General features: G+C 51.5%; 2 protein-coding genes and 1 long non-coding RNA gene across 3 annotated transcripts; 2 read left to right on the top strand and 1 right to left on the bottom strand.

The window, feature by feature from the left end:
• Positions 1-32,813: 32,813 nt before the first annotated feature.
• Positions 32,814-33,755, bottom strand: LOC121562424 (cyclin-dependent kinase 2-like). The gene has a single exon (XM_041874698.2). It carries the CDS (start codon positions 33,753-33,755, stop codon positions 32,814-32,816), a length of 942 nt encoding a protein of 313 aa, XP_041730632.2.
• A 5,524-nt stretch (positions 33,756-39,279) lies between these two features.
• On the top strand, positions 39,280-49,545 carry LOC123484936 (vegetative cell wall protein gp1-like). The gene is made up of 5 exons (XM_045215715.1): positions 39,280-39,304; positions 40,583-40,877; positions 43,043-43,310; positions 48,289-48,459; positions 49,351-49,545. The coding sequence occupies exons 1-5, from the start codon at positions 39,280-39,282 to the stop codon at positions 49,543-49,545; spliced, it is 954 nt and encodes a 317-aa protein (XP_045071650.1).
• Positions 49,546-55,427: 5,882 nt separating this feature from the next.
• On the top strand, positions 55,428-71,750 carry LOC121559452. The gene is made up of 3 exons (XR_005998773.1): positions 55,428-55,495; positions 68,042-68,101; positions 71,689-71,750. It is a non-coding gene; the product is annotated as an uncharacterized LOC121559452 (long non-coding RNA).
• The last annotated feature ends 339 nt before the right edge of the window (positions 71,751-72,089 follow it).

Below are 72,089 nucleotides of genomic sequence, written 5' to 3'. Positions count from 1 at the left end.
AAGAAGACCATAAGGGCATCGTTGAAAGATGACGGTCGGTTCAGCTCAGCGGTACTCCAGAGTCCCTACGCTAACCTCACAACTAGCAATGGACCTTTTCAAGATCGAGATCAAGTACTCGTGGTTCCAGTGGATCAATTCGGTGTGGTTCTCAAACGTGATGCAGAGTATGGTCTATACACCAAAGCACCTAAAGGTCTTGGCCGCTTACTCAAAAGAGCAATGCAGCGGACCCTTGGAGATGGTCGCACGCATCCCCGACTAACTGCGAAGACAGCGGACGAATAAGGGAGTGTACACACTGACAGGGGTGATCGGTGTCCTCATAGACAATCATACTTTTGTTTTCTTGACAAACATATCTCTGACCAGGTTGTGTGTTGATATATGTCTTTGTTATTAAATAAAACCTGTGTGATGTGTAAGAACCCCCAATAAAGTATTCCCCAATGTATTACATTATAAGGTGCAGTGTGTGTTATGTTCATCGTGTCTAGGAGTACCACATATATGAAGCGGTGCTATTATTTTCACCATATAACACTATAAGTAAGGACTGTGGTTGTGTAACATCATGCCTTCCACACGCAGTAGCTCATCTCTGTGCAGAAAGAGGACCCGAGAAGAGTCCTCCGGTGCAGGTGCGTGTAACGAGTGTGCTCACATAACGATGATAGCCAACCTGAAACGTGAAATCCTCCAACTCAAGAAGTCACTGGATGTGGAGCACGAACAGAGGATGGAGGCTAGCCGTGAGAGAAAGATGTTGGGTGAGGGCCTCGCCAAATGGCAAGGAGAACAAGCAGCAGAAAGAAATGTGGCATTGGTAGGTGAGGCTATGGTAGGAAATATAGCGACCAAAGCTGCCACTGCCCGCTTGAGCGATACACACAGGCACACGCTATATGAACTCGAGTTGTGTACAAAGGAACTCGAGGACACGAGATACGCTCTTCAGGAAGCCTGTGAGGAGCGGGAAGCCTTGAGGATCAAGCTGTCAGAGAGCCGCCAGCCTAGCAAGGATGCAGAACCCAAGGAATATGCCGACGGAACGCACAAGACAGAAGACTCACACCCTCACTTAGACTGGGTAGGGAGACATTACCTTGCGGTGTCGCTCCCGGAGGACCGCATGTTCAAACCCGGTCAGTCTGTCACACCGGTCGGGGTGTTACAGAAGCTGTTTGAGATCAGGGTAGGCGATAAACTGGCAACGGGGTTCAGTCTGATGGTGGAGAATATGAACATCATGCTATCTCAACTGGAGCCCGAGTGGTACGCCAAACACTTTGGCTTCTGTAGAGCCTACGTGCATGGCAATAAATACAAATCTACAGACAGGGTAGACACCGAGGACTTTGCGTGGCTGCTGTTCGAGTATGGGGCTCACGCACCGTTGATCGAAGTGCTCGCCGGGCTCCAAAATGTTCTAAACAGTACGGGCAAGGGAGGAGTGACCACGGCATCTCTGTACACGAGCAAGCACATGTACAGCTCGTATGTGACACTGTTCAGAGACACGGTGTCAAAGGCCTACAAGGGTGTTGTACGCGTACGTCAGAGAGCTCAGAGGGTGCGTAAGGCGCAAGGTGTCGTTTACGTGCCTCTTACTGCAGGCTTGGGTGCTGATCAGAGCGACCTTCAACGAGGTTCCCACTCTGTCAGAAACAGGGTCTTGCGCTCTGTACTGGAAGGGATCGAAGCTCCCCCTCACATCAGCAGCGTGTTGGCAAATGGAGAGGTAGACAGAGTGTCTCGCCAAGACCCCCTTCGCTTAGAGCAGTCACTCTCTGCTTTCATGAAACTTAGGGGTCTCGAGGGTCAGGACAAAGCTGGACGGTCTGCTGTTCATCGGAGTAACCAGGAACAACAGGTCCCATTTAAGGCCGCTACGTCAAGTCTCCTAGCAGGGCCTCTTGAAAACCGGGTGCTGTTCCATTCACCTTGGTCGGAAGATTCACCTGCTCTGTAGCGCTTTACAAGGACAGAGTAGTAGGGAGATATATATATATCGCTAGAGAGATAGGCACAGAGATATAGTCAACCATACGGACATGAGCAGGTCAACCGAGCGACACAGAGATGGCCTAGTGGTATGCGAGGCTGGCAGCAAAAAACAGTGTCTGGAAGAGGAGGATGAGGAGGACCTGAGAACGAAAGCAATGTTGGCCATGTCTAGATACTGCCAGGATCGTTGGGTGAGGACAATGGTCAAGCTGCACATGTCTCGAGGCGAGCGTATGAAAGTGGCTCTGCTGAGCGGAGACGCCGGCTGCGGCAAATCGTACGCCATATCACTGCTGGAGAAGAAGTTGAGGAGCATGAACATCAGCGTGGCTGTGAGCGCTATGACCAACAAGGCAGCGGGAACCCTGATGGAATCCTGCGACCTTGACCACGTCTACACGTTCCACAAGTTGATGGGGTTCAAGAAGGAACTGTTGGACGAGAAGCTTTCGCTCGACGAATTTACGCAGCATTACTGCAAAGTGTACTGGAACGTGATATCTCGTTTCAATACACTGCACCAGGCCCAGTTGCCCCCCGAGCGGGACGATGGGATCAGACGACATTCGTGTAGACAGTTGAGACCGGAGTCTTGTGCCGTGTGTAGTAAAATGCTGGCGCGCCTTAGGATGTCTAAGAACCCCTCGGAACTGGCACCCATGGAGGACGCCCCTCCGTTTCTGGGAGTGAACGTGCTGATTGTAGACGAGTACGGTCTGATGAACGTGGAGCTACTCGAGAGGATGTTGTGCTGCCTGGCTCTCTTCTACGGACCCGGTAAGGGTCCTCTCATAGTCTTCTCGGGCAGCGTGTCACAATTGCAGCCCGTGGGGTCCAATCTGCGCATTTGGCAAACGGAGCGATTCGAAGGTCTCCTCTCTTGTTCTACTCCGCTCTTTGTCAACAGGCGACAGTTCAAGGACCCGGGTTACGCTGAGGCCGTGACGTACCTTCAGTTCAACACGGTCACGGAAGAGTCTCGGCGCATTTTCAAGAGCCAAGTGGCTGTCCGCGAGACCGACATTATGGACCCAGACTACGAGCCAAAGAAGCTGAGGATCTTCCACCAGGACGAACAGCAGATTAGATACACAGCAGCGTACATGGACAAGGCGAGCCAACATGCCCGCATTGGGGAAAAGTTTCTCAGTGTGTCTCGGAACCGGGCGCCCTACAAAAAAGGACCGAGCGCTTGGTACGAAGTGCTGAAGCAGGCCGCTCAGACGCTGCCCAAGATCTTTTCAGTGCCCAAATACCGTCCCGGGATCCGCACCACAGAAAGGGAGTATCTGAAAGTGGACAAGCTGTGGGTGGGTTGCAAGGTGCGAATGATCTGGCACATGGACTTCAACGGTATACAGGTTGCGAACAAAAATACATTGGGGTCCTCATCTGCCATGATGGGCACACAAATGAGGATACAGCAGCAGCAGCAACTCCCTTCCAATCCAGACATGGAAGGTGTAGTGCTAGGCATTTCGTTCAATGTACAGGGCCAGTTCAACGAGTTCTACGTGAAAGGGGATCAGACGGGGACCATGTACAAGGTGGCTCCTTCCAAGTGGACCTACATGAACTGGACAGTGACCACACACCCGCTGGCCTGTCTGTTGGCGATGAACACGTACGACTGCCAAGGCTGCACCGTGCACGGGCAAGTGCTCTACCACCCGCCCAGGTATTTCTCCATGTCACCGATAAAGCCTTCAGTGTACGTTGTGCTCACTAGGGTGGTGAAAAGAGGAAATCTACAAATGACAAACTGTAACTTTGCCGAGAATGTCGGAGCTGTCGACTTTTACAACCAGAGCCTGGTGGCTTATCGCAAGAGGGTGGAGATGAACTATTCATCATGACACACCTATACTACAACACGCACCTCTATAAACACTTATCCCTGTGTAGTAGGCAGGCCTCATTTGAACTGTCACCGTCCACACACACACTGGAACCAGATACTGTGAAGGTGAGGAGATGAGCTGGGGTGCTGCTACATGGCACACGCTAACACTGGAGGAGTTGATATGCCTCACGTCATCCAAGTCTCTAACTGAACTCACTGAAGAGTACGAGATGAAGGATAACCGAGTTCTGTTGTTCATCCACACGCAAGGGTCTATGAGTGCTCCTGACAAGAGTCTCACACCACCCCAGGCTAGTGCACAAGACGATCTGAATTCGTACATCATTCTAAGGTGGTGCCCTTGGTTTTCGCAAACCTTCGGGGTGCTGTCGGACGCCGATCTTAACATGCTTACGATCAGGTTACTCAGGCTCAACAGTGAAGAGGCCCCTATCCTCCTGGAACTACTCACAGCCACGTCGCTCGTCCTCAAGCATCCCAACGTGCCCTACTCGCCAACCTGTCGGGATCCATCTCAGGCAGAGAGGTTCCTATTCTGCAGTTGACATTCTGCAGCTGACTGACAATTATCTGTACTAGCACATCGTCTGCCACAGTCTAGCAAAGCCGAACCTCTGCCTCTACCTCTGACTCTATTTATAAGTCAGCTATGTCGTCCACCCGAGTGCACCAACCGATTCGTGCGTACACACACAATCTGAGTGATCAGCGGCCCGGTACCACCCAGGTCCCTTACGGGTGCTACAAACACGAGTCGGCTAAGAACTACCTACCCGGTGGCCTGTTCCACTTTGTCAAAGACTGCAATTCGTACGTGCCCACGCTACACGGACTGAGCTCCGAGTTCATACGAAACCTAAAGGAGGTCGCGGTCTGCGCCACCAGCAGCGCCATTGCGAATAGACCGTTCCTGAACACCCCGCACCTGTACGAAGTTGAGCTGATTAACACGGGACACGAGTCCCTGAAACAGGGAGACCGTTTCACAGTGCAGCTCCCCAACCGAGAGGATGTAGCGGCGCAACAGGAGGTTGAGGTCGATCTAGGTTACAACATGTCCGTGAACAAGGGCATCTGGGGAGGACTGCTGGCTACTAGAAGAGTGAATTGTGAGTCAGGCGGAGACCCCGTGGAAGAGGTGATACAGGCTATTAAACAGGAGGACGGGTTCGACGTGTTTCAACTCATGTCCCCTTACACACCCCAGAGTATACTGTCAATGATGACTCTGGTTGCCAACGGGGCTGGTTATCACCAGGTCACTGATGTAATGAGAAACAGTGCTGCTGCTGCCGTCAACCAGGACTTTGACGCTGGGACCATCAACGCTATCGTGGAGGACGACGGTGTCAAAGGGTTTCTCAGGAACGTGGTCGGGCATGCCATGAACATAGTGGAAAGTGTGCAAGGCTTTGCAGGAGGACAGGTGGTACGAGCCTGCAGCGGTTATAATTTCAGCACAATCAAGACCGGTGACAGATTCATGGGCCAGCTGAATATGAACAGATGGCTTTTGTGAGAGGTTCAGTGGAGACCAAGTTAACACGATATGACAATTCCCTACTCTGTTTCCCCCTACGTGTAGTACGCAGTTCCACTGTATCTTTTGTATCTCCATTCATGTCTACCCCATTGTACGTTTGATTGTTTTTGGTTGATGGCAATACATTTGTAAAGGTTGCTTTGTATGTTCCATAATAAAGGACGAACAAAGATGAACAAATAAAGAAACTATACAACAGGTACCTGGCCCCATACATCTTTATTCCTTGTTACACGTTCCCACACCATAACAGTACACACCACAATAGTATAACCACATGATGATCACTAACATCAAACAGACTTGGTAACACATTTTTTTTCAACTGACGATCAGGGTTCCCAATGGAATTCTTGTTACACTTCTTGATGTACTTCAGATTATCAGCATCCCTTATGAGCTGGCAGGCGCTGGGGTTTACATTATCGACTTTAGCATAAAGCATCTCTAGCATGTTAGGTGTCATGACTGAAGGTTTGACTCTACTGAATACAACTTCGGATTTGGAGTCACTAGCAGCTGCAGCAGCAGCAGCCCCGGCTCTCACATCCAGGGCGTTAGAGTCACTAGCAGCAGCAGCAGCAGCAGCAGCCCCAGAGCTCACAACGTGGGAGCTGTCGAATGCCTTGTCAGAGGTGGAGCTGTTGTCTACAAGGCTGTGTGTAGCAGACTCGGCCACATCAGCACTCTTGTCTTCCCCAAACGATATGGTCATCCACCATTGCCCGGCCCACGGCTCCGATGCCTCGCATGGATCGCTAGTGATCATGGGGATATTCACGTGTCCGAGGTCGAGCGACCAGCTATCGGTGTGTCCATATCCAAAAAGGTCTTCTTGGCTGTGTCGTTCAGTGGGCTTGTCTTTCAAAAGATTCATCCACCAGCTGTCCTCCTCAAGACGACCCATGTCTCACAAGGTTCTTGAGTCGTCTCACTCTTCACTCAACTAATGCGCTGGTATGGAAACACAGTCTAGCGAACCACAGGCCGATATTCAGTAGGACCAGTATACATAGGATTACAGTAATACACTGTTCCAAATGTTTCTCCAGTGACGCTGATTCACGTTTACTTGAGCTCACCTTTGGCTCTCCTTGTAGATCCGGGTACACCATGTCCTTTGGGCCCTAGGGAAATGGGTTGCCTCTTTGCTTAATAAAATAAATATAATTATATATGTTCAGCGTAACGTCATAAGGTAATCTGGGCCGTTCTCATAGCTCCCCAGTACAGCACGTATGCGGGCATACCGAAGAATAGGGGCGATGTGTACGACAAGGGAACTATAGCAAGATGGGCTGTGTTGTAGAGGAGAATGACTGCCATGAGACTACACCAGAACACCGGGGCCTGGTTGTATTTGTCATGAGGGTGAAATGGTATCTGCTGTCCATGTCCAAAAGCTTGTCTGCTGTAGCGAGCCTCGTCCGTGTTGAAGTCAGTCAGTCTCTCTTCCCTGTACAGTGCGAGCACCTCGCCTTTGCTTGTGGTCGATAGGGCCGAGCACTGCAGCTGCCTGGTCCTCTCGAGTAGAGTGTTCAGTTCCATGCATACGTAGGATGTCACAGATTTCACAGCTGCAACCAAGAAAATCACCTTGTACCCGGCGAGCCAGATGGAGTTCCTTGGCGTCAGGTCCCCCTGTGCCAGGTCGTATGCCAGGTAGATTATGGAACAGAAGAGAAGGTATAACCGAGTCCCTTGGTAAGATGGCATGAGTTCAATTGGATCGAACAAGTCTCACGAAGCCGATCGTGTTAATCCAGATAAACACGAACGTTGTCCAGTTCAGAATTGGGAGCAGAGACGGACCTCGTCTGTCCGAGCATTGGATCCATGAGACCTCCGTGCCGCTGCAGAATTCGTAGTATAACCAGGTGTAAATATAGGTGGCTAAGAAGAAGATGAACATGAGGAGTTTCTGGGACATGGCTACGCCCGACATTGGATCGGTGATCACGCCGGTGTCACTGCGACTGCTTCGTCTCTCCGAGCTCAGGATGGTAAGAATGGAACCTCCTATCAAGGTGATGCATACCATCAGAGACCACAGGGTGCCCAGCAAACCCCATGCGAACAAGTTCCACAATCTGATTATGTGCACAAAGATAGTGGCGAAAAGTAGCACGCTCGAGATAACCTTGAGTAAGTTGTAAAGGACACCCTTGACACGCTTCATTTGCACACAGGTTCGATTGAGCCAGCACACGACGGGAGGTAGGTACAAGGGGTGAACGTTTGTAGTCATCATAGTCCTGTTCAGCGATGCGCACAGGATCAAGTCATGATCGGGTAAAAACCTTCTAGGTAACATGTCCCCGTCGATAGAGGTAGCGAAAGAGGCACTGGGTTACAATGCCGTTGTCTTTATTTTTAATGTGTACCAAAACCGAAACTTGTTAGACAGCTAGGCTTGGTTGGCCAATCTAGCCGAGTCTCCCGTGTTACCCGCAAGGGTAGTGTTCTGAAACCTGGACACGGTCTCCTGTCCGATTGTAGTCATCCTATTGAACACGCCGTGGTTATAATAGCGCCACTCGCAAAACCCGTTGCACCTGAAGGTGTTCCCTGCCACCGTGCCTATATGGACATAGTAGCAGTTTCGGCTGTTTCTCAGGTGGTCGTGCAGTTCCTCTTCGTCAGCAACCCAGATGAGACCTAGTGTCGCACCCGCTTCTTCTCCAAGAATGGTGACATTGTTTCCCGTGGCGGGCACCGATTTGGCTATCAGGTACAATTTCACAGCGTGGATAGCGGCATCACCAGGAACTGTGGTATTTTCCACTTCACCTGTGTGGTACACAGTGCCCGATGTCGACGCGATGGCGCCCACCAGCTGTACAACTTGCTTGACAAGGGATGGCTTTGACACAATAGAGTGTAGCACGAACCACAAATGGTCACTGACAATGGGTACATCCTTGAGAGCGAGCTCTGTCACGTTGGAAACCACAGTCATGCGACGCTGACGCTGGGTCTGACGGTTTGGGTGGCCATCGGACCTGATCATATCGTGAAACCTTTGGAGCGATTTGTTCCACTCGGAGACAAACGTGTGGATAGGGATTGCGGGGATGTACATCTCCTCAGTGCAGGCGTAGATGTTTATACACCTCCTGGCTATCAGAGAGCTCCCCTTGGCGATGTAAGTGTTGTACAGGTCCACGATGGAAGAGTAGTCTTCTGATTTACTGAGGATAGGCATGAGGCTGACACACACATCCCCAACTCGAGGACTGTGTTTGGTAGTGGAGGCGATCAGTTGAGAGGGTACGTGCTTGAAGTCGAGATTACCCAGGGCTAGGTTGTTCCATTGCCCCTTATACCCGTTCAACCCAGATAGCACCACGTCGTTGTCCACGGTTTCATCTGTCACCAAGGGCCTCCGAATCCAGCCTTGCTGCAACTGGACCGATCTCACGGGTGGTTCGTTGAGCATTAAGCAGATGGACTTGTGCGAGGCCATAGTATGTGTCTGCGATCATAGAGTGTCAGATTCTAGTAGTACACCGTTGGTCCGTGTGTCATTAGTTGTTTGCTTACTGGTGTGTATGTAAACAGTTGATCCTTCATCATAACACATCCCCTGGTCAAGCACCCCATCATGAAGTGTATATTTTTTTTATTGTATATGTGTATATTGCTATAAAGACAATAAAGACATTTAGAACCACGGATCTTGGTGATATTTTATTATGTTCACACGATACATCAACAGTCATAATAACAAAACCAATCACACAGGTGTGTACAACACGTATGCTACCAATACCATACAGTACCCTGGCAGGGTAACACCATATGGGCCTATGTTTTATATCTTTGTGACAACCGCAGAGATGAAATCTGCCACAGACGTGGAAGGCTTCAAGGAGCTGGCTCCACCTGAGGGTACCAAGTATCCAGCTTGCTGTTTGTTGGTCACGCACGTACTGGACAGCTGTGCAGACGGCGGAGACTGTTGGTTGTTGGACGCCGAGGGTGTATTAGGTTCCCCGACGCCGTCCGTGTCCATCGTGACCACTTCGCCTCTGTCCTCACTTGAACCTCCACCGCCCCGCTTTGCGATCTGCTTCGTAAGTTCCCGTAGTTCGTTCATCAATTTAGAGATATCCCCGGGATCCTGATCGTCCTTGCCTTGTTTGCGGCCACGCTTATACGGGGTGTCTCTGGCCAAAGTCTGCAACGTATCCATATTGTACTGGTTAGACGAGGACTCCGGTGACACCGAGCTGCGCTGTTGTTCCAGTATGACGTCTCTTATGCTGGCCTTGATCGAGTCGAGCATCTTATCTTGCTCTTTCTGCGAGGCTGCCTGTCTCTCCAATTCCGCCTTGTTATACTCCATTGCTATGTTCCTCTTTTGTTCCTCGGTCAGAGTCCCGTACTGAAACAATTTGTCACCACGATTTGATACACCGCTCGGGGTGTAAACAGCCTGCCCATTGAAGAACCCTTGCCCTGCCTGCTGCTGCTGCTGCTGATGATCCCGCAGATGTTGGGCTTGAGTTTGGCTAAGATGTTGAAGTATGGGTGCCAACTGCATCAAACTCTGTAGATCTTGTAGTGGCGCTTGAGACTGCTGATATTGTTGCTGTGGAGGCAGAGCTGGCTGATGCTGCTGCAACAGCTTGATCAGATTATCTATTTGGGTCTGAGTAGCAGACATTGTATCTTCCATCTGTTGGGGTTTGGCCTCTGAAGTATCTCCTTTAGGGTCTGTTACTCCGAAGTTAGTATCTTTGTCAGTAGGTTTAATACCAGCGCAGAGTTTAGTTTTCACACCGGTGCGTCTGGTGAAATCCTTAGCTCCTAGTACCGTGAACACTGTGTCAGGATCGTCAGGACATCTCAGTCTCTGAGTTAGTACGCTATTCTGAACCTTGATGGCCTCTAATACATCCTTCAGCACTCGCACCTCTGCGGCTTGGTCTAGCACGGCCTTCCTCAGGGATTTAACAGTCTCTGTGACACTCTGCCCCTCGGAGCTCTCGTCCGCGACATCAAAGGGAGTTTCGGTCTGGGCACAGACCACCCCGGGCGCTATCCTTCAGATCAAGGCCTGCGTCGAGGACCGAGTACTTCAGCGTGGAAAACCCCATCCTGGTCATTGTCTGGCCCAGATCCTTACCTGTCACCAGGGTGCAAAAGCAGCCCGGCCTCATGGGCACAGAGACTAAACTGCACTCCTCAGTCACGGGGCCACTATTGTTGTCTCCCACTGTGCCTAAACTGAAGCCAATGCTAATCTCTGGCTTCAACACGCAATTGGTGTACTCGGTGTCGTTGCACGCCACACAGCAGTACAGGAACGTTTTGTCAACAGACCTGCTGTGGACGTGCCAGTAACACTTGACTCTACCGATGTCCTTCTTGACATTGTGTGAGAACACAGCCTTGCCGGGTTGGGGGTGACACGCTCCCGAGTACGACATGTCGTTGGCCACAATGAAATTTTTCCTAGACTCCGGGTACACCTCACCCTGGCCCACACCAAACACGCTACACATCCCCACGAGGAACTTGTCACTCCCGCCGCACGTAACCATACTAGCCAGCGCCTCGGTGTAATCGTCGTCGTTGGTGCCGTAGCACTCTTTGCAGAAGATCGGCACAAACAGAGACTGGTCCGAAGTCAGAGTCCCCTCGGGACACTCGCGTATATCGGTATAGTCCACTAGAGTCATGCTGGTCATGTTTATTACGGCTCTCTTCTTGTCCTTGCTCGACACTTTCACAAACGCACACTGGTCTTTTCTGCAGAACACTGGTCCTACCCTGGACCCCTCACTCACCAAGGGGGTTACGCCGCTTGAGGACATCGCGACTCTATCCCCTTTATCCCGTGCGGATGAAGCGAGTACCTAGAGCGAGGACCTAGGGCTCCCCGCCTATACTTTAGTGCGAACCCTACTGGGGAGAACGGTTCACCTTGGTGTTGAAGATCACATTGTCTCCCCAGACAAACTCCTTGTCAAACTCGATCAATTTCCGCAGTGCGAGACAAGAGATGTGTGTCACGTTCTCCACTGTGCAATAGGGAGGGGTGCCGGTGAATGGTACGCTGCGACTGTCGCAGCTTGTTTGGGTGAGCGTGAGCTCGGATATCAGTTCGGATAGCTTCATAGAGTCCGACAAGTTGAGTGAGAACACCGCCCGTAAGTAGGCCCCTAGTCCGGACCTCATCGAATTCGCTCTCTTTGACACGTTTAGCCGAAGCACCTTTGCACCATTTACAATGTTCACTGTTCACTATGGCAATTACGTGCTTGGAACTCGTACGGAATAGACATTGACTACCCCAAGGTACGCCGCAGCACGACGCTATAAGTCCTCCGCACACCGTGAATTTGTCACTCTCGATAACACCAGCCACAGCCGTAGAACGGTGTCCTCTTTTACCGGCATCCGAAGATGAGTGAGCAGATGAGCGAGCGTGCCTTTTCTTCGACGTGTTGTTCCTCGGCTCCTTCGGGGTCTTACTCTCAGCGACCGTCGTCATCGCGTGAAGTTTTTGGAGCCAGCTCCCCAGGGAGAGGAGCCCAGAATAATAGGGTGAGGGTGAGAACTGAACCGGATCACGTCAACGAACAACCTCCTAGTAAGAGAACCGCTGCCAGCGCCGATGACGGTCGGGTGTCGCGGGGAGCGATGCCATCACCTCTTTCTATTAGTAATCCTAACATGCTCCGCAATGGATCTCCCGGAGCCTCAGACCATGGAGCCTCAGACCATGGAGCCTCAGACGACCGAACCCCAAACTCTAAAGCTTTATCAAAGCGAGGCTATTACTCGGCCATGGCCGCAGACCCTATATTCCACATGTTCCCCGAGCCCCGGGAGCAACATGATCGGGACGTGTACAACATGGGCGAGAATAACATCAGTGAGACTGATCGATTCATACAAAAACAATACCCGATGCTGTACATGAACCTCAACGCTCATGACCACCCCTCCATAGTCGATGTGCATTACGAGAATGAGGGGACCCAATGTCTCTTGTGTCAAGTAGACAGGAACATTTTGGACTCCATCAAAGTGCTCAAGGCCCACGAGGTGAAGGGCTACCTGGACTCCTACAACCACACATTCACAGAGGAGCAAGTGAACGTTCATCTGGCACACAGCATGAGGGATGAAAATGTAATTGGTGTGATACAGAACATGGCCGTCGACCTGATGAGCAAATCGTACTCGCTTGCCAACGCTGCTTCTCTTCGCATCCTGAACCGCATCCAAACACACATGGGTAGACCGGTGTTCGTCCCCGATCAGGATGTGGCTAAGGTTCACAATGATGCCGTTAAACAGTTCATTGGCCTCGCGTCTACATGTCAGGCTTTGATGAAATATAAGCACACCGATAACGAAAGGGTTCCCGCGTCAAATCCTCTGTTGTAACACTTTCTCACAAATAACAACTTACTATACACCCTTCCCATATCATAGTATAACCAAAGTTGTTGTAATTGGTTAGTTAGTGTGTCAGAGGCCTTTGCCATCGGTGTCCGCATTATGGAGTCGTTACCACCCCACCGTGTACATCGATCTGCCCTCATGAGGCTCGTGATAGCCCTCTCACTATTGTTCCTCCAGTGCCTCAAGGGCTCCCCTGTAAACAACAATGACCCCTACGGCTACGCTCCCTACGTTTGGATCACCGTCGGTACATGCATCAAACAAACTGGCTGGTGTCAGGGCAGGAGCAACAGCGGCTTTGCTTTGACGGTGGACAACTACAACCACACGAGCGACATGTGCACGCACTACTGCCCGGGGATGATCTACGCTTACTGGAGACCCTTGCCAGACCCAGCTGGTGATCTCAACAAGCACGAGTCTGAAGGCGCCTTACTTGGTGCCCATGTAAGGAGGCTGGACAAGTCTTCCTGTCTCGCGGTTCCCGGAGGGTTCAAGTGTTCTGACCGCGTTGTCGCAAACACCCCGTTGAACAAGATATCGATTCTGCTCCACGCCAAGCCCCATAACAGAGACTATTACTTCGGAGAGGACCCGATGGCTGACTGTGAACCCGATCCTCAGTGCGCAGCTTTCAAGCTCTTAAGGACGACGCTACACGCACCCGCTGCGAGTAGAAAATGGCCCGACACAGATGACGTCTTGACTATCCGAAACTCCCCTTACGCCTGTGTGCTCACCTACGTGGGACTCGGGGACGCTGAGTCCATCGGTACCTGTTTCGCACAACTAGGGGAAAACTGTTTTGTGTCCGAAGGTAACAGGTTCTGCATAGGCAATTCTAGAGCCCCTACACTGGGCATAACCAACGCAGACGGTGCCGCATCAGCCCCTATTGCAATCTGCGAGGTGTCAAGCGCGGCGAGTCTAAAGGATCGGGACCCGGACTACAAACCCACGGCAACAGAGATCAGGGACTTCCTCATACCCTCTTCGTGCGACGCGACCATTCTCTCTGTGGACAGAGCCGTATACACTTCACACTATCTTTCGGTGGCGCTCGACGTTGCCACATTCCACACAGTGGCTGAAGCGGGACATGTGATCATGAAGGTCTCCTTTGACGAGTGCCTCGTTCCCATCTCATCCGCAAGCCTGGATTTCCCCCGGGTTGTAAACACAGTAGCCAAAACGCTATCCAAGGTGAGAGTGTCCACACACTCAACAGCTATCATGCTTGATGCCACTGACTGGGGCACAACGGAGTGCTCTCGAGCAAACTGGCAAAGTTCGAATTTCACCAGGGTCGCAGTTGATCTCGCCTCTGCTCTGATCAGAGAGGGGGTGTCGAAACTCTTCCTCAGGCTGCCCAGATCCCACAAGCTCTTGAGCGGCATAGACTTCTCGCAGCTGGGAGCGTTCGACGCTTTCATCACACCCCAAGGTTTGGTCGACATGAGTCGAGCTGGACACTGTCAGAACATGTGGGCGTCCGGGAGCAGAGACGAATCCTCCACTGGGGTCATGTCGTACCTCTTGACTCTGCTAAGGCAAGGAGTGCGGGCCAACAAGGTAATCTTCACACTGTCTCTTACCGGGGGCGTGAAGATCAGGCCGCTCGAACATAGAGATTCGCATCAGTTCGACATCACAGGCGAGCTGTCGCTGGCCGACATGGAAACCAACACTGTGTTAAATTGCGAAGAGAACCTCAACACCAAGTGCTGCTCAGGGTCCAGTGTCACTGTGTGGGCTAGGGACGTCATGGTGAACATCACTGTAACCTCGACCTCATTCGAGACGCTCAAGCGGTTTCCCGAGCTGGTCGCGGTCGCATTCGGAATCAACCAGTTTGTCGTAGCCCCGATTGACTCGGATTTCAGACGAGGCGTTAGATCCGACACCCCGGCGATACTGGGTATCACGTCGGCCGTACACAGGCTGAGAGACTGGAAGAGACAGCAGACAGCGGCAGGCATATCCACTGTTGCAGCGAGGCCTCGCGACAGACGCAGGCGCTCTGCTTCGGACGTTGACAACCCTAGGGTGGTGGTGAAGCTGGACGACGTGGTCGTAAACATCCCCGACACCGAATACAAGGACCCAGCCTCAGGTTCAAAGAACTGTCTTGACCCCCCAGTACAACATAGGCTTGAGTAACACGGTAGTGTGTCCCGGGCTCATAGCCGCTCACGGCGCGGTGGGTATATTCAAGGAGGCCCACAAGGAGTTGTACAGCACCAGCTACGATAAAATCTACATAGCCGATTTGTACAAGCTCGAGTCTTGCACCCCGGGAGAACCCAGAAAAAGGGGCCGCTGTGTCCACAAAGCCTCCACAGATCGCAGTCAACATCAACACCCTAATCCCCACGACGGACCGCAACCACTACATGGTAGGCATCCTGGATTCCGAACACGTCGTCGAGTACGTGCCTCCCGTGAACAAGGTGTGCACCGCTTACAACACTGGAGATACTACACACAGCATGAACGTTGTGTTTGTGGACGATGGTTACAGTGTCGACACCCCGGTGGTTGAAGCCAAACATGGGGTGATAGTGAAAGCGGTCGAACCCTTTCATTTCGTATCCAACTTCACCCCGGGCATAGACTACATCAACCTGAACGTCAGCTGCGTCAATTACGACGTGAGTGCTCTGCGACCATGTCTGATTGCCATATGCGGAGGCGACAACAGTTGCAGGAAGGACTACGGGAGGCTCTGCAACTCAGCGCACGAGATCATCAACGACGCTCGCAGGGCTGGAGAGCTGATGAGGGAAGGTCTGGAGGAGTTGGCTGTACAGGAGAAGAAGGCGAAGATGTATGAGCTGCCTGACAACGCGCCCTTCCCCTGGCTTGACAAACCGCATGGAGGCCACACTAGGCGCAAGAGGTTTCTTCTCGGAGTGTTGGCAGGAGCAGCCGGCTTGGGGCTCGCGTGGCACGTTTCCAATAGAGTGGACCTCTTGGAGGAACAAATGGACTCCCTAAAGACCTCTTACGTGTCCGTGACCAACATGTTAGTCGAAGTGAGCAACAAGCTCGACACCAACATAGGCCTGGTAAATGATAGGATCGACGAGCAGGAGAAGAAGATACAGAAGAACAACGAGATCGTCAACAGTAACTTTGCCATGATGAGGGACGCGATGATGAGGAATACGGAAGCGGCTTTGCGTGACACCAATGTCAAATTCTCGGTCATGGCCAGTTATCAAATGTGGTACGCTCAGATGCAGAGCGTCACCCATCAGATGATGCAGGCCGCGATGCACACCAAATTCATGACCAGAGGAGTGGAAAACTGTCTGAGGCAGATAGCGTCAAAGCGTTCAGGGAGCTGCCCCAGCGGCATGACAGTCATGCGGGAACACCCTGGCCTGTCCGAGTTCCCTACCGTTGGCACGGCCCTGTACAAAGACAGAAAGCTTTTCATAGTACACTCTATCCCCGGAACCGTTGAGAAGACCGTAGTCAGAGGGGTCATACCCATGCCCAAGATGAGCACCGACGGAGTACCTTGCTGGCCCGACTACAAGGTGTGGTTGATAGATGGCAGGTATTACGAACCGTCCGATTGTTACGGCAAGTACTGTCACAAGCCCAAACCTCACGAGAGGTACCTCAGATGCATGAATGATCCTGGCGAGTGCAAAACGGTATGCGCTCCTTGTCACCGAGGTATTTGCTACCAGGATAAGAAATTCACATGGATGGAGGGGTCTGCCGCGGTACAGATCGAGTCTCCTCCACTCAAACCGTTCTCCAGACCGCACATATCAGACGGACCCGTGTCTTTCTCAGATCTACTGAAAGACGCCATCCCGGACATCTCCACAATGGAGTTGCTTCATGCCATAAACACCAGCGTAAAGCTCATCGACATGCGCCAAGACCTGGACAACATCACCAGAAGCCTCCAAGACTTTGATAAGCGGTACGATGAGATTAATGCCAGCAGGGTAACGTTCGGAGGGTGGCTGTCCGGATTCGCCAGTGACGCAGCCATATGGACCTCTGTAGCTATACTCATGGCTTGGTGTACTGCGCTATCAGTGGGGATTGGGTACATGGTTTTCGTTGGAGGAGGAGGTGGTGGTGGTGGTGGTGGAGGGGTTGTGCTCACGAACTATATAAAGAGAAGGTCTAAAATGTTATAGACAACACCAGCACCCCTTCTGTACAGTTGTGTATATGTTGATGTCGATGTCCTAGGATGCTAGGATGCTTGAATAAATGTCCTATATGGCAATGGCAAAGATTCTATGCGTCCTTGTGTTTGTGTCATTGTGTCACATTGTGTTTGTAAACTAGGATCCTGGGATCGTGGGAGAGGAGTGAGGTGAATCAGGGTTAGAACACACAACAGATTTCAAACAAGGTGTTGTGATTACACAGTTTTATTTATTCCATCATACATACACCATGTATACACATGAACTGCAAAGTATGTACTTGTGCATGGTTGAGGCTTATACCTTGGTTTATACAACAACATAGCAATACACTTTTATTATACACCTCAGGTCAGTTCTGGAAAGCTAACATGTTGTCACAAGTGATGTTTATTCAGACCAGAAAGACAAAGTCATTGAAATACAACAACAATCTTGGTCTCCATCTGATCTTGGTGTGCACTACGAAGTGGCACCAATATAACTGCCACATTCCCGGACGCCAAGACTCCTCCGCCTGAGCGCAACAGCACTGAAGCGTTGTCCCTGGAGATTACCAAGTCGCCAGGTTGTACAATCTCCAGTTCAGTTTGCTTCTCTGGTATCACAATCTCCTTGGGTGGTTGGAACCACTCGCCCGAGTGCGGGCCAAAGAACCATCCTCCCGTGGAGCCTGCCATGGATTTGTTGATGCGAATATATTGGTCAACGATCAAGGAGCCCTTGACGTGTATGTTGCTTATACCCCCGTTGGCATCAGGTTTGATCTTGGTATAACCGCTTCTGTCCACACTCAGGACCGATGTGTCTTCTTTGTCTTGGGCAAGTATAAAGTTAGGAGCCAGGACCAATACACCGTGCGATCTGACTCCTGGGTCATCTTTCTCGGTATAGACGCTCACGCTAACATTAGCCTCAATGTCATAGTGTAAACCCAGCCCGTCTCCGATGTCTTCGTCGAATATAGCCGAGGCTCCCCTGGAAATGAGCACTCTGCCCTTTGATGTCATATGGTCATGCTCCCCAAAGCGAACACTGGTACCGTCTCTGGATATGACAAGATCCGTGCTATATGATTCCATTTCGTCATCTGGGGTGCACTGGTATGCTTGTGTTTTCTGGAGGTTTGGATGAATTACGTTCGTGAAATCACCTTCAATTCTCATATTCTTGTACACTGGCACGACCAAGCCCTCCTGGCTGTTCATGTTGGTGAGCAGAACGTCCATTGACACTGAGCCATCATAGACAGTGACTTTGGGAGGATTGCATTCTTGAGGTGTCTCGGTGTTGTTGCTCATGGCTGTAGCGGACTGTGTATTGGTAAGCTGTACTGGTATGGGCTCCTAGGCTGTAACAGTGTGTTGACTATCAAGTGTGCAACTCTCTTGCCCCTATATATACAAAGCTAATATCCAACTGAGGGTCTTGAACAATGGCTAGAATATACAACCAGGCCTAGGGTTAGCCTCCCTTACATGAACGCCCTTACATGAACTCAGAGATTATACGTGGTTGGATAAATGAAACAAGGTCTGGATGAATGGTACTTGGTTGATTATCTTGGTTGGACAAATGAAGCAAGGTCTGGATGAATGATACTTGGTTGGACAAATGAAACAAGGTCTGGATGAATGGTACTTGGTTCATTAGCTTGGTTGGATAAATGAAACAAGGTCTGGATGAATGGTACTTGGTTCATTAGCTTGGTTGGATAAATGAAACATGGTCTGGATGAATGATACTTGGTTGGATAAATGAAACAAGGTCTGGATGAATGGTACTTGGTTCATTAGCTTGGTTGGATAAATGAAACATGGTCTGGATGAATGATACTTGGTTGGATAAATGAAGCATGGTCTGGATGAATGGTACTTGGTTCATTAGCTTGGTTGGATAAATGAAACAAGGTCTGGATGAATGGTACTTGGTTCATTAGCTTGGTTGGATAAATGAAACATGGTCTGGATGAATGATACTTGGTTGGATAAATGAAGCATGGTCTGGATGAATGGTACTTGGTTCATTAGCTTGGTTGGATAAATGAAACAAGGTCTGGATGAATGGTACTTGGTTCATTAGCTTGGTTGGATAAATGAAACATGGTCTGGATGAATGATACTTGGTTGGATAAATGAAGCATGGTCTGGATGAATGGTACTTGGTTCATTAGCTTGGTTGGATAAATGAAACAAGGTCTGGATGAATGGTACTTGGTTCATTAGCTTGGTTGGATAAATGAAACATGGTCTGGATGAATGATACTTGGTTGGATAAATGAAACAAGGTCTGGATGAATGGTACTTGGTTCATTAGCTTGGTTGGATAAATGAAACATGGTCTGGATGAATGATACTTGGTTGGATAAATGAAACATGGTCTGGATGAATGGTACTTGGTTCATTAGCTTGGTTGGATAAATGAAGCATGGTCTGGATGAATGATACTTGGTTCATTAGCTTGGTTGGATAAATGAAGCATGGTCTGGATGAATGATACTTGGTTGGATAAATGAAACAAGGTCTGGATGAATGGTACTTGGTTCATTAGCTTGGTTGGATAAATGAAACATGGTCTGGATGAATGATACTTGGTTGGATAAATGAAACAAGGTCTGGATGAATGGTACTTGGTTCATTAGCTTGGTTGGATAAATGAAACATGGTCTGGATGAATGATACTTGGTTGGATAAATGAAGCATGGTCTGGATGAATGGTACTTGGTTCATTAGCTTGGTTGGATAAATGAAACATGGTCTGGATGAATGGTACTTGGGTCATTAGCTTGGTTGGATAAATGAAACATGGTCTGGATGAATGATACTTGGTTGGATAAATGAAACAAGGTCTGGATGAATGGTACTTGGTTCATTAGCTTGGTTGGATAAATGAAACATGGTCTGGATGAATGGTACTTGGTTCATTAGGGATAAATGAAACAAGGTCTGGATGAATGGTACTTGGTTCATTAGCTTGGTTGGATAAATGAAACATGGTCTGGATGAATGGTACTTGGTTCATTAGCTTGGTTGGATAAATGAAACAAGGTCTGGATGAATGGTACTTGGTTCATTAGCTTGGTTGGATAAATGAAACATGGTCTGGATGAATGATACTTGGTTGGATAAATGAAACAAGGTCTGGATGAATGGTACTTGGTTCATTAGCTTGGTTGGATAAATGAAACATGGTCTGGATGAATGGTACTTGGTTGGATAAATGAAACAAGGTCTGGATGAATGGTACTTGGTTCATTAGCTTGGTTGGATAAATGAAACATGGTCTGGATGAATGATACTTGGTTGGATAAATGAAACAAGGTCTGGATGAATGGTACTTGGTTCATTAGCTTGGTTGGATAAATGAAACATGGTCTGGATGAATGATACTTGGTTGGATAAATGAAACAAGGTCTGGATGAATGGTACTTGGTTCATTAGCTTGGTTGGATAAATGAAACATGGTCTGGATGAATGGTACTTGGGTCATTAGCTTGGTTGGATAAATGAAACATGGTCTGGATGAATGGTACTTCTTGGTTGGATAAATGAAACAAGGTCTGGATGAATGGTACTTGGTTCATTAGCTTGGTTGGATAAATGAAACATGGTCTGGATGAATGATACTTGGTTGGATAAATGAAACAAGGTCTGGATGAATGGTACTTGGTTCATTAGCTTGGTTGGATAAATGAAACATGGTCTGGATGAATGTACTTGTTATAGCTTGGTTGGATAAATGAAACAAGGTCTGGATGAATGGTACTTGGGTCATTAGCTTGGTTGGATAAATGAAACATGGTCTGGATGAATGATACTTGGTTGGATAAATGAAACAAGGTCTGGATGAATGGTACTTGGTTCATTAGCTTGGTTGGATAAATGAAACATGGTCTGGATGAATGATACTTGGTTGGATAAATGAAACAAGGTCTGGATGAATGGTACTTGGTTCATTAGCTTGGTTGGATAAATGAAACAAGGTCTGGATGAATGGTACTTGGTTCATTAGCTTGGTTGGATAAATGAAACAAGGTCTGGATGAATGGTACTTGGTTCATTAGCTTGGTTGGATAAATGATACTTGGTTGATTATACTTGGTTGGACAAATGAAACAAGGTCTGGATGAATGATACTTGGTTGGATGTCTGACACAAGGGGAGGATATACGAGTCATTTGCTGATGTATCAGCCATGGCTGTACATCTACACAGTGCTGAGTGTACTGTGGTCTGTGGTTCAACTGTCTCTGAGCCAGCCAATGGTAGGCGATTTCATTCATGATCTCATTCAAGGTCTGGCATGTATAAGCCCTCACACAAGCACCATTGACATTACAGCCTGTGAGGCTTCTGAGAAGAGGTGGTTGACTCACATTCTACACCGGTAGACTACAGGGCGCTTAGTATTGTGTACAGCCTGGCTGATATAAAACGCAACACTGTACATTCCCATTGAAACCAAGTGCCTTTATTGAACGACATACAGCAGAATGGAGCCTAAACCAACGACATACATCGTGACAGAGCGCCCTCCTTGGTATTTGACCTCGGATTGCAAATATGGCTTTAGCTGTAAACGTACACAAGGACTGTTCGACAAAGTGGTGGACCTGATGATGTGCAAGCAACAGGGACTATCAGAAAGAGAGAAAAGATACAAACCGAACACTATCTACAAGACTATCAGGGACATGGTGATCCGGGACGCTGACACTATACAGCAAAGGCCTTCACGCTCCCTGCTGCTTGCGCTTATGGACCTAGTGGACATTGAAGGCGGGAACAACCTTGAGTCTATGGCATCTGTAGACAGGGCTGGTATAAAACATGTGCTGCTTGCATATGGTAACTACACCACCTTCTATATACCGAGTAAAGAGCTGACAGTTGCCAACGGCAAGAAGGTGATTCCCGTGGTCACACAGTACTCTGACAAACACACCTTTGTGCACTACGACAGCATCAGGTCAATGGTCGGAACTTACACAGTCGTCATCCCTACGACCGGGAAATGTAACAGTAAGTCGTACTTCGTGCAAGAGGTACTGTGTGTCCCGGGACTGGAGAGCCTTGAGTTGCTGAAGGTGGTCACCGGTGACAAGTTTGAATTCTGGGACATGACACTCGAGGTGCCCACGCACTCCACAGCTCTCACCCCGGCCTTTCAACAAATCCAGCCTGTGCAGTTGTTGCGCACTGAGGACAAAACTTCCTCTACCCAGAACATCGACGAGGTGCTGGCGTCTCACATGGAAGTCATAAAACCCATGTGCTGCGTGCTAGGCACGGCCTCAGCCAACATGTTGAAGAGAAAGCGTGAGGCCAGTGTCGATTGGTTCACGGAACCCCAAGTGATATGTGACCTGAAGCACTTCCACTACGAGACCGGTGACACTCGTGCCGTCTACTTTAGAAGGAGCGGTAGGTTACTGGATGGCAAGCGGGTGAACCTGGTACCGGTTGTCGTTCTGAGAAAGGGTCAGGCTCAGGCTCCTGAGCTGTATGTGTCCACGACATTGAGGTTCTGCCGGGCCGTGAAGCAATTATGCGTCAAGGGCAATGGGGAACTGGTGGGGTGTTGGAATGAAACGCTAAAGGAATTGGATAGGGAGACGTTTATCACAGGAACCGACATGTATCAGGAGATACACAATCCCGCCTTGTCAGCGTTCATCAAACGTGTTAATCCAAACAGCTGGTGCAATTATATACCCAAGCACGTGGAGAGTATGATTGTGGATCCTATCATGGTAGAGGTGGTGGAATTGGCCATTAGATTCATGGAAAACAAGATTCCAACTGCCTTCGCAGTGGCCGAGTTGCTATATTGCCCACTTGACAAAGTGCGAGAATACCTGACGTTTTGGAACGTACACTCCTCTGACAGCACCATTCACACAAATGTGACAAAGAAGCGTATCCGTATGGTGGAAGAGCAGATGAGAATGGACTGGGTGGCCTTGGCTGAAATCGTCTCCGGTTACGTCCGAAAGAGATATGGTGAAAGTGGGAACACCGCAATGGTCTCAGCGTGTGAGGAGTTGTTCAAACATAAGACCGGGGACAACGTAGCCAAAGCACAGAGGATGTGGCACACTCTGATCAAACCTGATACAGGCAAGAACAAGGACAATGAGTTTGTACACACGTACGCCACTGCCAAGGTACTCTTTCTAAAGCTCCGCACTTATCACAACAGGATGAAGAAAGCTCAGAAACTAGGAGAAGGAGAGCGCTGTGATACAGAGAGCGGATCATGCTCCCCGCAGTCATCCACTGAAGCGCAAGATGCGTCCTCTAAGTGTAAGGCTGAGGTCGAGGATAACAGGGAAGATGATGCTACTGCGGCTGGAGTCAGTGAGAAACATGACCGTCTCTACTCTATCGTCACACAGGATTCAAGTCCGATTACGACATGGATCAAGAACATGTCGACTCTGCTGCTGAGCGAACCCTGGTTGAACGATGACCATCTCAGGAGAGAAGCTGTTTGTACCCTCCTGGGATTGGACAACACTCTGCTGGACAGGCGATATAGTGACATCCTTCGCGACTGGGTAATTACCAACCGAACCGTTGTAAATATACTCAAGACGTACGGCTTGCAGGACAGACTCAGCATAGCTCTGGTGAATTGCCTAGAGTCTACGTCCACCGACAATTGGAGACGCAAGGTATTGTCATCTTTCCAGGGCACCCGGGATTACCCCAGGGTGACTTCGGACCAGCTGGTCTCTCCACAAAGGTCAACCAAGATCAACCCTATTGCTAAAGGCAGTAAGAGCGATATGCGTAGCAAGAGCGGTGTTGGCAAACTTGGTACGAAACAAGCACCTTCCCACCACCACCACCCCACATCGGTGAAGCGAGATCCCTCTGCCTCACAGTCAACTAAACATTCAGCCTATAAGGCATCCAGGTCCAAGAGTGGCAAGAAGGCCCGCGATGTGCCAGCACACAGTTCCCGGCGCCTCAGGTACAGTCGCGACGACGACCACCCTTGGCTGAGCGAGGCTGAGGAAGCGAACAGTGAAGATGATGACAGTCTTCAAGAGTTTGCAGAAGATGAACATGAGACCCCGGGCGAAGATTTGGAGGATACAATGATGTACGACAACAGCCAGATGCCTGACGAATACGATTACAGTGATGACTTCATAGACGACGCATCCACAGAGGATGAATACAGCGTCGAAGATGAGGATGAGGATGACAAAGCTTTCTGTGCTCAGGTTCAAAGCAGTGCAAAGAAGGCTAAGTGTAAGACAAGTAATGTCAGTCGGCGACGCAAGTGTAGACTTGTGTATTCTTCAGAGTCCGAAGAGTCCGAAGAATACCAGTACACGCACCAGTACTCGCCTGAGCCTAGCTGTAGCAGTATAAAAGATGACGGTCTGGTGTATAAGCGAGCACTGCAATCAGACTCGGAGGATTCAATCAAGCCAGATGTGAAGCGTGTCAAACGTACAAAGGGCAAACACAAGTTCGACAAGAGTGACGATAGACGTAGCAAGAGTGCCAAGGTGGTCAACAAAGTTCCCTTTGTCAAGGCCTTTGACAGGGAAGAGAGGACTCATGCTAAAAAGAGACAGGACAAGTCTGACACTAGGTGCAAAAGAGTAAGGCCTGCTATGAACACAGGGACCAGTAACCGAGATTCCCCTCTATACAAAAACATGCAGTCCTCCTCCTCCTCCTCCTCCTCCTCCTCCTCCTCCGACAGTGATGTCTACGACGAAGGGGAGGAGAAACGTGAGCTATGTATAAAGGGGGCACATCGTTCCAAGATACACTCCGCTCGCTCTCCCGTCATCAACACCGACTCTGAGCACGAGGATATAACAGTCTGCAAGAAGACTCAAAGGGGCAAAGTGGGCAATACGCCCAGACAGAAACAGGGAACTAGTGAGTGCGGGAGGTCCCTCAATCAGCAGGAGATTGTCAAAACGCACGACCTCATCAACCCACCAGGAGGCTCTACATCTTCACATCGGAGTCCAGGTCTTTCACAGTCCAACAGACGGCCCTTAAGCGGAGACGCTGCAAAGGTGACCAAGGTCACCCATCAAGCTGCATTGCCCACTGACACCCTTCAACAACAGTCATCCAATCGGGACGGTGAGAGTGAGGTGGATTGTGAGGAGCAAGGGCTACTACACAGAGAGGACACCCATCCTGTTGGGGCTATATCTGCTGCAGATGCAGATGAAGAGTATCTTGACTTCGAGTCCGACGGTAACGATAGACTAGACAACAGTCCAGAAAGGACAGGGTGTAATAGCGATCCTGAAGACCAGGAAACGGACTTTGACGAAGACAACGAATATCTTGTCTCTATGTGAGAGTTGTTATCATGTCTTTCCATACAGTGAAAAAGAAGCAGCCTGTACCTGGGCCCCAAAGTGCTTGTATGATACGATATTTAGAGGTGCTGGCTAACACTGTGTGTGTGTCTCAGTTAGAGAAACCATGCACGTCTGTAGTACTGTCATCCAAGTATTCGATTCGAGAGCACAAGGCAAACAAACCTAAGGTTGTTCTTAATACACTCGATAGGTATTTTGTTAACAAGTGATTCAGATTGCATAATGTGTGACATCTACCTTAGCTAGATGCTCTATACCTGTGTGCCTGTATGTATAGCACATCCCTGTAACACAGCTATCCTATTGGGTGTTGTATAGCCATTGTATAACCCACATTGTATTGTGTGTATGACATAATAAAAAGAATTACATGTATCAGTATCAAGACGATCTCTTGGAATCATTCATATACCTGCACCATCAACTGTATGAGAGAAGCCTAATGAAAGCAACCGTGACAGATGAGGCTAATGCAGATATAACACACATGGATTACTTTGTATAACACAGCGTATGGTGTGTGTGGGACTACTGACAGGGTCAACAATCATACAGACATTGACAGGAGCCACAGGATAGCAATGAGGCTAATTGCGATTTAACACACTATTATTACGTTAGAATACTTTTTTATAACCCAATTGTATAATAGTATAACCAAATAGTATAACCAAGCTTATGGTGTGTAGTATGACATATAAATAAGTACATTGTGTGTTGGTAGAAAGAACGGAATGCCTCATAGCGGCGCAGGACTAATGACAGGGTCATCAATCATACATGCCTCGACAGAAGCCACAGGATAGCAATGATGAGGCTAATGTACATGTAACACACCTTTATTACTTTAGAAACATGGTACAACATCGACATGGTACATCAACAAAACTATATCACATTTGTACAGAGACATCACAACATCACACATACATTTGTACATGTCACTAGAAGTTCAATCGCTGTGCATCCTGTGGTACATCAGCATGTAAGCTACCCCACATTGTAGGTAGAGCCTGACGCTTGGTAGGTTGACATGACATCCTCCCATGAGCACAACCTTACGCAACTATCGTCTGCAAGATACCAACTGTCATCTTCCTGCACGTAAGCTGTGTAATGTCCACAGTAGGGTGTACCACTGTGAGCTACAACTGCATACAGCTCGTACAGAGCTGCGTCTGGTTGGCCTTTCATAATGTATTTCAGATTCACAGTCTCCGGGAACACAAAGCGCTTCTCCACCTTCACTATGCCAGCGGTATCTCTGCCAATGTTTTTAACCCGGCATATCCTCATACACACAACCGGGGGTATTGTCAATACCTTGCCGGTGATTTCCATCTGTGTTCTATTGTGTGCATTATGCACAATTGTTATCACACATCCTTAGCGTAATGGTAAAGACTGGTTTAGTACATCGGTACATGTACAAGATGACCTACAAAAACAACCACATCCTAGGGTGTCCTGTCTTTGCACTTAATAGTCTGTCACGCTGAACATCACCAAGTTTTCAAACAGCTCTCTGAGAGATCTCACCGAGCCCTGCTGGCTCAGTAGAACCACCAGGATCGTCATCCTGTAATATTCGATAGTGAACTCCTGCACAGGTCCCGGTCTCTTACACCTTGTGAACATTATGACTGGGGCCCACTTGGACTCACTCTGCGCAACTGAGTCATGTGCAAAACATACGCCGTTGTGGTTGAGTAAACTCGACCGGTCCAGGTGATCTAAGCTGGAAATCCCAGAGAGTGCAGAGTTGTTGAGAGTCACCTTCGCCAACCCCTGTGTGCAATCCAGTGTGGTCACTTGGAGCCTCGATGAGCCGAATATCTTGACTCTCATCCTGAGCACTATGTTCCTAACCAGTCCATTCATCTTGGTATCACCCATACCCTCTGCTGTCTGGTTGCCTCTGGAAGGCTTCGGGTCTCCATACACCATGAGTTTGGCGCTGCTTCTATTACAACCTTCTTCTTCCTCACCCAGGTGTGTCAGCCAGTTTGGTATGTCGGACAAATAATCCCTGAACGTGAAACAGTTACCGTCTATGGTCGACAAGTATGGAGTAGTCCTTTCGATGATATCGAATTGTCTCAACCACTGGATGGCATTGGTCAGCACATGCGAGGAGGACGTACCGGTGCTCAGGTTGCAAAGCCATTTGCACAGATTGGATTTGGGTAAGTGCTTTGCCACCATAGTAGTACAGAGACTGACCAAGCTCCTACATTCTTTGCCAAACATCGAGGACTGGGGCATGTTGAAGTTCCTGCTGAGATAAGGGACAATGTCGATCATCACGGCCCCTTTACCGATCAGGACATCCCTCCATTCGGTCATGTGAGTGGGCACCAGCTCCAGGTCTACGGATGCCTTGAGTGTGAGAAAAACCTGTTGCAGGAAGGCGTGTACCGAGTTAGGTGATTCCGACTCATTCCAGTTCAACACCTGCTTGCACCCCTGGAAGAACTGGGCATATTGGAAGATGAACATGCCGTTGCGCCTAGAGCACCTACACAATCCGTCTCTGGGACCAGCGAATATGAGAGGGTGCGTTCGGGTCATGTCCTGAGACTGGACAACTACGTTGTCTGTGAAACGTGCTATCTCCTTCTCGTTGTGGCTCTTGAGAATGACCATGGTCGTGTCTATCTCCCCGTCAATCTGTTTGCCTCGCAAAATGACTGAACCATACTGCTCCTCTACGGCTAGCGGGACTGGGTCCTCGGCCAATTCTCTTTGTGGTTTTGGTTGCGGGGCATGTTGGAGACAAGCTTCAATGTCCTGCCCTTGGGCCCTGCTGCATATGACACGGGATGTCAGTTGACCTGACACAGTGTTTAGAGTGCTGTCTGCGGTATCGCTCATGAAAGACATGTTGGCATCATCGCCACTGCTGAGTATCGCATCACCAGCATCACTACAGGTCAACATTTGTACCGAGGCGTTGCTGCGTTGTAGGTCAGTGTAATCTAGGATGAGGGCGCCGGCTTTTCCAATATCTCTTTCCGCGCGGTGAGCATCGGTGTTTGGTACGGGCAGCAGCTCGTCCTCCGGGTGGGATGCCTGTGTCACATCCGTAACGGCTGGTTGAAAAGGAACCTGTTGTCTTAGTCCGAGGACCCTGGAAATTCCCTCTTGTCTTGAATTGTCTACTACCTTACCTCCAGGAGCCATTTTCGACAGCCTTTCCCCTACAAGGTTGTCGTTGTCACCAGCCTTGCGTTTGTTATACTTGCTCTTATATACATCTTCCAGCGCTTTCACCTTCTTTGAGTACCAGGTGTAAGGCTGGATAAGATCAGGAGCCAACCTCATAAAGTCTATCCCGTAGTACACTTTTGAGTCGGACGTGATCACTGAAATGGTGGATCCCGTCGCCGATCCATCTGACACCAATTTAGTGAGTCCCTCGGGGACGCAGTCGTCTCCGACTATGATGTCGGTCGACCTATACTCCCCTACCTGTACGGACAACGGCATCTGTTCGGAAGGTAACCGTGCGTCACTGATATCCCCACTCAAACACTGGTATCGAGTGAGCTCCAGCAGTTGGGATGGAGACCACCTCTCTTGAGGGAACAGCGTAATGCAAAGCACTCCCATACAGATAAAGGTCCTGTCCGCTATGGCATGTCCCATCTGATGGAGGTTGTCCAGTATCCTCTTTACGTTTGGCCTTTTGTTTTTGTGTTTGGCATGAAGGGCGCGAGCGTTGATCGCTTTCATGTGGCTGAGCTCGAACGCTGAATCCTTTTCAGGGCTGTATACCCCAACCAACTTGGAGAGATTCTCAGCGTATGTCTTTTTACAATATGTGTTATCTGAAGCCTTGTAATTTACCAGGGGGAAGCCACTGCGTAACTCCCACATCACGCAGTACCAGCTGAATATATCACTCCCGGTGGCTGAGTTCAAGCACCACAGCACTTCTGGAGCCATGTTAGTGCGGTTGCCCCTAGGCTGATCTGGGGTAGAGAAGTTGCACGATGTGCCAAAGTCGCTGATCTTGAAAGCAAAGGGTAATGGTTTCCTGTCCGGCTGGTGACAGACCAAGACGTTCCTGTACGTGAAGTCTCTGTGCTGGATCGTTCTGGATCTCAGGTACTCCAGCCCTCTTAGGGTGTCCAGTTCGACCGCGGGTACTACAGAGCTAGAGTGTTCGCGTATACGCCACATGAACTCCTGCAGCGACAAGAGGGCTCGTTCCATGACCAGCACAGCTCTACCTCCCAACTGGTAGCCTGGAATGTCGCACCAGAAACCTCCGAATGTGCGCAGGATGTTTGGGTGTTGTATGGAGACGCCGATCATGACTTCCTCCACCTGAGAAGCGATATGCGCGTAGCGATTGAATTCCTTGTCTACGAAAGGAACGCTCCAGTTCACCATTTCCGGAAACAGGTTGGTCTTTGCGACCATGCTATCGCTGAGGGGCACGGTCACCCCGAAGCCTCCTCTACCCATCACCTTGTTTGGCGTTGTTATCAGTTCTTCTATGTCGAATTCACATTTCGAATCCCGGGGTACCGCTATGTCTGTGTACACACTCCATGGCTTGGCCTCTTCGGTCGATGTTAGAAGCTCGTATTTGCGGCCAAAGCTGTCTATGATCACCGTGGACGTCCTGGGTGTGGTCGTTTTATAGCTCGAGGGCAAGAAGCCGTCTATAACCGGTTGCGCCTGCTGAGAGATGGCTTCGACGTGCTGAGGACTACACCTGGCAAACGTGGGGAATATGGGGGTCCGGGGATTCCCGATCAGTGTATGTGTGTCTCGGATCAATTTGGTCAGCTCATGAGAGTACGGGGCTCTCGTATTGCATTGGATCACCAGGAACAGTACAACGGAGTCATACTTACAGGTCCTGATCTCTGGCTTGTAGTCTCTTTTTATGTGTACCACTAAGCGATCTCTCCCCACGACCTGAGGTTCCTCGTGAATACCCATTACTCCTACGTTCCGGAGTTTACACTGTCCCACAGCCCTATTGAGTACCGCTACAGTGTCTTCATAGTGGGCGAAGGTGAATTCCCTCGTGTTTACCCCAAGCCACTGCAGCACGCTTGTCACATCGCTGTAATGTAAGGTCTTAACGTGATACAGATTGTAACGCTCTACCAAGTCGAGCAACCTTTCTGCGCAGCTCCTGGTGTGAAGCCTCTCCTCTGCCATTTCTGTCACACGTAAAAGCGTGTTACGATATAGCTTAGGTCTCTGTAACACACATCTGGGGTAGTAAATAGGAGATGAACGGTTCGGGTCGTAGAGAGATCGTGTTCTCTGAACATGCGTCCGTGTCGCTGTTCGAGTGCCTCATAGTGGCAGGTGCGCCAGCTACTGGGTTGATGACATATACAGTGTCCAAAGACAGAGACACCCTCCAGATGACCTTGCGGGTCTTGCGGGATATGTGGCAAAGAGCTGATATGTTGTACATTCCCAAAGCTGATGTAGATTCACTACACCGCATGGAATGCAGTAGCACTGGGCGTTCCGCAACGCCTATACCAGATCCGATATTGTTTGAGGCTGGCAAACTGTCCAGATACTACATATATCTGTTGTTTCGGTATTGCATTAGCTCAGCATGCCTTAAGCCATACAACCATCAGGGATTGGGGTCTAACCGCCTGGTCCATGTATCACTGTTTGAACCCAAGAACATCTCAGCTCCCTTAGTGGATGTACCACTGGGCTGGCTCCAGAATAAAATGTGTACAACCTACCCTTCTGCTCCACCTATCCCAGAAGGCTATTTCATTAGCAGGATCCCCAATTACCTTCCCCAACAACCGCTTAAGCAGCTACCCCAAACTTTACAGCATCAGCAGTGCCCACATCAGCAGCCACATCAGCAGCTACATCAGCAGCCACCTCAGCAGCCACTTCAGCAGCCGCATCAGCAGCTACCCCAGACTCAGGACAATGATCGGTATCCACAGCTTCGGCAGCACAGTCTTCCGCAGCAGACATTACAACAGCAGCCACCAACTTCGGTTCGAGAGTATACGCAAGAGATGGACTACACCAAGCAAAATGATCAAGGGCTCCAGTTGCAAAGCAACAACAACCAATTGTATCCAGACCTGACAGATCAGCGATATAGAGGCAGGACACATGGCAAACCTTTCAAAGGTCCGGATCGTAAGCCAGATACTAAACCAAGAACTGTGTTTCTCAAAGGATGTTATGATTCAAACTTGGAGAGTGAGGATGAATATTGAGTGGTTAAAACGTGTACACTTAACAAAGGGTACACATCGACACCTAGTACCATCCGGTGTGTACCAATGACATTGGTACGGACCATTTCAGTTCTAATTGTCACAATAGACTATGTAGCCCTTAGTCAATGTAATACCACACAATAGACAACACTCCTTGTTAGCATGGGCTGATACCCTGTCCATGGTTGGAGACATTCGTTTACTTTACTACCACTAACAGTGGTACTGTTCACAACAGCCAGGCTAATCCCTACAGATAGCAATGGCAGCAGCAACATCTACGGGGCAAGATGTGATGGACTGGGTAACGGTTGCAGTGTGTGGTCAGGGACAACCTTACCGTGGTCCGAGTGAGCTCGCAAATGTGGAGAGACAGCTCTCAGAGACACACATGGAGACTGACGAGGGCACCCCCATTGCCATCCAGCACAGTAGAGACAAGGTGTGTTGTGTGTGCCTGGATGTGGTGTTGAACAAAGACAATCCGAGGGAGCGGAGATTCGGAATTCTGGCCAACTGTAACCACTGTTTTTGTTTGGGGTGCATCCGCACATGGAGGAGAGTGACATTCCTCGATGCCAAACAAGTTAAATTGTGCCCAGCGTGTAGAACCAGATCGAGCTTTTACATCCCAAGTGACCACTGGGTCGAAGATAAAGACGAGAAGCAGAAACTGATCCAGATATACAAGGACTACATGGCGAGTAAACCGTGCCGATACTTCGATGAAGGACGTGGGACGTGCCGCTTCGGCTCAACCTGCTACTACCAACACCACCGTCGGGTGGGTTCCAATCCCCAGAGTAATTTGACCAACACGATGCCGATGATCTGGAGCCGTGCGGTTCCCAGGACACCTACACCAGAGCCGGAAGAGGGGTACGAGTATCCCCTTGGCCTGTCACTTGTCTTGTTCAGCAGTGATGACATTATATAACATTATATGTCCACATCCAGATCATGTTGGCATTGTGAATGTACTTGTGAATGTACTACCGAATGGACCAGGCCAGGGTTGTAGGGTGCTATATACACTTTTTATTGACAGACGTACAGATAGGTTTAACTTTGTATTGTATGCCTAAACAATTATATATCACAAGTATATATCTATGAATCATGAAATGTAGTACACAATAAAAGTACACAGAGCAAGCAGTCCTGGTGTTGGTCTTTGTCTTTGCTTAGTCTCTCACACTTCCTTTGACACGTCCATTCTCCGATTCTCCTCAATCTGGCCTCTGACCATACCTTTGTCTTCCTCGGTCATATGAGCAACCTTGCTCCATTCTGTGTCCTGCAGCAGCTCGTGAGCCATAAGTCTCTCAGTGTCACGGAAAGCCAGCAATCTGAAGACGATCCGTTTCACTAGTTCACACTCCATAACCTGGGGCAATAAGGTGACAGGATCCCATGGTGTGATCGGTGCACGTGGATGGTCTTTGGGACATAGAGTCCTTAAAATGATCTGGTGTGTGGACACCCTTTCTCTGCGATTTGCACGCTCTAGGAATACCACCCTACCTTCCATAGCTTCCGCTATCATCACCCCTAGGCTCCACATGTCTATGGCACAGGTGTACTCTGCACAGTCACCTTTAACAAACAATTCCGGGGCCCTGTAGGGCTCAGTGACCACAGTTGGACTCATCCATTTCGAGGATTGTCTAGAGAGGCCCATGTCCGCCACTTTGACAGTGAGATCTTCTGTCAGCAGCACGTTGGAAGGAGTCAGGTCCCGGTGCACTATATTCAGTCTGTGCATGTAAGACAAAGCAGTAGCCACCTGGACCGAAAAGTGAGCCACAAAACTCAACGGGATCAACTGTAGAGACCGGCCTTGCTTGTACACTTTCCAACCTTGTCCATTGTGAATCACGTCACTCACCGTGTACGGCACATAGGGCATGAGCATGGCTATCTTCCCATTGTCTAAGAAGCAATCGTGCATATGGATCACATAGGGGTGACCCCTTAGTGCAGCGAGACAGGAGAGTTCTCTCACGGTTGAATCCTCTACGCCGCGAGTGTGATATTTCAAGGCAAAGGCTTTTCCAGTTCTCAGACACTTGACTTTGTACACGGTCCCGTAGGCTCCTCTGCCAATAACGTAGTCTTTCAGGTAATTCTCCATTCTGCTGCTAGGTGTAAAGCTTCTGTGGTAGTTGTGGTCAAGCGGCTTAATATATGAACGGTTGAGAGGGTGAGGTGTGTATATATGTGGATGGTTATATATATATATATATACATATATATACCATGGCCAATTCTCCATGTCCAACTCATCCGACCAGCCGGTGTTGATATGTCAGGGAGACAATCACACTCTGTGTGGCTTGAGGCTCCTGTCACTGGGCAGCTCCAGGGTGTGCGTCCCTTTGCTAAACCATCCAACCATGGTTTCAGCACCCACTCATGGCTCATGAAACACAGGGTATATAGACCTTAAGAAAACCAACCAGTACCAAGAAATGTTGGCTGTGGACTTGTAGTGGCTGTAACCTGTTCTATCGCTCCTCTAACCCAAAGGGTGATATTATATTCGCTTGCACAGATGGCACAGAGCTCACCCCCGACGTACCTATACTTCCAGATAGATGGGACCTTCTCTACACAGCATGGCGTTGAATCCATAAAGCCTCTGTTACAACACTCGTCTTTCGACACTGAACCAGGCGACAAGGGTCTGATAGACCTTACGAAGAGCGTGAACAGATACCTGGTCTGCGCTGTAAGACATACAATCAATGCTATTCCATTTACATACATATACACAGGGGCATTACAGTGAGTGTATGTATCACATTGACCTATGTTTGCGGTTGTTCCATTTCCAAATCTCAGATACCGCAGACCAACGGACCTGGTACATTCAGCGTCAGCGGATATATGAACATAAGAGATCGAACCGAGTCGAGGTTCGGGAGCATAGCCTGTCCAGGTCTGGCAATTGCAACAGAAGATGACAAATGTGTCTCTAGCGAAATATGGAAGGCTCGGGATGAGATGGAAATGGCCATACTGGACTATTTTGGGCCCCTCTCCTTATGTACCCAGGTTGCCATGTTGAACATATAAGAAGAGATCACGTTGGATATTATATACGGTATATGTGTTCCAAGTGATTGTGATTGTAAGACAAACAATAAAGTGTTTAAAAAAAAAACGCTATGTCCTATGTTCTTGCACATTTATCCAGCCATGGGCTGGGCTGGTAACTGTAGCCTCTTTGGATAATGGTTCAGGGATATGGGGTCTTGTGTATAAAAGTAGCTGAGTCTGGGTGTGTAGCCAGTCATATTCTACCTCTGTACCAACAAACAACAAGGCAAGGCTAGGGGCAAGGCTAGGGGCAAGCCGATTGGGCTCTGTCTATACACGATCCACGGAAATCTTACAAGCAGGCACTGAGACCAAGTATGTCTCATTGGAGATTGAACAGAGGAGAAAGGTCTCCGGGTCCATATACATGGCAGGGTCCGTACGCGGGAAGGACACAGAAGTCTTGCTCCACCAAGTGGCGTTTGATGATACAGTCGTACAGCCGGTCTGACCTGGAGACGTTGGCCATGAGGCTGAATAACCTCACCTGTGATTACGTGCATGTCTGGATGTGCCCGCCGGCAAAGGGTCCTTACCCGAGCATTTTATGTGAATGTCATAGTGTGACTGTAGAGACGTGCCACTCTCCGCACACTACACTCCGTGGCTACTTCGAGACTAAGAACCCTATGACGATCCAGGATGTACAGAACCTCATCGAGGTCCCGTGTACCTTGTACCCGATGTCGCAGGAGGACCCACATACCAAAAGAGGCGTCCTGTTCTGCAGGGGCAAACACATATTCAGTGAGAGTAATGGGTTGAGATATGTCCACATACACCCCGATGGAGCCACTGTCGTCAGCTGCTTGCAGAAGGACTGTCGTCGAATAAAAATCAGGTGTGACCACTGGGGGGGTCCGAATCTACCGCTGGAGCCCAGGCCAGAGTTGGATTTTTTCTATGACATGTACCGGTCTTTATAAAATCAACCACTTACGGTACTCTTCCGTCCGTTGCTTAAGGGTCAAACAGGCTTGATCGTCAGGTGTTAAATGCTTTGTTGTTGTGCTTTGGGTGATATACTACTTGTGGTATACGCCTTGTGATGTGATGTGATATACTGCTTTCTTTACTCATAAATTGATAAATTGCTATTTGGGGTTGGCATGGTGGCAGCACGGCACTGATTGTCTACTTTTGACAACAAATAAAACACTTGGCACACAATATGTATGTACTCTGTGTCCCTGTCCTGTGTCCCTGGTTCCGCGTTTCGTACTGTATTGTACCTGTACACATCACATCCTATCACAATCAACCGGCAGCCAACCTGGGTGGCAATGTTATAGACACCCACATGATGGCGGCAGCATACTGAGTAACAGTACTGATACATGTATACAATACGGGGTACACACAACAGGAAGAGCACAACAGGAATAGGCCTTGTATATCAATATATAGACTTTATTTATTTGTACCCAGAGTATGATATACTCCCTACAGGGAAGTCTAGGGGGAAGTGTACAGATCATATTGAGGATAAGAAGAGACAGACATATTGGTACCGACATTAACAACATTCATGTGTGTAGTGTGTTGGACACCTATAGCTTGGTTCGTTGTCAAATACAACAGTCCAGCAGCCTGTCACATTCTCCATCTAACAACAATAAGGACTGTTGTATTAGGCTCTCTGTGTTGGTAAAGCCATCTGTGTTTTCAAAGAGGTTCATCGATAGCTCGTCAAAGTGAAAGCGCAAGTGAAAGCGCTCAGCTTCCATGTCCATAGTGTCCATACACTGCACTTTGCTTTTGTAAGAGTCGTAACAGTAGCTAGTGGTATGGCTGGACTCCACTGCGGGGAATTGAGGGGAGTCTGTCTGGATGACTATGATGGCATCAGATGTTGGATCATCACTGTCAATCCACAAGAACTCTGGTGGTGAGTCGCTGTGGACAACCTGTACTTCAGCTTCCATGTCCATAGTGTCCATAGTGTCCATACACTGCACTTTGCTTTTGTAAGAGTCGTAACAGTAGCTAGTGGTATGGCTGGACTCCACTGTGAGGAAATGAGGGGAGTCTGTCTGGATGACTATGATGGCATCAGATGTTGAATCATCACTGTCAATCCACAAGTCCTCTGGTGGTGAGTCGCTGTGGACAACCTGTACTTCAGCTTCCATGTCCATAGTGTCCATACACTGCACTTTGCTTTTGTAAGAGTCGTAACAGTAGCTAGTGGTATGGCTGGACTCCACTGCGAGGAATTGAGGGGAGTCTGTCTGGATGACTATGATGGCATCAGATGTTGAATCATCACTGTCAATCCACAAGTCCTCTGGTGGTGAGTCGCTGTGGACAACCTGTACTTCGGCTTCCATGTCCATAGTGTCCATACACTGCACTTTGCTTTTGTAAGAGTCGTAACAGTAGCTAGTGGTATGCCTGGACTCCACTGCGAGGAATTGAGGGGAGTCTGTCTGGATGACTATGATGACATCAGATGTTGAATCATCACTGTCAATCCACAAGTCCTCTGGTGGTGAGTCGCTGTGGACAACCTGTACTTCAGGCGGGTCACCCCAGATGTTATCCAGAGCATGTATCCAGTAGAGCACAGAAGAATCAGACTGTGGCCATTTAGCGGTTGCGTAACATCCTATGGCCTCGGTTTGGGGTTGTTTTGTCAAAGCACCAAGTGTACTCAGGACACTGAAGATGTCATACATCCTGCGAAGTTGAATTCTGAATTTGTCAGCCAATTGCCGTATGTCGAACACCCCTGGGTTAGTGCGCACATGCCGGTAAATAATCCCCATGGTACTTTTCATGCTGGCATTGTTAAATTTCGGCATCTGATACCATTGTGTCATGGGTGTGTACTGCTTGCCATTTCTTCTGAGAAGCCCAATACCTTCCAGCAAGCAAAGGACGTCATATAGCCTGCGACTGCCTCTGTTGTTTAAATTCAGTGTCAACTGTGCAGAGTTGAAGGTGAACGTCGGCGAATCCCGCATCAACTGTAGCATCAATGTAGTGATGGTGGCCAGATGTATGCAATTGCAGTCAGGTGAACTATGCATGGCTGTTGCTTTGACACAGGCTAAACGGACAGATCTCCGTGTGTCCATGTCTACTAGGTTGTTCAGTAGAGAGCTTCTGTATGTTTGTGGTTCCACTCTGGGAACACAATGCCTTTTAAATCTACTCTGGGAGTGTGTGAGTGTCTAAGGGGTGTGCACTTGCCCATTAGTCTAACCCCCAGCCAAGGCTATAGTATCCACTGTAGGTTGAAATGTTTCCCCCAAGGCTATAGTATCCACTGTAGGTTGAAATGTTTCCCCCAAGGCTATAGTATCCACTCTAGGTTGAAATGTTTCCCCCAAGGCTATAGTATCCACTCTAGGTTGAAATGTTTCCCCCAACGCTATAGTATCCACTCTAGGTTGAAATGTTCCCCCACCGCTATAGTATCCACTCTAGGTTGAATTGTCCGCCCACATGGCTCATTATCCGCTAATACCTGAAGCATCCGTGTACGGTTATAATATAGAGGATATAAGCCCCTGCCTGAACAGAGACAAATTAAGGTTGGTGGTTTGTTCAATCATTTATAACGCGTGTTGCTTTACTACACATCCTTATCTTGTGTACCTTAAGCACAGTTATATATCAATACTGTTACCCAAGTATGCTGCCATCACGTGGTGGTACAGAGCTGGTACATAGCACGGCCACCCTGACTCTGACAGTCATTATTAGACACTCATTCTTAGACACAACACGAACACATATGTGTTTGGTATGGTTTAATCACGTATAATCATTTATAATTAATCAATGTCCATACTGATTATACTTTAACAAATAAAGTGTATACGTTGATACGCAGCCTCATTTGTGTACTTTGACCCCATGCATAATACATGCCCTTGTGTGGTGGTACATATACTATATATTGAGACAAGTACAAACACATGTTGGTTCGTGGTTGGTTCATTACGAGTCCACTTCCATATTCCAAACTCACAGTCACCACGTAAAGGATGGGAACCGAATATTGCAAAAGTAATAAAACACAGGTCTCTGGAATATCACACATGTTTTCCCATGATCAACAATGTCTTCAGCATTGCCACAATCCCAGCTCCTGCAGCAACGGTCATGAGTATGTCACTCAATGTCGAGTCACATTTGGAGGACTCCGGTTCCGATACGCCAAAGAACTCCACGAAGCCCTCCTGGAAAAAGAATTGAAACTCAGATTTCAACATTACAACATATTAGATCGGAATAACGTCTCTCAGTCAGGCATTAGGCAGCCTTCAGTTAACTTACCCATGAGTTGTGTTTCACCAGCCAGTCCCTCTGGTCAGTCAGCAGGTAAGCTGAGATCTCATCTCCCACTCGCTCCACACAGTCCTCTCTACCCTTCTCCGTCCAGTACTGACACACCGCACACCCAAAGGCTGCTAGGCTTGCAACACGGCCCCAGTTGACGGTCCCGTCGTCGAAGAGGCTAGTAGCTATTACACCGATGAACTTCACATCATCCCCTCTGTCATCCAATGCAAGTCTGTTGATCATACCTTGGAATGTCCAGAACCATGTTACAATTGGTAGCGAACCTGTGTACCTAACGTTAGCTCTAGGTATCATACACTAGGTATCATATACAAGCAATACATACCATTGTATGAACATCTGTGTCTCTCCAATACCTGACCCACAACCCTTTTCATTGTTGACAGAGCTTTGCTTTCGTGCTGGCTTTGTTTCCAAACTCCCGTACATTCTCCTAGGAGACATTTCATGAGGTGCATGGTCTCGGTGTCCAGCAGATCAACTCATTCACACTCTAACCCCTCACCCCAACTCCTACCCTCACCCCCAACTCTACCCTCACACTCTCTCCCCTCCCCCCCCACTCCTCACCCCCCACTCTAACCCCTCACCCCTTAGCTCTGCTCCCTCACTTTTCTAACCCTTCTCCCCCAGCCCTCACCCCCACCTCTAGCCCCCTCACCACCCTAACCCTCACACCCCTCTCAACCCCCACACCCCCAACTCTAACCCCTCACCCCCCAACTCCTCCCCTCACCCCCGGCCCTCACTACCTCTTTTCACTCTCCAGCTCTGGCCCTCCTCACCTGGCCTCACTGCCCTCCCCCCAGCTCTGATCCCCCCCAGCTCTAGCCTCTAGCTACCTCTCACTCCTCCTCCCCCAGCTTCCTCCTCTGGCTCCTGGCCCTCCACCCCCCAGCTCCTGGCCCTCCTTTCCCTGACTCTTGCCCTCACTCCCCAGCTCCTGCCCTCACCCATAACTCCTCCTTCCGCCCTCCACCCCAACTCTAACCCCTCCACCCCCAGCTCCTCAACCCCTCACCCCCCAACTCTAACCCCTCACCCCCAACTCCTTACCACCCCTCACCTTCATCTTTCCCTCTCCCCCAGCTCTAACCCTCACCCCCACTCTAACCCCTCACCCCCTAACTCCTCACCCTCCCCCTACCCTCACCCCCACCTTCCTCCCCCCGCTCCTAACCCCTCACCCCTCTACCTGCCCCTAACCCCTCACCCTCACCACCCTCCTCCACTCCTCCCCCCACTCTCTCCCTTTGCTCACCTCCCTTTGCTCTACCCCTCCCCCCCACTCTCCCTCCCCTCCCCCCTTCCAGCTCTGCTTGGCCCTCACTGCTCTGCCCTCACCCGCTTGGCTCTTACCCTCCCTACTCCTTGCCCCCCCAAACTCCTAGCCCCTCACCTCCCTCCTGACCCCTCCCTCCGGCCATCTGTCCCTCCCCCCCTAGCTCCTCTCCTCCCCCTAACTCCTGCCTCCGTTCTGCCTCACCTTCCTCCCCCCAGCTCCTACCCTCCTCCCCCCCCCCATCTCCCTCATTTCCCCTCTAGCCCCTCTCCCCCAGCTCCTAGCCCCTCCTGCCCCCAGCTCCTGGCCCCTCACCCTCCCCACTCCTAGCCCTCACCCTCGCTCCTGCCCTTCCTCCTGCTCCTTTTCTCTCCCTTCCCTTCTGCACTCTGCCCTCCCTCCCTCACCCCCACCTAGCCTCACCCCATCTAACCCCACCCACCCCTCCACTCCCCCCACCCCCAACTCGACCCCTCACCCCCACTCCTCCCCCCAACTCCTGGCCCTCACCCCCCAGCTCCTGGCCCCTCACTCCCCCAGCTCCTACCCTCACCCCCAGCTTGTCCTCCTCCCCAGCTCCTAACCCTCCTCTTAGCTCTAGCCCTCCTCCCTCACTCTCCTCCCCTCCTCTGCTCCTTGCCCCCACCCCCAGCTCTACCTCACCCCCAGCTCCTGGCCCTCACCCCTATCTCGCCTCCCCCCTCCTCTCCTGACCCCTCACCTTCCTCGCCCCCCCTGCTCCTGACCCCTCACCCCCACCTCTAACTCTAGCCCCTCACTGCCTAATCCTACCCCTCACCCTTAGCTCCTGGCCTCCCACTCCTCCTCCCTTTGCTCCCTACCCTCCCCTCCCCACTCTCCCCCCTCTCCCTCCTTGCTCCTCCAGCCCTCACCCCCAGCTCCTAGCCTCTCTTTTCCTAATCTGTACTCCTCTGCACCCCAACCTCCGCCCCCACTCCTTCCCTCACTCCCTTGCTCTAACCCCTCCCCCCCAGCTCCTAACCCCTCACACCCTAACTCTTCCCCTTCCCCCCCCCCCAGCTCCTACCCTCACCCCCAATAACCTCACACCCTAGCCCCTGTCTTTTGGCCACTCACCCCCCAACTCCTACCTCCCCTCTCCCCCAGCTCCTGGCCCTCACTTCTCCTTTGCACTCCTGACTCCTTTCCCAATTCCCCCCCCACTCCTACCCTCACACCCCACTCTAATCCCCCACCCCCACTCTCCCCCAACTCTACCCTCCCCCCTAGCTCTAGCCCCTCACACCCCTAATAACCCCTCACTCCCACTCTAACCCCTCACACTGCCCCAACCTGCCCTCCCCCTTTGACTCTACCCCTCACCCCCAATCTCCCCCCTCTTCCCCTCGCCCCCCTCTCCACCCCCTCACAATCCTTTCCTCCCCCTACTCCTAACTCCCCTAACTCCTAGCCCTCACACCCCAACTCTACTTTCCTCCTGCCCTAACCCCTCACACTCTACTCACCCCTACTCCTCCACCCTCACCCCTCCCCCAGTCCTACCCTCACCCCCACTCCTCTCCTCCCCTCCCCCCATCCCCCCTCTCTCGCCCTAGCCTCACCCCCAATTTCTCCCTCCACTATCAACCCTCCCCTTTCTCTACCCCCTCACCCCAACTCTAACCCCTCACCCCCCCCAAATCTACTCCTACTCCTTTTTGGCTCTGGCCTTCTCCTAGCCCTCACCGCCCACTCTACCTCCTCACCCCCCACCCTACCCCTCACCCTCAACTGCCTCACCCCCAGCTCTACCCATCCCCCCTTTGACTCTAACTCCTCCCCCCTAACCCCTCCGCCTCACCCTGCCCCTAACCCTGCACCCCACTCCTAGCCCTCACCCCCCAGCTCCTAGCCTCCCAGCTCCTAGCCCCTCACACCCATCCCTCACCCTAACTCCCTACCTCACCTATCACTCTCCTCTAGCCTCTCCCTACCCATCTACTCCCCCTCACCCCCCTCCTGCCTCCTCTCTTTAGCTCTAACCCCCCCTCACCCCCAACTCTAACCCCTCACCCTCCAACCCCTCACCCCCACTCCTAATCCCTCCCTCCAACTCTACCCTCACCCCCAGCTCCTACCCCTCACCCCCACTCCTCCCTCACCCCCCCTTCCTACTCCTTTCTTCTCCCCCCCTCCAGCCTCACCCCCACTCCACCCTCCCTCCACCTGCCTCACCCCCAACTCCTAGCCCTCACCTCACACCCTAACCTCACCTAACCCCTCACCCCAACTCCTAACCTCACACCCCTAGCTCCTAACCCCTCACCCCCAGCTCCTACCTCACCTCAACCCTAACCCCTCCACCCCCAGCCCTCACTAACCTCCTCACCTAGCTCTCACCTGGCCCTCACCCCCGCTCCTACCCCTCCCCCACTCCCTCCTAGCCTCCACCTTCCTCACCCCCCTCCTCCTCACCCTTGGCTCCTACCCCTCCTTTACCTCTAACCTCACTTTAGTCACCCTCACCTTGTCTACTCCTGCCTCCCCCACACTCTAGCCCTCACCCCCAGCTCTAACCTCACCCCCCCCCTCCCACTCCCCCACTAGCCCTCACTCTCTACCCCCCCAACTCTAGCCCTCGCCCCCCCCCCAGCTCCTAGCCTCCCCCCAACTCCTAGCCCTCACCTAGCTCTAACCCCTCACCCCCCAGCTCCTAACCCCTCACCCCAGCTCTAACCCCTCCCCACCCCCCCCACCTCTAGCACCTGGCCTCACTCTAGCCTCCTCCCCCCCTGGCTCAAGCCCTCCTTTCAACTCCTAGCCCTCACCCTAGTCTCCTCGCCCTCCCACTCCAACTCCTGGCCCCTCTCCCCCGCCCCTAGCCCTCCTTTCCAGCTCCTGACCCTCACCCCCAGCTCCTATCCCTGCCCCCCAGCTCCTGATCCCTCCACCCCCACTCCCTGCCCTCACGCTCCTGAAGCCTCTTTCACATCTGCCCTCTGTCTGCCCTCCCTCCTGGCCCCTCCTTTGGTCTTCCCTTCTTTGGCTCTGGCCTCACCCAGTCCTCCCTCCTGGACCTCTGCTCCCTGGCCTCTGGCTCCTGCCTCACTCCTGCCGCTCCTGGCCCCTCACTGCCCCCAGCTCCTGCCTCACTTTGACTCCTAGCCTCACCCCCAGCTCTGGCCCTCTCCCCCAGCTCCTGATCCACCTCACCCCCAGCTCCTAATCCCTCCCCCACCCTAACTCTTTCTTAACCCCTCCCCCCAACTCCTAACCCCTCTCTTCCCCAGTCTACCCTCACCCCCAGCTCCTCCCTCCCCCAACTCTAGCCCTCACCCCCCAACTCCTAACCCTCACCCCAACTCTATTCCCTCACCCCCAACTCTAATCCCTCACCCCCAATCTAATTCCCCATCTTCCCCCCTGCCCGCCCCCAACTCTAACCCCTCCTCACCTCCCCTTTAACTCTAACCCCCTCACCCCCTAACTCCTCAACCCTCACCCCCAACTCTCCCGCTCCTCCCTCTTCCCCACCTCTCAGCCTGCCCTCTGCTCCTAACCTCCACTACTTCTGGCCCTCACCCCCCTCTGGCCTCCCACACCCCAACTCCTTACCCTCCACCCTACCCTCAACTAACTCCTAGCCTCCCCCCCCCAGCTCTACCCTCCTTGCCCTCAACTCCTACCCTCACCTAACTCTAACCTCCCTCCCCAACTCTAACTCCCCTGTTCTACCCTCCCCTCGCCTTCTAGCTCCTCACCCAGCTCTAGCCCCTCACCCCCAGCTCCTAACCCCTCACCCCCACTCCTCCCTCTTCTCCCCCCTCACTCCCCTCACCCCCAGCTCCTAACCCCTCACCCCCACTCTCCCTCACCCTCCCAACTCCTAACCTCCCTCACTAACTCTATCCCTCACACCCCAATAATCTCCTCCCCTCACCCCCAGCTCTAACCCCTCACACCCCAACTCTGGCCCTCACCCCCAGCTCTGCCCTCCTCCTGGCTCCTAGCCACCTTTGGCTCTGCCCTCCCCCCTTTGCTCTGCCTCACCTCCTCCCCCCAGCTCCCCTGCCTCACATCATCCCGCTCTAGCCTCCTTGCCCCAGTCCTCCCTCCTTTTTCCTCCTCTCTGGCCCTCCCCCAGCTCCTGCCCCCCCTGCTCCTGGCCCTCACCCCCCTCCTCCTTTTGCTCTGCCCTCCCTCGCCTCCCTTTTGGCTCCTCGCCCCCCCCAGCTCCTAATCCCTCACCCCCCAACTCCTACCCTCTCCCCCACTCAATCCTCACCCCCTAGCTCCCCACCCTCCACCCTACTCTAACCCCCCCCCACTCCTAACCCCTCACCCCCAGCTCTAACCTCTCACCCCCAACTCTAGCCCTCACCCCCAACTCTACCCTCACTGCCCCCAGCTCTAACCCTCACCCCCAACTCTAACCCCTCACTCCCCCCCCCCAACTCCTGCCTTCCCCCACCCCCACTCTAACCTCCTTTCACCCTCCTACTCCTGACTCTTTCCCTCCTGCCTCCCCCCAACTCCCCCCAAACTCACTGCCTCCTGCCCCCTCACCCCCCCCAGCTCTTAGTCCCCCTGCTCCTTCCCACTCATCTAACCCTCACCCCCTCACCCTCCACACCCCCACTCTACCCCTCACTCCCCTGGCTCCTCTCCTCTCCCTCTTTGCTCAACCCTCCACCCCCAGCTCCTAGCCCTCCCCCCTGCTCTGCCCTCCCCCCACTCCTAGCCCTCGATCCTCCCCAGCTCTACCCCTCACCCCCACCTACTACTACACCCCTCCTGCCCTCACCCCCCTCCTAACCCCTCACCCCCAACTCCTGGCCTCACCCCCAACTCCTAGCCCTCCCCCAGCTCTAACCCTCACCACATCCCGGCTCTCTAGCCCCTCACCTCCAGCTCCTACCTCTTCCCCCCCAGCTCTGCCTCACCCCAACTCTCCCACCCCTCACTGCTACATCCCCTCCACCACCCAGCTCTAACCCCTCACCCCCCCTCCTAACCCCTCTCCCCACTCCTAGCCTCCACTAAAAACCCTCACCCCCCTAACCCCACTACCCCTCCTACCCTCACCCCCAACTCCTGCCCTCTCCCCGCTCTCCTCCCCCCCACCCTGCTCTACCTCCATTTCTCCTCCTTTGACTCCTACCCTCCCTTCCTCCTCACCTGGCCTCACTCTTCTTTCACCCCTCACCCCCAGCTCCTACCCTCCCCCCCACTCCTAACCTATCCTTCACACTCCTTACACCTGCTCGCCTCACTCCTACCTCCCCCATCTCCTTCACCCCCCCGCTCCTGGCCCTCACCCCCGGCTCCTGGCCCTCACCCTCTCCTTACCTCCCCCCCCAGCTCTGCCTCACTCGCTCTCCACCCCCAGCTCTAGCCTCCTCCCCGGCTCCTCCTCTCACCTATTCTATTACTCCTTTCTCCTGCCCTCATTTGCTCTGCCCTCCTCACCCTGCTCTCAGTCTCCCTTTCCCCCTCCCCTAGCCCTGCCTCCCTCCCCCAGCTCCTGGCCCTCACCCTGTCTGTTTCCCCCTACTCCTGCTCTCGCCCTCACTCTAACTCCTCACACTTGTCTACTTTGGCTCCTGGCCCCTCACTGGCTCTGCCTCACTGGCTCCCTTGACCTCCTTCCTCCCCCCTCTCTCCTCACCTATCTACCTCTCCTCCCTCACCCTCACTCCTACCTTTGCTCCTCCTCTCTCTTGCTCTGCCTCCTCTTCTCTGGCCTCACCCCTGCCCACAACTAACCTAACCCTCACCCCCACTCTGCCTCCCCCTTCTGCCCTCACTCACTGTACCTCCCTTCCGCCGCTACCCCCTCTAACCCCTCCACCCTAATCTCCTCACTGACTCCTAACTCTAACCAACTCCCCTCACTTTCCTCCTCACCCCCCCCTCAACTCCCTCACCCCCATCAGCCTCCCACCTAACTCTACTCTTTAACCCTCCACTCTCCCCTCCACCTAAAACCACCTCAACTCCCTAACCCCCCCCCATCTAGCCCTCACCTCACCCAGCCCCTATCTAACCCTCCCCCATCAACTCCTACCCTCACCCAACCTAACCTCCTCCCTTCCCACATCCTTTTGTTCCTGGCCCCTCCCCTCCCCAGCTCCTAGCCCTCACCCCCACTCCAACCTCCACTCCCAGCCTCCTTTAGCTCCTAGCCCTCCTACCCCAGCTCCTGGCCTCCCCCCCTGTCCTAGCCTCCACCCCCAGCTCCTGGCCTCGCACTGGCTCCCTGCTCCTTGCTGGCTCCTAGCCCTCCCCCCCCCAGCTCTGGCCTCACCTAGTCCTCCCTGCACCTATCTGGCCCGCTCCTAACCTCACCGTCACCTCCCCCCACTTTCCTCCTCAGCCCTCCTCCCTCCTGCTCCTAGCCCTCACCCCTGCTCTGGCCTCTTGCTGCTCCTCCTCACCTCTCAGCCTCACTCCTGCCTTTCTACCCTCCCCCCACTCACTCCCTCACCCCCAATCACCTCTCACCCCCACTCCCCCCTCCCCCCCAGCTCCTGGCCTCACCCCCAGCTCTGGCCTGCACCCTGCTCTGACCCCTCACCCCCAGCTCCTCCGCCCTCCTCTAGCTCCTCGCCCCCAGCTCAACTCCCCTCAGTCCTCCTCTTTGCTCACCTCCCCCCCAGCTCCTACCCCTCACCCCCTCAGCCCTCACCCCCAGCTCCTAACCCTCCCCCCCTCTAACCCTCACCATTCTACTCCTCCTCCCCAGCTCCTCAGCCTCTTCCCCTCCTTCCCTACCTTCCATCTTCCTAACCCCCTCACTCACCCCCCACTCTAACCCCTCACACCCCTATCCCCAGCCCCTCCCCCCCAGCTCCCCAACCCCTCCCCCCACAACCGCTCTAATCTTTTACCCCTAGCCCCTCCACCCCCACTCTAGCCTCTCCTTAGCTCCTAACCCCTCACCCCCCAACTCCTAACCCCTCACCCCTAACCTACCTCACCTACCCTCACCCCTCACCTAACCCTACCCTCACACCCCAACTCTCCTCCCCCCACCCACCCTCACACCCCACTCTCTCCCTCACCCCCACTCTAACCTCCCCCCACTCTAACCCCTCCCCACTCTCCCTCACCCTACCCCTCACCCCCAGCTCTCACCCCTCACCCTACCTCTACCCTCCCCCCATCCCTCACCCCTAACTCTAGCCCCTCACCCCACCTCTCTCACTCTCGCCTCCATCTGACCCCCCCCAGCTCCTGACCTCCTGCTGCCCTCACCCCCAGCTCCTAGCCCCTCACCCCCACTCTACCTCACCTAGCCCCAACTCTAACCCCTCCCAGCTACCCCTCTTAACCCTCACTCTTCCCCGCTCTCCCTCCCCACTCCTCACCCTCACTAACTCTCCTCCTCCCCTCTCAGCCTCACCTACTCCTAACCCTCGCCCCCCAACTCTACCCTCACCCCCAACTCACCCCCTCACCCTACCCCAGCCTCTAACTCCACTCACCACTCCTACCCTCACCCCCCAGCTCCTGCCTCACTCTACTACCCTCACCCCACTCCCTCCCGCCCCTGCCCTCACCCCCAACTCCTAGCCCCTCACCCCCTAACTCTACCCCTCCTTGCCTAACTCTCCCCTCCCCCCAACTCTAACCCCTCACCCTCAACTCCTAACCCTCACCCCTAACTCCTACCCCTCACCCCCAACTCCTACCCCCTCTCTCCCCACTCTACCCCTCCCCCCATCCTCCTCACTCTAACCCCTCACCCCCAACTCCTCCTCACCCTACTCTGACCCTCACCCTCCAGTTCCTTTCCCTACTCCCCCACTCTCCTCAGCTCTCTCACTTACCCTCCCTCTACTCCTACCCTCACCCCCCAGCTCTGACCCTCACCCCTAGCTCCTCCCCCTCCTCCCAACTCTAACCCTCATCCTCACCCTGTCTCTACCCCTCACCCTCCCCCTCCCCTCTCTCCCTCCACCCCACTCTAACCCCTCGCCCCCCAGCTCCTGCCTCTCACCCCCAGCTCTACCCTCACCCCCCAACTCTCACCCCTCACCCCCTGGCCCTCACCCTAACTCCTAACCCTCACCCCCAACTCCTAGCCCCTCCCCGCTCCTGCCTCCCCCCTAGCTCCTGCCCCCCTCCCCCTCCTCCTCACTCTCAGCCCCCTCCCCCCGCTCCTGCCCTCACCCTGGTCTGCTCTTCCCTCCTTTCTCTACCCCCTCTTTGCCTCCACTAGCCCTCAACCCCCAGCTCCTGGCCCTCGCTGGCTCTAACCTCCTTTGGCTCTGGCCCCTTCCTTTATCTACCCCTCCCCTAGTCCTAACCCTCGCCCCCCCAGCTCTAACCCTCACTTTGCTCTCCCTCTCCCTTTTCTGCCTTTGCTCCTGGCCCTCACCCCCAGCTCCTGCCCTCCCTTTACTCCTGCCCCTCACCCCCAGCTCCTCCCTCCCCCCATCCTCCTCCTCCCCCAGCTCTATCCCCTCACCCCCACTCCTGCCTCACCCCCATCTCCCCCTCCCCCAATCTGCTCTCCCCTCCAGCTCTAGCCTCACTCCCCACCTCCTGATCTAACCCTCACCCCCAACTCTAACCCTCACCCAACTCTAACCCTCCTCGCTAACTCACCCTCACCCCCAATCCCCCACACCCCTACCCTCCCCCTCCTACCCCACTCCTAACCCTCCTCACCCCAGCTCCAAGCCCCTCACCCCTAACTCTAACCCCTCCCACCCCCAGGCTCCTAGCCCTCACACCCAGCTCTAACCCCTCACCCCCAGCTCCTAACCCCTCACCCCAGCTCTGCCCCTCCCCCTCCTGCCCCTCCCCTCCTCCCCCAGCTCTGGCCCCCTCCCCCCACTCCTACCCTCTCCCCCCATCTACCCCTCACTAGCTCTCGCCCCTCACCCCCAGCTCCTACCCACCTCACCCCTAGCTCCTGGCCTCTCCCCCCTAACTCCTGGCCCTCACCCCCAACTCACCCTCACGGGTTCGCTCCTGCCTCAACCTAGCTCTAACCCTCACCCCTACTCTGCCCTCACCTCCTGACCCTCAGCTCTAACCTCCCTCACTCCTCCCTCACTAGCCCCTCACCCCCAGCTCCTACCCTCACCCTATCCTGGCCCCTCACCTTGCCTGCTCCTGCCTCTTCTCCTGCCTCATCCCTCGCTCTGCCTTCTCCTTTGGCTCTGCTTCCCAGCTCCTGGCCTCGCCCCCCTCCCTCTCTTCTGGCCCTCCTCCCTCTCCTCTCACCTCTGGCCCCTCACCCCCCAGCTCCTAGCCCTCACCCCAACTCTAACCCCTCACACCCCAACTCCTAACCCCTCACCCCCAACTCCTAACCCCTCACCCCTAACTCCTAACCCTCACCCCCAACTCTACCCCTCACCCTAACTCCTACCCTCACACCCCTCCCCCACTCTAACCTCCACACCCCTATCTACCCTCCTCTACTCTACCCCTCACCCCCACTCTTACCCCTCCCACTCTACCCTCCCTCTCTCCCTCACCCCCCACTCTAACCTCCCCCTCTCTGGTCCCTCACCCCCAGCTCTCCCCACCCCACCTCCACCTCGCCTCCCCCCAGCTCTAGCCCTCACCCCCATCTCCTACCTTCTACCCCTCACACCCCACTCCCAACCCCTCACCCCCACTCCTAGCCCCTCCCCCCAACTCCCTCACCCTAACCCTCACTCCTAACCCCTCACACCTGGCCTACCCTAACCCCTCACCCCTAACCCCTCACACCCCTCACCCCTCCCTACCCCTCCCCTCACCCTCACACCTGCCCTCACCTAACTCTCAACCCTCACCCTACTCTAACCCTCGCCCCCCCTCTAACCCTCACCCTAACCCTGCCTCATCCCTCCTCTTGCCTCCCCCTTGTCCCCACCCCCCAGCTCCAACCCCTCACACCCCAGCTCTACCCTCACCCCTAACTCCTACCCCTCCTTCTGCCCCTCACCTCTCAACTCTAACCCCTCCCCCCTCCCTCCCCCTCCCTATCACCCCAATCTCCCCCCCAGCTCCTGCCTCCCCCCCCCTGGCCCTCACCCCCGCTCCTGCCCCCTGTCCTGCCTCACCCCCACCTCCGCCTCCTCCCCCCCAGCTCTAGCCCCTCCCCCTCTCTCTACCCCTCCCACTCTAACCCTCTTCCCCTCCCTCCCTCCCAACTCCCCTCCCCAGCTCCTAACCCCTCACCCCCTCTCCTCCTCACCCTCCTCACACCCTCTCCTCTCTACTCTCTCCTCTCCCACCCCTACCTGCCCTCCCCCTCAGCTGCCGCTGCCCCCTTCCTGGCCCTCACCCTCAACCTCTAACCCCTCACCCCAGCTCTACTCTCCCCCAAACTCTCCCCTCACCTCTACCCTCACCCTCCCTCCCCTAACCCCTCCTCCCTAACCCCTCACCCCCGCTCTAACACCTCACCTATCTACCTCACCTCAAACCTGCCCCCTCTAGCTCTCACCCGGCTCCTCACCCCCCAGCTCTAACCCCTCACCCTCCCTCTTCCTCCCCCCACCCTATTCTCTTTCTACCTCACTCAGCTCTAACCCTCCCCCTTCCTTCGTTCCCTCTTTTCCTCCCTCCTCTACCCTCTCCCTCACTCACTCAGCCCCTCCCCCTCACTCCCCAACTCCTTGGCCCCCGACCCTACTCTGTCCTCGCCTCAGCTCCTGACCCTCACCCCCCAACTCCTAACCCGCTCACTCCCCAACTCTAACCCCTCACCCCAACTCTACAGCCCTCACCCCCAGCTCTATCCCCTCACCCTCGGTCTTTCTGCCTCCTTTCTCCTCCCCCAGCTCTCCCTCACCCCCCAGTCTACCCACTAATCTAGCCCCTCACTAGCTCTCACCCCTCAATCCTGGCCTCCTCCCCCTCCTCTCACTCTACCTCCACCCCCAACTCCGCCCCCTCCCCCACAGCTCTAATCCCTCACCCCCCAGCTCTCATCCCACCTCACTACTCTGGCCCTCTCTCTCCTGCCGCCTCACCCCCATCTCCCTCCCCCACCCCCCCCTCCCTCTTTCTCCTCCTTCTTTCTCTTCCTTCTCTCTTTCTCTCCCTCCCTCCTCTGCTCCTGGCCTTCCCCCATCCTCCCTTTTCTGGCCTCTGCTCCTGGCCTCCTCTCTACCCTCGCCTCAGTCTGGCCTCTCCCCCGGCTCTAGCCTCCCCCCATCCCTCTGCCTCCCTCCTATTCACTCTCTCTCCCCCACTCCTCCCGCTCTGCCCCTCCCCCCAGCTCTCCTCCTCTCCCTCCCCTCCTCTCCTCACCCTCCCCCAGCTCTCCCCCACTCTCCACATCTCCTCCCTCTAGCCCCTCACCCCCAGCCTCCTACCCTCACCCCCCACTCTCCCTCCCCTCTACCCCTCCCCCCAACTCTCCTCCCCCAACTCCGCCCCCTCCCTCTCTACCCTCACTCGCCTCCCCCCCAGCTCTACCCCCACTCCGCCCTCACCCCTCCCCCTCCCTTATCTATCTGCCTCACTCCCCACTCACCTCACCCCTCCATTCTACCTACTCTAACCCCTCATACTAATCCCTCACACCCCAGCTCCTAGCCCCTCACCCCAACTCTAACCCCTCACCCCCAGCTCCTGGCCCTGCATCAACCCCCACGCTCTGGTCCCTCACCCCTGTCTCCTGCCCCTCACCCCCACTCTGCCTCCTCCCCAGCTCCTACCCCTCACCCTCTCTCACTTCCCTCCCCCCAGCTCCTGGCCCTCACCCCCAGCTCTACCCTCGCCACTCTCCTCCCTCAGCTCCTGTCCCCCTCCTGCCCTCCCCCCACTCCTACCCCTCTCTTCTTCCCTCTCTCTCGCCTCCACGCCCCATCCTCTCCCCCCTCCTTCCCTCACCACTCTCCCTCCCCCCATCCTGGCCACTCCCTCTACCCTCGCCCCATCTCTGCCCTCCCCCAGCTCCTCCCCTCACCCTCCTAGCCCCTCCCCCCTAACTCTCTTCTCCCCCACTCCTAACCCCTACTACTCTCCTTTTTTCCCCAATCCTGCCCCACTCCCCTCCCCCACTCCTACCCTACTACTCCTCCTCACACCCCATCTAACCCCTCCCCACCTCTAACCTCCCTTCCCCTCGCCCCCAGCTCTACCTCAATCCCCCAACTCTAACCCTCACCCCCAGCTCCTAACCCCTCCCCCCCTATCTACCCCTCACTTGCTCTAACCCTCACACCCCTCAACTCCTAACCCCTCACCCCCAGCTCTAGCCCTCACCCCCCTCTAACCCCTCACAGCTGCTCCCCCCACTCTACCCCTCTCTCAGCCTTCCCTCCACTCCTACCCTCAACCTCCCTAACCCCGGCTCTCCCTCACTAACTCCTGCCTCCTTTCGACTCCTCACCTGCCCCAGCTCTGCGACCCTCTCCATCCTCCTCCCCCCCGGCTCCCTACCTCCTCTCTCCTACTCCTCGCCCTCACCCTATGCTCCTGGCCCTCACGCCCCCAGCTCCTCTCTCTCTGCCCTCACCCCCATCTCCCTCACCCCCAGTCTGCCTCCCCCAGCTCTGCCCTGCCCCCCAGCTCCTCCCTCTCCAGCTCCTGCCCTCACCCCTAGTCTCCCTTTCCTCTTCCTTTCTCACCTGCCTCACCTCCCCCTACTCTCCTCTCCTTCTGGCCTCACTCTGCCTCCTTTCTCCTCTCTCTCCCTCCTTTCTCTCCCCCTCTCCCTATCCTGCCTCCCCTTCTGCCTCTCCCCCCTGCTCTGCCCCCAGCTCCTGCCCTCTTTGCTCTTTTTCCTCCCTCTTCTTCTTCCCTCCTCTTTCCTCTGCCCTCACCCCCAACTCTGGCCTCCACCTGGCCCTTCTCCTCCTCGCCCCCAGCTCTCCTCCTCTCATAACCCCTCACCCCCAACTCTACCTCGCCTCACTCTGGCCCTCTGCCTCCACCCTGCCTCCCCCAGTCCTGCCTACCCCTCTCCTTCTCCCTCCTTGCTCTCCCTCTCCCCCCCCTCTGCCTCACCCTCTCCCTCAGCTCCTGGCCCCTCACCCCCAGCTCCTGCCCTCTCCCCCCCAGCTCTGGCCCTCACCCCCAGCTCCTGACCTCACCTAACCCTCCTCATCCCTCCTTTCCTGCCCTCCCACCATCTAGCCTCACTTCTCCTGCTCCTTCTCCCCTTCCCAGCTCCTGCCCTCACTCCTCCTCCTGCCTCCTCTGCCCCTCCGCTCTGCCCTCGCTCTGCTCTGCCCTCCTTTAGCTCCTGGCCTCACCCCCGGCTCTGGCCCTCTCCCCCCAACTCCTCCTCACTCCCCTCTCCTGCCCCTCCTCTCCTCGCCTTTTTCTCCTCACTCTGCCTCACTTCCCCCTCTCCTTTGCTCTGCCCCTCACTCTCCCTCTGCCCTCCTCTCCTGGCCCTCTCCCCCAGCTCCTGCCTCCCCCCCCCAGCCTCCTAGCCCTCACTCCTGCTCCTGGCCTCCCCTGCTCTTCTCTCCCTTCTCTCCCTCCCCCTCTCGGCCTCCCCAGCTCTACCCCTCCCCACTCTAGCCCCTCCCCTCCTCTACCTCCTCTCCCACTCTAACCCTCACACCTACTCCTCCCTCCCTAGTCCTCCTCACCCCCATCTCCTCTCCCCTCTCCCCTCCACCCCCTCTCCTGCTCCTCCCCCACCTTCACACCTCTACCCCCCCCCTGCTCTAACCCTGACCCTCACTCTCCTCTCCCCGTCTGCCCTCCCCCCGCTCTCCTCCCTTTCTACCCCTGCCCTTCTGTCTGCTCTGCTTCTCTCCTCCTCTCCTCGCCTCCTCCTTACCCCCACTGCTCTGCCCTAGCCCTGCCTCCTGCTGCTCTGGCTCCTGCCTGCCCCTTGTCTTCTGTGGCCTGGCTCTGGCTCTGGCTCTGGCCCCCGCTGGCCCTGCTCCTGGCTGCTGGCCCCCTGGCCTAGCCCTCGGCTCTCGCCTCGGCCTCGCCCTGGCTCTCCCCGCCTGCCTCTGTCCCCTGCCTGCCTGCTCTACCTGCCTGGCCTGGCTCTGCCTGCCTCCCCTTCTCTCCCTGGCCCTGGCTCTGCTCTGGCCTGTCCTGGCCCTCCTGCTCCTGGCCACCCCACCGCCCTGTCCTGCCTGGCCCTCTCTCTCCCTCCTCCTCTCTGGCCCGCCCTGGCCTGGCTCTCCCCCCTCCTGTCTCTGCCTCCTCCTCTCCGCCTCCCTGCTCCCCCTTCTGGCCCTCCTGGCCCCCTCCTGCCCCTGACTCTTGCCTCCTGCTCCTGGCCCCCGCCCTCTCTGCTCTTCGCCCTCTTTCTCCCTGCCCTACCCTCTCTCCCCCTTGCCCTCCCTTTCTCCTGGCCCTGCTGCTGTCCCTGCCTAGCCTCTTGCTCCTCCCCCCCCCCGTGTCTCTGGCCTAGCCCTGCTCTGCTGGCCCTCTGCTCTGGCCCTCGCCCTGGCCTGGCTCTGCTCTGGCCCTGGCCCTAGCCTAGCTCTCCCAGCCCTCCTGCTCTGTCTTTTGGCCCCCGCCCTGCCTGCTCTGGCCGCCTCCCTCTCTCCTCTCCTTTGCCTAGCCTGGCTGCTCGCCTTTGTCTGTTGCCTGCCTAGCCCTAACTCTAACCCCCAGCCTAACCCTAACCCTAACTCTAACCCCAACCCTAACTCTAACCTAACCCCTAACTCCTACCCCTAACCTAACCCCAACCCTAACCCTAACTCTAACCCCCCAACCCTAACTCTAACTCTAACCCCTCACACTCTAACCTCTCACTATCACTCCTTGGGATTTGGATATTGTGTTTCTCTTCAAATCTTTCCAAAGTAGTTCTTCATTGCACCACTTCTTCTTAGATTGTACAATGGGTTAGGGTTAATGGATTAGGGTTAATTTGTTAGGGTTGATTGGTTACGTTAATGAGTTAAGGTTTGGGTTAATGGTTTAGGGTTAACAGGTTGATGGGTTAATGGTTAGGGTTAATGGGTTAGGGTTAACAGGTTGATGGGTTAATGGTTAGGGTTTATGGGTTAGGGTTAACAGGTTGATGGGTTAATGGTTAGGGTTAATAGGTTGATGGGTTAATGGGTTAGTGTTAATGGTGTTACACTACATTAAGATTCCTATTTCTGTTGCTTTATCACTCAATCGTTTAATAACACCAAACACAGTAACACACAGTTTTATATAATGTAGGAGTCTAATGTTTCAATGTGGTTTTCTCCATCCCAGATCATTTCCAGGACCAGATGAAGAGAGAGTTATCGTACAGAGAGGAGCGGGTGCAGCAACTACAGATGGTCAGAACACCTACTAATATACAGTTATGGAATTATATATGAAGAGTTTATTTCCAAAATGTTATATCCACCAATCTTTCACATTTGTGTTTTTTCATCAGAAATGAATGCTAGTGGGTAGCTTTGTGTGTAAAATATTGTATAGCGTTTTGGAATGTAAGTGTTCAATATATTATAGAAGCTACTATTGCACAACATGACCCTACCACACCTCTGACCCTGACCCTACCACACCTCTAACCCTGACCCTACCACACCTCTGACCCTACCACACCTCTAACCCTGACCCTACCACACCTCTGACCCTAACCCTACCACACCTCTGACCCTAACCCTACCACACCTCTGACCCTACCACACCTCTGACCCTAACCCTACCACACCTCTAACCCTGATCCTACCACACCTGACCCTAACCCTACCACTCCTCTGACCCTAACCCTACCACACCTCTGACCCTGACCCTACCACACCTCTAACCCTGACCCTACCACTCCTCTGACCCTAACCCTACCACACCTCTGACCCTGACCCTACCACACCTCTAACCCTGATCCTACCACACCTGACCCTAACCCTACCACTCCTCTGACCCTAACCCTACCACACCTCTGACCCTGACCCTACCACACCTCTAACCCTGACCCTACCACTCCTCTGACCCTAACCCTACCACACGTCTGACCCTAACCCTACCACACCTCTAACCCTAACCCTACCACACCTCTAACCCTAACCCTACCACACCTCTAACCCTGACCCTACCACACCTGACCCTACCACACCTCTGACCCTAACCCTACCACACCTCTAACCCTGACCCTACCACACCTCTGACCCTAACCCTACCACACCTCTAACCCTGACCCTACCACACCTCTAACCCTAACCCTACCACACCTCTAACCCTAACCCTACCACACCTCTAACCCTGACCCTACCACACCTGACCCTACCACACCTCTGACCCTAACCCTACCACACCTCTGACCCTAACCCTACCACACCTCTAACCCTGACCCTACCACACCTCTGACCCTAACCCTACCACACCTCTGACCCTAACCCTACCACACCTCTGACCCTGACCCTACCACACCTCTAACCCTAACCCTACCACACCTAACCCTGACCCTACCACACCTGACCCTAACCCTACCACACCTCTGACCCTAACCCTACCACACCTCTGACCCTGACCCTACCACACCTCTGACCCTGACCCTACCACACCTCTGACCCTGACCCTACCACACCTCTGACCCTAACCCTACCACACCTCTAACCATGACCCTACCACACCTCTGACCCTGACCCTACCACACCTCTGACCCTGACCCTACCACACCTCTGACCCTAACCCTACCACACCTCTGACCCTAACCCTACCACACCTCTGACCCTAACCCTACCACACCTCTGACCCTAACCCTACCACACCTCTGACCCTAACCCTACCACACCTCTGACCCTAACCCTACCACACCTCTAACCCTACCACACCTCTGATCCTAAACCTACCACACCTCTGACCCTAACCCCTCTGAAAAATATAATGAAGATTATAATTATATTCTACTAATATAAGAACAATATAATAATAGAAAACTTTTTTTAAAACAATATTCTCGTTGTTCCACCCTATAGTTCATCATGTTTGAGAAATATATCAAACATGCATAACATCCCTTTCAATGCTGGGAAATTAATCTGTAGTCTAGGAGTTTACAAGTGGAACATTTGGGTATCAATCACACAGTGCATTTGTTTCCCAGTTAAATCAAATCAAATGTTATTGGTCACATACACATATTTAGCAGATGTTATTGCGGGTGTAGCGAAATGCTTGTGTTCCTAGCTCCAACAGTGCATTAATATCTAACAATTCACAACAATACACACAAATCTAAATGTAAAAGAATGGAATTAAGAAATATATAAATATTAAGATGACCAATGTCAGAGTGGCATAGACTAAAATACAGTAGAATAGAATACAGTAAATACAGTGGGGAAAAAATGTATTTAGTCAGCCACCAATTGTGCAAGTTCTCCCACTTAAAAAGATGAGAGAGGCCTGTAGTTTTCATCATAGGTACACGTCAACTATGACAGACAAATTGAGAAGAAAAAAATCCAGAAAATCACATTGTAGGATTTTTTATGAATTTATTTGCAAATTATGGTGGAAAATAAGTATTTGGTCACCTACAAACAAGCAAGATTTCTGGCTCTCACAGACCTGTAACTTCTTCTTTAAGAGGCTCCTCTGTCCTCCACTCGTTACCTGTATTAATGGCACCTGTTTGAACTTGTTATCAGTATAAAAGACACCTGTCCACAACCTCAAACAGTCACACTCCAAACTCCACTATGGCCAAGACCAAAGAGCTGTCAAAGGACACCAGAAACAAAATTGTAGACCTGCACCAGGCTGGGAAGACTGAATCTGCAATAGGTAAGCAGCTTGGTTTGAAGAAATCAACTGTGGGAGCAATTATTAGGAAATGGAAGACATACAAGACCACTGATAATCTCCCTCGATCTGGGGCTCCACGCAAGATCTCACCCCGTGGGGTCAAAATGATCACAAGAACGGTGAGCAAAAATCCCAGAACCACACGGGGGGACCTAGTGAATGACCTGCAGAGAGCTGGGACCAAAGTAACAAAGCCTACCATCAGTAACACACTATGCCGCCAGGGACTCAAATCCTGCAGTGCCAGACGTGTCCCCCTGCTTAAGCCAGTACATGTCCAGGCCCGTCTGAAGTTTGCTAGAGTGCATTTGGATGATCCAGAAGAGGATTGGGAGAATGTCATATGGTCAGATGAAACCAAAATATAACTTTATGGTAAAAACTCAACTCATTGTGTTTGGAGGACAAAAAATGCCGAATTGCATCCAAAGAACACCATACCTACTGTGAAGCATGGGGGTGGAAACATCATACTTTGGGGCTGTATTTCTGCAAAGGGACCAGGACGACTGATCCGTGTAAAGGAAAGAATGAATGGGGCCATGTATCGTGAGATTTTGAGTGAAAACCTCCTTCCATCAGCAAGGGCATTGAAGATGAAACGTGGCTGGGTCTTTCAGCATGACAATGATCCCAAACACACCGCCTGGGCAACGAAGGAGTGGCTTCGTAAGAAGCATTTCAAGGTCCTGGAGTGGCCTAGCCAGTCTCCAGATCTCAACCCCATAGAAAATCTTTGGAGGGAGTTGAAAGTCCGTGTTGCCCAGCGACAGCCCCAAAACATCACTGCTCTGCATGGAGGAATGGGCCAAAATACCAGCAACAGTGTGTGAAAACCTTGTGAAGACTTACAGAACATGTTTGACCTGTGTCATTGCCAACAAAGGGTATATAACAAAGTATTGAGAAACTTTTCTTATTGACCAAATACTTATTTTCCACCATAATTTGCAAATAAATTCATTAAAAATCCTACAATGTGATTTTCTGGATTTTTTTCCCTCATTTTGTCTGTCATAGTTGACGTGTACCTATGATGAAAATTACAGGCCTCTCATCTTTTTAAGTGGGAGAACTTGCACAATTGGTGGCTGACTAAATACTTTTTCCCCCCACTGTATGTATAAAATTAGTAAAGCAGTATGTAAACATTATTAAAGTGACCAGTGTTCCATTATTAAAGTGGCCAGTGATTCCATGTCTATGAATATAGGGCAGCATCCTCTAAGGTGCAGGGTTGAATAACCAGGTGGTAGCCGGCTAGTGATGGCTATTTAACAGTCTGATGGCCTTGAGGTAGAAGCTGTTTTTCAGTCTCTCGGTCCCAGCTTTGATGCACCTGTACTGACCTCGCCTTCTGGATGATAGCGGGGTGAACAGGCCGTGGCTAGGGTGGTTGATGTCCTTAATGATCTTTTTGGCCTTCCTGTGACATCGGGTGCTGTAGGTGTCCTGGAGGGCTGGTAGTTTGCCCCCGGTGATGCGTTGGGCAGACCGCACCACCCTCTGGAGAGCCCTGTGGTTGCGGGCGGTGCAGTTGCCGTACCAGGCGGTGATACAGCCCGACAGGATGCTCTCAATTGTGCATCTGTAAAAGTTTGTGAGGGTTTTAGGTGCCAAGCCACATTTCTTCAGCCTCCTGAGGTTGAAAAGGCGCTGTTGCGCCTTTTTCACAACACTGTCTGTGTGGGTGGACCATTTCAGATTGTCAGTGATGTGTACGCCGAGGAACTTGAAGCTTTCCACCTTCTCCACTGCGGTCCTGTCGATGTGGATAGGGGGGTGCACCCTCTACTGTTTCCTGAAGTCCACGATCATCTCCTTTGTTTTGTTGACATTGATTGAGAGGTTATTTTCCTGGCACCACACTCCCAGAGCCCTCACCTCCTCCCTGTAGGCGGTCTCGACATTGTTGGTAATCAAGCCTACTACTGTCGTGTCATCTGCAAACTTGATGATTGAGTTGGAGGCGTGCTTGGCCACGCAGTCATGGGTGAACAGGGAGTACAGGAGGGGGCTGAGCACGCACCATTGTGGGGCCCCAGTGTTGAGGATCAGCGAAGTGGAGGTGTTGTTTCCTACCTTCACCACATTTACATTTACGTCATTTAGCAGACGCTCTTATCCAGAGCGACTTACAAATAGGTGCATTCACCTTATAGCCAGTGGGATAACCACTTTACAATGTTTTTTTTTTTTTTTTAATGTTTTTTATTGGAGTAAAGGGGTGGGGGTAGAAGTATTACTTTATCCTATCCCAGGTATTCCTTAAAGAGGTGGGGTTTCAAATGTCTCCGGAAGGTGGTGAGTGACTCCGCTGTCCTGGCATCGTGAGGAAGCTTGTTCCACCATTGGGGTGCCAGAGCAGCGAACAGTTTTGACTGGGCAGAGCGGGAACTATGCTTCCGCAGAGGTAGGGGAGCCAGCAGGCCAGAGGTGGATGAACGCAGTGCCCTCGTTTGGGTGTAGGGACTGATCAGAGCCTGAATGTACGGAGGTGCTGTTCCCCTCACAGCTCCGTAGGCAAGCACCATGGTCTTGTAGCAGATGCGAGCTTCAACTGGAAACCAGTGGAGTGTGCGGAGGAGCGGGGTGACGTGAGAGAACTTGGGAAGGTTGAACACCAGACGGGCTGCGGCATTCTGGATGAGTTGTAGGGGTTTAATGGCACAGGCAGGGAGCCCAGCCAACAGCGAGTTGCAGTAATCCAGACGGGAGATGACAAGTGCCTGGATTAGGACCTGTGCCGCTTCCTGTGTAAGGCAGGGTCGTACTCTCCGAATGTTGTAGAGCATGAACCTACAGGATCGGGTCACCGCCTTGATGTTAGCGGAGAACGACAGGGTGTTGTCCAGGGTCACGCCAAGGCTCTTCGCACTCTGGGAGGAGGACACAACGGAGTTGTCAACCGTGATGGCGAGATCATGGAACGGGCAGTCCTTCCCCGGGAGGAAGAGCAGCTCCGTCTTGCCGAGGTTCAGCTTGAGGTGGTGATCCGTCATCCATACTGATATGTCTGCCAGACATGCAGAGATGCGATTCGCCACCTGGTTATCAGAAGGGGGAAAGGAGAAGATTAGTTGTGTGTCGTCAGCGTAGCAATGATAGGAGAGGCCATGTGAGGATATGACAGAGCCAAGTGACCTGGCCCGTCAGGAAGTCCAGGACCCAGTTGCACAGGGCGGGGTTCAGACCCAGGGCCCTGAGCTTAATGATGAGCTTGGAGGGTACTATGGTGTTGAATGCTGAGCTATAGTCAATGAACAGCATTCTTACATAGGTATTCCTCTTGTCCAGATTGGATAGGGCAGTGTGATGGCAATTGCATCGTCTGTGGATCTATTGGGCCGGTAAGCAAATTGAAGTTGGTCTAGGGTGTCAGGTAAGGTGGAGGTGATATGATCCTTAACTAGCTTCTCAAAGCACTTCATGATGACAGAAGTGAATGCTATGGGGCGATAGTCATTTAGTTCAGTTACCTTTGCCTTCTTGGGTACAGGAACAATGGTGGACATATTGAAGCAAGTGGGGACAGCAGACTGGGATAGGGAGAGATTTAATATGTCCGTAAACCCTCCAGCCAGCTGGTCTGCGCATGCTCTGAGGATGCGGCTAGGGATGCCGTCTGGGCCAGCAGCCTTCGAGAGTTAACACGCTTAAATGTCTTACTCACTTTGGCCACGGAGAACGAGAGCCCACAGTCCTTGGGAATGGGCCGCGTCGGTGGCACTGTGTTATCCTCAAAGCGGGCGAAGAAGGTGTTTAGCTTGTCTGGGAGCAAGACGTCGGTGTCCGCGACGTGGCTGGTTTTCCCTTTGTAGTCTGTGATTGTCTGTAAACCCTGCCACATACAGTTGAAGTCTGAAGTTTACATACACCTTAGTCAAATCACAATTCCTGACATTTAATCCTAGTAAAAATTCCCTGTCTTAGGTCAGTTAGGATCACCACTTTATTTTAAGAATGTGAAATGTCAGAATAATAGTAGAGAGAATGATTTATTTCAGCTTTTATTTCTTTCATCACATTCCTAGTGGGTCAGAAGTTTACATACACTCAATTAGTATTGGTAGCATTGCCTTTAAATTGTTTAACTTGGGTCAAATGTTTTGGGTAGCCTTCCACAAGCTTCCCACAATAAGTTGGGTGAATTTTGGCCCATTCCTCCTGACAGAGCTGGTGTAACTGAGTCAGGTTTATAGGCCTCCTTGCTCGCACACGCTTTTTCAGTTCTGCCCACACATTTTCTATAGGATTGAGGTCAGGGCTTTGTGATGGCCACTCCAATACCTTGACTTTGTTGTCCTTAAGCCATTTTGCCACAACTTTGGAAGTATGCTTGGGGTCATTGTCCATTTGGAAGACCCATTTGCGACCAAGCTTTAACTTCCTGACTGATGTCTTGAGACGTTGCTTCAATATATCCACATAATTTTCCTTCCTCATGATGCCATCTATTTTGTGAAATGCACCAGTCCCTCCTGCAGCAAAGCACCCCCACAGCATGATGCTGCCACCCCCGTGCTTCACGGTTGGGATGGTGTTCTTCGGCTTGCAAGCATCCGCCTTTTTCCTCCAAACATAACGATGGTCATTATGGCCAAACAATTCTATTTTTGTTTCATCAGACCAGAGGACAGTTCTCCAAAAAGTACGATCTTTGTCCCCATGTGCAGCTGCAAACCGTAGTCTGCCATTTTTATGGTGGTTTTGGAGCAGTGGCTTCTTCCTTGCTGAGCGGCCTTTCAGGTTATATCGATATAGGACTCGTTTTACTGTGGATATAGATACTTTTGTACCTGTTTCCTCCAGCATCTTCACAAGGTCCTTTGTTGTTGTTCTGGGATTGTTTGCACCAAAGTATGTTCATCTCTAGGAGACAGAATGCGTCTCCTTCCTGAGCGGTATGATGGCTGCGTGGTCCCATGGTGTTTATACTTGCGTACTATTGTTGGTACAGATGAACGTGGTACCTTCAGGCGTTTGGAAATTGCTCCCAAGGATGAACCAGACTTGTGGAGGTCTACAATTATTTTTCTGAGGTCTTGGCTGATTTATTTTGATTTTCCCCATGATGTCAAGCAAAGAGGCACTGAGTGTGAAGGTAGGCCTTGAAATACATCCACAGGTACACCTCCAATTGACTCAAATGATGTCAATTAGCCTATCAGAAGCTTCTAAAGCCATGACATCATTTTCTGGAATTTTCCAAGCTGTTTAAAGGCACAGTCAACTTAGTGTATGTAAACTTCTGACCCACTGGAATTGCGATACAGTTAATTATAAGTGAAATAATATGTCTGTAAACAATTGTTGGAAAAACGACTTGTGTCATGCACAAAGTAGATGTCCTAACCAACTTGCCAAAATGATAGTTTGTTAACAAGAAATTTGTTGAGTGGTTGAAAAATGAGTTTTAATGACTCCAACCTAAGTGTATGTAAACTTCCGACTACAACTGTACGTCTCGTGTCTTAACGGTTGAATTGTGACTCCACTTTGTCTCTGTACTGACGTTTTGCCTGTTTGATTGCCTTAAGGATGGAATAATTACACTGTTTGTATTCGACCACATTCCCAGTCACGTTGCCATGGTTAAATACGGTGTTTCGCGCTTTCAGTTCTGCGCTAATGCTAATGCTAATGCTGCCGTCTATCCAAGGTTTCTGGTTTGGGGAGGTTTTAATAGTCACAGTGGGACCAACATCCCTTATACACTTCCTGATGAACTCAGTCACCGTGTCCGTGTATACATCAATGTTATTCTCAGAGGCTCCCGGAACATATCCCAGTCCGCGTGATCAAAACAATCTTGAAGCATGGATTCTGATTGGTCAGACCAGCGTTGAATAGACTTTAGATATACATTGCCTTCAGAAAGTATTTACACCCCTTGACTTTTTCCACATTTTGTTGTGTTACAGCCTGAATTTGAAATGGATTAAATTTAGATTTTGTGTCACTGGCCTACACACAATACCCCATAATGTTAAAGTGGAATTGTGTTTTATTTTTTTTTACAAATTATTTAAAAATGAAAAGTTGAAACGTCTTGAGTCAATAAGTATTCAACCCCTTTGTTATGGCAAACCTAAATAAGTTCCGGAGTAAAAATTTGCTTAACAAGTGACATAGTAAGTTGCATGGACTCACTGTGTGTGATAAGTGTTTAACATGATTTTTGAATGAATACCTCATCTCTGTACCTCAGACATACAGATAATTGTAAGGTCCCTCAGTTGAGCAGTGAATTTAAAACACAGATTCAACCTGGGAAGTTTTGCCTCGCGAAGAAGGGCACCTGTTGATAGATGGATGAAGTTATTAATGACACTTTGGATGGTGTATCAATACACCCAGTCACTACAAAGATACAGGCGTTCTTCCTAACTCAGTTGCAGGAGAGGAAGGAAACCACTCAGAGATTTCACCATGAGGCCAATGGTGACTTTAAAACAGTTACAGAGTTCAATGGCTGTGATAGGAGAAAACTGAGGATGGATCAACAACATTGTAGTTACTGCATAATGCTAACTAAATGACAATGAAAAGAAGGAAGCCTGTACAGAATAAAAATATTCCAAAACATGCATCCTGTTTGCAATTAGGCACTAAAGTAAAACTGCAAAAACATTGGCTAGGAAATTAACTTAATGTCCTGAATACAAAGCCTTATGTTTGGGAAAAAATCCAACACAACACATCACTGAGTACCACTCTTCATATTTTCAAGCATGGTGGTGTCTGCATCATGTTATGGGTATGCTTGTCATCGGCAAGGACTGGAGAGTTTTTTTGATAAAAATAAACAGAATAGAGCTATGCACAAGCAAAATCCTAGAGGAAAACCTGGTGTTTACAAAGAAGACAGTGAATGTTCATGAGTGGCCTAGTTACAGTTGACTTAAAATTGGCTTGAATATCTATGGCAAGACTTGAAAATGGCTGTCTAGCAAAGATCAACAAACAACTTGACAGAGCTTGAAGAATTTTTTAAAGAATAATGTGCAAATATTGTACAATCCAGGTGTGCACAGATCTTAGATACTGACCCAGAAAGACTCACAGCTGGAATCGCTGACAAAGGGGATTGACTCAGAGGTGTGAATATTTATGTAAATTAGATATTTCATTGTCAATAAATTTGCTAAAAATATCAAAAAATTTGGTTTTCACTTTGTCATTATGGGGTTGTGTGTGTAGATGGGTGAGACATATATATTTAATAAATTGTTGAATTCAGGCTGTAACAGCAAAATGTGGAATAAGTCAAAGGCTATGAATACTTTCTGAAGGCACTGTACGTGTTAGATATAGCCGTGTCAGATATAGCCGTGATATAGCCGTGTCAGATGTAGCCGTGTCAGATGTAGCCGTGTCAGATGTAGCCGTGTCAGATGTAGCCGTGTCAGATGTAGCCGTGATATAGCCGTGTCAGATGTAGCCGTGTCAGATGTAGCCGTGTCAGATGTAGCCGTGATATAGCCGTGTCAGATGTAGCCGTGTCAGATGTAGCCGTGATATAGCCGTGTCAGATGTAGCCGTGTCCAGATGTAGCCGTGTCAGATGTAGCCGTGATGTAGCCGTGTCGATATAGCCGTGTCAATATAGCCGTGATGTAGCCGTGTCAGATGTAGCCGTGTCAGATGTAGCCGTGTCAGATGTAGCCGTGATGTAGCCGTGTCAGATGTAGCCGTGATGTAGCCGTGTCAGATGTAGCCGTGTCAGATGTAGCCGTGATGTAGCCGTGTCAGATGTAGCCGTGTCAGATGTAGCCGTGTCAGATGTAGCCGTGTCAGATGTAGCCGTGATGTAGCCGTGTCAGATGTAGCCGTGATGTAGCCGTGTCAGATGTAGCCGTGTCAGATGTAGCCGTGATGTAGCCGTGTCAGATGTAGCCGTGTCAGATGTAGCCGTGATGTAGCCGTGTCAGATGTAGCCGTGTCAGATGTAGCCGTGTCAGATGTAGCCGTGTCAGATGTAGCCGTGATGTAGCCGTGTCAGATGTAGCCGTGTCAGATGTAGCCGTGATGTAGCCGTGTTAGATGTAGCCGTGTCAGATGTAGCCGTGTCAGATGTAGCCGTGTCAGATGTAGCCGTGATGTAGCCGTGTCAGATGTAGCCGTGATGTAGCCGTGTCAGATGTAGCCGTGTCAGATGTAGCCGTGATGTATCCGTGTCAGATGTAGCCGTGATGTAGCCGTGTCAGATGTAGCCGTGTCAGATGTAGCCGTGATGTAGCCGTGTCAGATGTAGCCGTGATATAGCCGTGTCAGATGTAGCCGTGTCAGATGTAGCCGTGTCAGATGTAGCCGTGTCAGATGTAGCCGTGATGTAGCCGTGATATAGCCGTGATATAGCCGTGATGTAGCCGTGATGTAGCCGTGTCAGATATAGCCGTGTCAGATGTAGCCGTGTCAGATGTAGCCGTGATATAGCCGTGATATAGCCGTGATGTAGCTGTGTCAGATGTAGCCGTGTCAGATGTAGCCGTGTCAGATGTAGCCGTGTCAGATGTAGCCGTGTCAGATGTAGCCGTGTCAGATGTAGCCGTGTCAGATGTAGCCGTGATGTAGCCGTGATGTAGCCGTGATATAGCCGTGATGTAGCCGTGTCAGATGTAGCCGTGTCAGATGTAGCCGTGTCAGATGTAGCCGTGTCAGATGTAGCCGTGATGTAGCCGTGATGTAGCCGTGTATGTAGCCGTGATGTAGCCGTGATGTAGCCGTGTCAGATGTAGCCGTGTCAGATGTAGCCGTGTCAGATGTAGCCGTGTCAGATGTAGCCGTGATGTAGCCGTGATATAGCCGTGATGTAGCCGTGATATAGCCGTGTCAGATGTAGCCGTGTCAGATGTAGCCGTGTCAGATGTAGCCGTGTCAGATGTAGCCGTGATGTAGCCGTGATATAGCCGTGATGTAGCCGTGATGTAGCCGTGTCAGATGTAGCCGTGTCAGATGTAGCCGTGATATAGCCGTGATATAGCCGTGATGTAGCCGTGTCAGATGTAGCCGTGTCAGATGTAGCCGTGTCAGATGTAGCCGTGATGTAGCCGTGTCAGATGTAGCCGTGTCAGATGTAGCCGTGTCAGATGTAGCCGTGTCAGATGTAGCCGTGTCAGATGTAGCCGTGTCAGATGTAGCCGTGTCAGATGTAGCCGTGTCAGATGTAGCCGTGTCAGATGTAGCCGTGATGTAGCCGTGATGTAGCCGTGTCAGATGTAGCCGTGTCAGATGTAGCCGTGTCAGATGTAGCCGTGTCAGATGTAGCCGTGTCAGATGTAGCCGTGATGTAGCCGTGATGTAGCCGTGATATAGCCGTGATGTAGCCGTGTCAGATGTAGCCGTGTCAGATGTAGCCGTGATATAGCCGTGTCAGATGTAGCCGTGTCAGATGTAGCCGTGTCAGATGTAGCCGTGTCAGATGTAGCCGTGTCAGATGTAGCCGTGTCAGATGTAGCCGTGTCAGATGTAGCCGTGATATAGCCGTGTCAGATGTAGCCGTGTCAGATGTAGCCGTGTCAGATGTAGCCGTGATGTAGCCGTGATGTAGCCGTGATATAGCCGTGATATAGCCGTGTCAGATGTAGCCGTGTCAGATGTAGCCGTGTCAGATGTAGCCGTGATGTAGCCGTGATATAGCCGTGATGTAGCCGTGTCAGATGTAGCCGTGTCAGATGTAGCCGTGTCAGATGTAGCCGTGTCAGATGTAGCCGTGATGTAGCCGTGATGTAGCCGTGATGTAGCCGTGATATAGCCGTGATGTAGCCGTGTCAGTCTCTCCAGAACCATGCAGACAGGCTGTGTTTGACTTTACTCCATATGTCACGAGTCACATGATGGAGAGAATGTGTCTGTTATGATTGATCTGATTGAGAGGAGCAGATGTCTAACGGGTTAGAGTCTGACATGATGGAACCCCATAAAGCATGATGTTGTGTTATGAGTATTTTGGATCCTATTTTAAAGTGAGGGGAGGTACAATGAATTACAATTTGTTTGCAAATCAAATGTGTAAAAGAAATGTAACTACACTGGACTAATGTATGTTTTTGCTCTATTCTTCAGATTCCATCCAGAAACAACATCCGGAAAGAAAAGATCACATCACATCTTAACAGCTAAATGGTAAGTAACTTCTTGATGGTTTCTGTAAATGTTTTGTAAAGGCATTGATGAAGATTGTTGTGGAGGTGTTTAAAAACAGCTAAATAAATATAAATCCAACATGTATATTATTTAATCAAAATGAAACCAATTAATGACATTGTTACTGGAAGAACCTGGTGCTGGAGCTTTGCTAGCATGTTGCAAATGTATGAAAGGTTATACAGTGCATTCGAAAAGTATTCAGACCCCTTGACTTTTTCCACATTTTGTTACGTTACAGCCTTATTCTAAACATTTATTTTTAATATCAATCTACACACAATAGCCCATAATAACAAAGCAAAAACAGGTATTTAGAAATATCACATTTACATAAGTGTTCAGACCCTTTACTCAGTACTTTGTTGAAGCACCTTTGGCAGCGATTACAGCCTTGAGTCTTCTTGGGTATGACGCTACAAGCTTGGCACACCTGTAATTGGGGAGTTTCTCCCATTCCTCTCTGCAGATCCTCTCAAGCTCTCTCAGTGTCAGCAATGCAGATAGTCCGGGTAGCCATTTGATTAGATGTTCAGGAGTCTTATGGCTTGGGGGTAGAACCTGTTTAGAAGCCTCTTGGACCTAGATTTGGCGCTCCGGTACCACTTGCCGTGCGATAGCAGAGAGAACAGTCTATGACTTGGGTGGCTGGAGTCTGACAATTTTATAGGGCCTTCCTCTGACATCGCCTGGTATAGAGGTCCTGGATGGCAGGAATCTTGGCCCCAGTGATGCACTACCCTCTGTAGTGCCTTACGGTCGGAGGCCGAGCAGTTGCCATACCAGGCGGTGATGCAACCAGTCTGGATGCTCTCGATGGTGCAGCTGTAGAACCTTTTGAGGATCTGAGGACACATGCCAAATCTTTTCAATCTCCTGAGGGGGAATAGGCTTTGTCGTGCCCTCTTCACAACTGTCTTGGTGTGTTTGGACCATGATAGTTTGTTGGTGATGTGGACAGCAAGGAACTTGAAGCTCTCACCCTGTTCCACTACAGCCCCGTCGATGAGAATGGGGGCGTGCTCAGTCCTCTTTTTTTTTCCTGTAGTCCACAATCATCTCCTTTGTCTTGATCATGTTAAGAGATAGGTTGTGATCCTGGCACCACATGGCAAGGTCTCTGACCTCCTCCCTATAGGCTGTCTCATCGTTGTCTGTGATCAGGCCTACCATTGTTGTGTCGTCGGCAAACTTAATGATGGTGTTTGAGTCGTGTCTGGCCATGCAGTCATGGGTGAACAGGGAGTACAGGAGGGGACTGAGCACACACCCATGAGGGGCCCCCGTGTTGAGGATCAGCGTGGCAGATGTGTTGTTACCTACCCTTACCACCTGGGGGCGGCCCGTCAGGAAGTCCAGGATCCAGTTGCAGAGGGAGGTGTTTAGTCCCAGTGTCCTTAGCTTAGTGATGAGCTTTGAGGGCACTATGGTGTTGAACGCTGAGCTGTAGTCAATGAATAGCATTCTCACGTAGGTGTTCCTCTTGTCCAGGTGGGAAAGGGCAGTGTGGAGTGCAATAGAGATTGCATAATCTGTGGATCTGTTGGGGTGGTATGCAAATTGGAGTGGGTCTAGGGTTTCTGGGATAATGGTGTTGATGTGAGCCATGACCAGCCTTTCAAAGCACTTCATGGCTACAGACGTGAGTGCTACGGGTCGGTAGTCATTTAGGCAGGTTATCTTAGTGTTCTTGGGCACAGGGACTAAGGTGGTCTGCTTGAAACATGTTGGTATTACAGACTCAGTAAGGGACATGTTGAAAATGTCAGTGAAGACACTTGCCAGTTGGTCAGCACATGCTCGGAGTACACATCCTGGTAATCCGTCTGGCCCTGCGGCCTTGTGAACGTTGACCTGCTTAAAAGTCTTCCTCACATCGGCTACGCAGAGCATGATCACATAGTCATCCGGAACAGCTGGTGCTCTCATGCATGCTTCAGTGTTGCTTGCCTCGAAGCGAGCATAGAAGTGATTTAGCTCGTCTGGTAGGCTTGTGTCACTGGGCAGCTCGTGGCTGTGCTTCCCTTTGTAGTCTGTAATAGTTTTCAAACCCTGCCACATCCGACGAGCGTCAGAGCCGGTGTAGTACGATTCAATCTTAGTCCTCTATTGACTCTTTGCCTGTTTAATGGTTCGTCGGTGGGCATAGCGGGATTTCTTATAAGCTTTTATGCACCAGCTGTTTACAAATATACACAGACCGCCACCCCTTGTCTTACCGGAGTCAGCCGTTCTATCCTGCCGATGTAGCGTATAGCCTGCTAGCTGTATGCTATCCATGTCGTCGTTCTGCCACGACTCTGTGAAACATAAGATATTACAGTTTTTAATGTCCCGTTGGTAGGATAACCGTGATCTTAGGTCGTCCAATTTATTTTCAAACGATTGAACATTGGCTAATAGGATTGATGGAAGAGGCAGTTTACTCGCTCGCCGTCGGATCTTTACAAGGCACCCCGGCCTACGTCCACGATATCGCGGTCTCTTTCTCATGCGAATGACGGGGATTTGGGCCTTGTCGGGTGTCCGTAGAATATCCTTTGCTTCTGACTCGTTGAAGAAAAAATATTTGTCCAATACGAGGTGAGTAATCGCTGTCCTGATATCCAGAAGCTCTTTTTGGTCATAAGAGACGGTGGCAGAAACATTATGTACAGAATAAATTACAAATAACGCGAAAAAACACACATAATAGTACAATTGGTTAGAGGGCTGTAAAACGGCAGCCATCTTCTCCTGACGCCATTCTTGAACTAATGTGCCTTTTACTGAGGAGAGGCTTCGTCTGGCCACTCTACCATAAAGGCCTGATTGGTGGAGTGCTGCAGAGATGGTTGTCCTTCTGGAAGGTTCTCCCATCTCCACAGAGGAACTCTAGAGCTCTGTCAGAGTGACCATCGGGTTCTTGGTCACCTCCCTGACCAAGGCCCTTCTCCCCCGATTGCTTAGTTTGACCAGACGGCCAGCTCTAGGAAGAGTCTTGGTGGTTCCAAACGTCTTCCATTTAAGAATGATGGAGGCCACTGTGTTCTTGGGGACCTTCAATTTATTTGGTACCCTTCCCTAGATCTGTGCCTCGACACAATCCTGTCTCCGAGTTCTATTCCTTCAACCTTATGGGTTGGTTTTTGCTCTGAGATGCACTGTCAACTGTGGGTCCTTATATAGACAGGTGTGTGCCTTTCCAAATAATGTCCAATCAATAGAATTTACCACTGGTGGACTCTAATCAAGTTGTAGAAACATCTCAAGGATGATCAATGGAAACAGGATGCACCTGAGCTCAATTTCAAGGCTAATAGCAAAGGAACTGAATACTTATGGAATTAAGGTATTTCTGTTTTTTATTTTTAATACATTTGCACACATTTCTAAAAACCTGTTTTCACTTTGTCATTATGGGGTATTGTGTGTAGATTGATTAGGAAAACAAATTATTTAATAAATTTTAGAATAATGTTGTAACATAACAAAATGTGGAAAAGGTCTGAATACTTTCCGAATGCACTGTATAGTACTATACTAAACATGTTCTAATATTATAGTAATGAGGTCATACCTTCCAGGGAACTTGGAAGACATTCCGGAACATCTGAAGGAGAAACTAAGGTCCTATGAACCTCAGGAGTAAAATAACCTAAACAGGACTAAAACAGATAAGTGACCTCGTCCCCCAGCCAACCCTGGACCGTTAACCTTGGACAGATAACACTGGACAGTCTCTGATATGGAGCATCATAGAGCATTATCATGGAGCGTCGATGAAACGGAGACAGACTTTGTCCATCCAGGTCTAAACTGAGACAACAGTGAAATACTACTGTGTCTAACAGTATGCATTATTGTCCTAAACTGACCCATCATCCATGGAGGAGATCTTTGGTGGTGTTCCAATACAATATGATTGAACTCTTAACTGATAATGTACCTGTACTGTGAAACCACATGTTTGTTTCTCTCTCTCTCA

Source organism: Coregonus clupeaformis, unplaced genomic scaffold (assembly GCF_020615455.1).
Source record: "Coregonus clupeaformis isolate EN_2021a unplaced genomic scaffold, ASM2061545v1 scaf0500, whole genome shotgun sequence".
Lineage (NCBI taxonomy): Eukaryota > Metazoa > Chordata > Actinopteri > Salmoniformes > Salmonidae > Coregonus > Coregonus clupeaformis.
The sequence above is the reverse complement of the archived record's forward strand: the minus strand, read 5'-3'. Positions and strand labels throughout refer to the sequence as shown.

What these genes read in the sequence shown, in the direction of transcription:
- LOC121562424 (XM_041874698.2), bottom strand. Translation starts at nt 33,755, where the DNA reads ATGGAGAATTACCTGAAAGACTACGTTATTGGCAGAGGAGCCTACGGG.
- LOC123484936 (XM_045215715.1), top strand. Translation starts at nt 39,280, where the DNA reads ATGTTACAATTGGTAGCGAACCTGT. An exon ending in ACAATTGGTAGCGAACCTGT is followed by an intron (nt 39,305 to 40,582) that starts GTACCTAACGTT and finishes TTTCCCCTCTAG; the next exon opens with CCCCTCTCCCCCAGCTCCTA. An exon ending in CCGCTCCTGCCCTCACCCTG is followed by an intron (nt 48,460 to 49,350) that starts GTCTGCTCTTCC and finishes CTCCCTCACTAG; the next exon opens with CCCCTCACCCCCAGCTCCTA.